This window comes from Perognathus longimembris, chromosome 5 (assembly GCF_023159225.1).
Source record: "Perognathus longimembris pacificus isolate PPM17 chromosome 5, ASM2315922v1, whole genome shotgun sequence".
Lineage (NCBI taxonomy): Eukaryota > Metazoa > Chordata > Mammalia > Rodentia > Heteromyidae > Perognathus > Perognathus longimembris.
Window position 1 is genome coordinate 11,621,367 of NC_063165.1, and position 72,089 is coordinate 11,693,455.

The following is a 72,089-nucleotide window of genomic DNA, read 5'->3' on the forward strand; positions in this document are numbered from 1 at the left end:
ACGGCCAGAAGAGGCGCTGTGGCTCAAGTTGGAAGAGTGCTAGCCTTGAGCGAAAAGAAGCCAGGGACAGTGCTCAGGCCCTGAGTCCAAGGCCCAGGAGGCAAAAAAAAAGAAAGTCAGAAGGTCAGAAGTAGTCCCACTCAAGGAGCAGAACGCAATTGTGAAAGAAAAATCCAAGGCCCTGAGTTTGAGCCCCAGTAATGACATAAATACATACGTGTGTGTGTGTGTGAGTATGTGTAAATGTATGAACAAAGAAAATGCTTCTCAGAATAATAAGATAGTTAAGGCAATTAGCCCATTGCAATGAGATCGTGATTATATTCTTTCTATATGAAAAAATTGAAAACATTAGCTACATAGATTATTTGCTTGAACTGACAGACAACTAATTATTTTCTGGAATATAGTAGCTCATCAATTTTCTGGAATATAGTAGCTCATCATAATCTTCCAAGGTTATCCTTTTAAAATATTAGCAAATGAACTTTCTACTATGCTGAAATAACTTCCACAAAAATCTAAACATACTCAAGGATAATTTTTCTGAAGAAGTAAAAGTTTATTCATGGTATCTACAAACTCTTCTAGTTCCTTGGTGATATATGATTCTAATAAATATTGATCACTTGATATTTACATATGGAGCTTTAACTGTTCCACAATCTGTTTTTCAAGTGTTTGGATGATCTGAGTACAAATGTCATTCATTTGTTAACATTAAAGGCGTGAAATTCAGGGTGAGGAATTCATATGGGAAGAATGGCATTTGATAAGATGAGAAACATTTTGGTAAGAAGACAATTAGTTGGTGTTTCCTTAAATTCTAAAAATCTGTCTGTACGCAAAATTTTGCAGTAAAGGCTGGGGATATAGCCTAGTGGCAAGAGTGCCTGCCTCGGATACACGAGGCCCTAGGTTCGATTCCCCAGCACCACATATGCAGAAAACGGCCAGAAGCGGCGCTGTGGCTCAAGAGGCAGAGTGCTAGCCTTGAGCGGGAAGAAGCCAGGGACAGTGCTCAGGCCCTGAGTCCAAGGCCCAGGACTGGCCAAAAAAAAAAAAAAAAAAAAAAAAAAATTTTGCAGTAAATATCTTTAAACCACTATCACCTGATAGACCTGTCAAAAATGATTCTTTGAGATTCACAATGAAGTGGTTAAATTTATTGAATTAAAGGTGTTCTAGAGATGGTGAAGAATCAAGTTTGGGATCTGTTGGCATACTATAATGAGCAGCTAAAGGATACTGGCCATGCTTCTTTAGGACTCCAGCAATTGACAAATGAGAGACTGAGGGTATTGGGAATCAAAGGTAACAGCTTTTAGCAGTTCCTTCCTCTCAGAATCCACCAGGCGCCATTGGTTCTTCTGGAATCAGCATGGTTACTTAATTTATAAACAAGAATCAAATGAGACAACAGATTTCAACTATCTCCTTGCTGGGTCTACCTAGGGGGTGTTCCAGGAAGTGGGCAGTGGACATCTTTGTTGGGCAATTCTGAAATTCCCTTCAGCATGTCATCCCTACTGTGAACACCTTTTACTTCCCAGATCACTTCCCAGAGAAATGATCCCCTTAGGGACCATGGCTGTTCTCAGAATCTCTGGGGTTTAACAAGATGGGAACGTGAAAATTCTACCAGGTGCATTTTCCCCTAGCATATTCATGGATTAACCTAAGAATGACTCCCAGGGGAGATCTGCCACTTGCCCCTGAAGTGGTTTACCTCCCAGCCTACCAAGTAGCTCTTACAAAATCACTGAATTTGCCTCTGCCTTCTTAGATTGATCATTAGAGGAAACAAAGAGGACCAAAAATATTAGTCACAGTGACTATGATGGTCAAGTACTAATAATCCTTCCTCTCTCTCATCACCAAGTATCCTTGACCTCCTGAATGGAATTTCTGAAAATGATAGTAACTCCAGGCCTGTGGGCAATGTGGAGATTTTACTAGACATGCAGTCAACCCACATAATGGTATTTGTCATTTAAACAAGTAGAAAGAGAGAAATTGCAAGCACAAACCTTAAAAAAAAATCTGTTGGGGAAGGGGAAGAAACAAGCCGAATTCCTTCCCACAGTTAACCCTTTCCAACCCGATACCCAAAGGAAGTTCCTGTGGCTGGGATGAATTGACAGATTGTGGGTAGTGGTGAAAGGTCCGCTAGTGAACTGCAAGGGGTTTGCACACCAAGCCGCGGAGTCCCCAGGCCTCAGGCAGCCCTGCCCGGAGCCACCGGACACCGGGCAGCGCTCTGGGCATCGCGACGCGCCAGGAAGTGCCCGCGGCTGCCCAGTCGTCCCGCTGCTCCGCTGGTGGCTGGGAGAAGTTAGTCAGCCCCGAGCCTGAACCCCAGCATGGGCCGGAGCTCAAATAGACTGGGAAAGGAGGAGGCAGGAAACGCGGTAGCGGGACAGCTGGGAGGAAGCGAAGGGACGATGGGGACTAGGGACGAGGGCACAAGCGGGAAAGCTCGGGCTAGTGGACGGGAGTTGCGCGGCCTGAGATGCCGGATCACATGGGCGTGCAAAAGGCAAACATCAACAACAACTTGCACTAGGAACTTCCAAGCCAGGGCAAGGAAAGCAAGCCAGAAGGAAGCAGGGAGAGACTTGAAAGTCCCAGTAACTTTCACACACACACACACACACACACACACACACTCACACACACACACACCACCCCTTCAAGGAGATGAGGTAAGCTGAGGTTAGCCAGCCCTGATTGGTTAGGAAATAGTCAGACAGACCCGGAGTTGCTGTGGCTTTAAATGAGGCCAAGGCAATTTTTGTTTTTCTAGCCCAAATACTTGCACCACCACCAGCACCACCACCACCACCACCACCACCACTACCACCCCGCCCTCGCTCCCTCCTTTGTCCCTCCTTCCAGCTCGCCCAGGTCCCAGTCCCTTCCTTTCCTCGATCACCCTCCTCCTCCCCCTTGGCCTCTCCCCATCTGATTAGGCGCGGACCGGGAAGGGTGGGAGTGGTGGGGGAAGGTCTCTCTCTCTCTCTCCTCTCTCTCCCTTCTAGAGGCAGCGTACAGTGACGAATTGTTGAAATTGCCATTTCAGGATGGCATGCCGCTATAAATTCATTGTTCCACCTCCTCGCATCTTCACAGCGCTCGCGCTGCTCGCCGCGCTCGCCGCCGCCGACTGGGGATGAGGGCGGCCCGGAAGAGCCGGCCGCGGCGGGGACCCGGCCGCGCTGCTGCTGCCCCGGCTCGCCGCCCCCCGCCCCCGACGCTGGGGCTTTAATTTTGTTTTGCATGACTTTCCCGCTCCCCCTTTCCACGTCGCCTCTTTCCTTCCCATCCTCCCGATTGCAACAAAGCCAAGGCAACCCCACAAAATAAGAAAGGAAGTGGGGGACCACAGCTCCAAGCGACCGCGGCGCGAGAATCCGGACCGGCAAGCGGGGTGCCGCCAGGAAGGTTACTGCAACCAGTTGCGGGCCCGGTGTATGATACGATTATCTTCTTGTTGTTGTGATTGTTGTTGTTAGGTGCAACGGTTGGGACTGCATCTGTCTGTATTTTCTTTGCAATATTTGCAGAATCTCCACCCCTTGGCTTTTTTAATTAATATGTATATCATTTTTGCCACCTCTTTCCGGAAGGCAAATCCAATCATTGTTTCTTGGTGTTGTTTTGTTTGCTTTTAATTTTTTTTTTCACCCCCAAACCAACAAAGAAAAGTTCGCAAGCTGGCACCACGGCCAGGACCGGCTGGCGCTTCTGCTGCTGTTGCTGCTGCTGCTGCTGCTGCTGGGGCTGGCGGTCCCTTTCCGACACTCAGCAACCTTGCAAGCAAGTGTGTCTGTGCGTGTGTGTGCGCGCGCGCGCGCGTGTGAGTGTGAGTGTGTGTCACCCCCCCCTCCCCATCCCCGCCCCTGCAAACTTCTCTAGCAAATAACAAATACCTATAAAGTGCCGGTGGCGCAGCCCCTCCCCGCGGGCAGCGCACTATGCTGCTCGGGTGGGCGTCCCTGCTGCTGTGCGCCTTGCGCCTGCCCGCGGCCGCCGCCAGCTCCGCCGCGGCACCTGCCCAGGATAAAACCGGGCCGCCCCGGGCGGCCGCCGCGGCCGCGCAGCCCCGCCGGCGGCGAGGGGAGGAGGAGGCGCGGGAGCCCATCCAGCCTCCGGACTCCCTCCAGCCCTGGACGCCGCCGGCGCGGCCGCGCACGAGTAGCGGGCTGGTGCAGAACATCGACCGACTCTACTCCGGCGGCGGCAAGGTGGGCTACCTGGTGTACGCGGGCGGCCGCCGATTCCTTCTGGACCTGGAGAGGGACGACTCGGTGGGCGCCGCTGGCTTGGTCCCGGCGGGGGGCGGGCTGAACGCCCCCGGGCGCCACCGTGGCCACTGCTTCTACCGGGGCACGGTGGACGGCAGCCCCCGATCGCTGGCTGTCTTTGACCTTTGCGGGGCTCTCGACGGCTTCTTCGCGGTCAAGCACGCGCGTTACACCCTGAAGCCGCTCGTGCGCGGCCCCTGGGCGCAGGCGGAGGCGGACAAGGTGTATGGAGATGGATCTGCGCGGATCTTACACGTCTACACCCGCGAAGGCTTCAGCTTCGAGGCCCTGCAGCCCCGCGCCAGCTGTGAGACCCCCGCGTCCCCGCCGGGGTCCCGCGAGCGCCCCCCGGTGCGCGGTCATCCCGGCCCACGTGCAGCGCTGGCCCCGCGGCTTCCCAGCCCGGCTTCCCTCCCACCTGCCGGCGCCCCGGGCCCCCAGACGTGGTGGCGGAGGCGGCGCCGCTCCATCTCCCGAGCCCGCCAGGTGGAGCTGCTCCTGGTGGCGGACGCATCCATGGCACGGATGTACGGCCGGGGCCTGCAGCACTACCTGCTCACCCTGGCCTCCATCGCCAACCGGCTGTACAACCACGCCAGCATCGAGAACCACATCCGCCTGGCCGTGGTGAAGGTGGTGGTGCTGGGCGACAAGGATAAGAGCCTGGAGGTGAGCAAGAACGCGGCCACCACGCTCAAGAACTTTTGCAAATGGCAGCACCAACACAACCAGCTGGAAGACGACCACGAAGAGCACCACGACGCCGCCATCCTGTTCACGCGGGAGGTAGGTGCAGCCGGGTGGGCCCGTCCAGAACGGGGCACGTCCGGTGCTGGGATAAGGAGGTAGGTGGAAGGGAAAATCGTGCTGATGCCGGCCCCCCCACCCCCATTCCACCCCAGCTATCTGCATCTGTGGATTTGCTTATTTGCCTCTCGCTGACACCCAGCCAGCCTCCATTTCTGCAACTGTAGGCGACCTCCAGGCCTCTTCCATTTCTCCTCCATACCAACAGTCGCCTTAAGTGACCAGAATTGCTTATGCAATCAATATGCAGTACTTTGGGGGCGCCATCCAGTCTTGGATAAGGCAATGTGGGCAGTGAAATGCTTGCTGAATGCACAGTTAAGTGACAAAGGGGAGAATCCAAAAATGCCTTTGGAATCATGGTCTTTGTTACTGACCAGTGGATGTCAAAATGATGACTTCCTCTACCCTACTGGGAAGAGATGGGAAGTTCATCTGCGGCCTTCACATCTGATTAATGACCCTCCTGTGGAAATGTCCCTACGTGAACTTCTTCTGCAACATGAATCCAAGGCACTCCTTTTCTAATGTGGGCTTGCTAATGGAGTTCTGACGTGTCTACCTCGGGATCTCAATTCGTGGAGAGGAAGGAAGGAATGTGGGAGGGTGGAGAGGGATGTGGAAGGCCAATCCGTGGAGGGGACACTTTGGGGAGGTGCTTTTACAAGGCTGCCAATGCATCACAAGCACCGCCTTCTCCAAACTCAGCCAAACAAGGGTTCCATCCAATTCACAGGTTTGGGGTTTTGGATGAATGTATTTCTGAAGCCCTAGTGCAGAAGGTCTGGGCAAAGCTTCAAGACATGAGGAAAGAATGTTTTCCCAGGACTTCCCCATTTTAAGATGGTTTCAGAAAGGGGGGGGGGGGAGAGGTGACATTCTACACCCAGAGGCTCTAGGAGGAGCACAGGATCTGTTTACACAGTCACTAGACCACCAAGTCAGTGGTGACACTGACAAAAAGTCTGGGTTGGTTTGAAGCCTGGTTTGCTCATGGTTCAGAGCCTCTGTTTTTTACAGCTCTGTTAAATTGGTAAGAACTGACTTAAAATGCTCATACTTTGAGTCATCTGACATGCATTCAGAATAGATGAAGGATTGCAAACTTTGAGGTTGCAAAATGGAGCACACAGAGAAAGGATGGGAAATTAAATGATGCATTGCAGGAAGCGCTGGCTGGAGACATACAGGTCTTCGCTGCCTAATTTTTTTTTCTATTTTTACTAAAGCACCTCTGGTATGAAGGAAAAGGGCTGATACATTTGGAGTGGAGAAGCACTTGTGGCTCATAGGGTGGATATAAATACAAACCACATGTAAACAAAGACACAGGAAGGCGGCACTTTGGAGAGATACAGGCAGTACGTAGGGTGGTGTACAATGAAAAATGTTTTTCCCCTTATTAAGTGATATTCTGGAAGCCATTCTTTCATTCCCCATTCCTTTGAAATGGTAGAACATTCATGTTGCGGCCTGCCTTATGAGGTTCTCATGTAAAACGACCCCTTTCCGACTGGGTTTCCAAATACTTTTTTTTTTCATAAGCAACTTTCCATGCCTGGGTTTCCTTGCTCTGCTACATCAAAAGAGCCTGCCAAGAAGTAGGCTTTGGAGAGTTTATGAAAGGAAGCTCCCTAAAGAAAAGGGGAAAAAATAATTTGGAGACAGACTGCTCCAAAGAGTAGGCCACCTTAATGATATTTGTTTCCATATTTGTAAACAAAGCCATATTCCATTGTTTTAACAAAAAAAAAAGTTAATGAAAATGCCACCATCACTTGCCCTCTGTCCTATAACTTTCCTACTTGTTTCCCAGAAAAAAGGAAACTAGTCAGTGACTCTAAATGATGTTTATTGCTTTCTCTGGGTCTATTTTGGGCTCACAGAATGAACAATTCCTGTTTTCTAAACTATGAAACGTATCCGTAGATTTTTAAGTTGATTAAAAACAAGCAAGAAATACATGAATGGTCTATCTTAATTTGAATTAGTATTGCAATAGGCTACTTTAAAAAACTAGTATACATAATGGGAAGTATTTACATGAGCCATCTCTGCCCTCATCACACAGAAGCTTATTTTGCATCATTCAGTTTGTAAATGGCTCTCTGTCATATTCAGTCAACTTCCCAAAATCTGAATATTTAGAGAGTACTTGTATTGTGAATCTATGCACTAAGTCTAATAGAGTACTACTAGAAGGCTCATAAAAAACATTTCAAGACCTATTACAGCATTCATTTGAGAGTACACAAAATAGGAAGTAGATCTCTGATTTATACTTCAGAAGGTGAGAGAGAGAGAGAGAGAGAGAGAGAGAGAGAGAGTTAAGCTTTTCTGTCTCCTGGAAATCAGATCTGAAGGCCTAAAGAAAACCTCTCCTAGCTATTTCTTTTCAATGAGAAATACCAAGAGTTGGCACCAGGATTCTACTTTTACAACTCTGTTTTGAATGTAAGAAGTGTGTTGCTTAGCAGCCAGACGCCAAGCCATCAAAACTATGTTTTGATGGGCGGGCTCTGCGTCCTGTTCAAATTTTGTATCCAGATGTCTTCGCCTAAATTGTTTGTTTTTCAAGCATGAAGAAAATGTGAGAATATGTTTTCCATCCCTGTTTACTAGCTGAGGCCACCTTGAACATTGTGTCTGAGCATTGGCAGGGTAGCGTTAATAATTCGTCTATCAAATCAACACACTTCACCCACTTCACCATCAGGAATGTACCCCAGCCCTTTGGCACTATTCTAATGAGGCTAACAACAGTCATCCATTGTCTGACACAGAGAATTGCTGGAATTCACACCACTTCTGTCATCAACATCCAATGGAAATCCAGTCTCCCCGGATTTATTTTGCTCTTCAGAATCTTTTCCTTGTTGCTGACTTCCTCTTTTAATTTAAAACAACTTCTTTAAATACACTGTTAGGCCCATTTTCTAGACTACTGAGTCTGCTTTATTACACAGTTAAGGAACCTGTGAACACCCCAACTTCTTCCCAGCATGCCAATGAAAGCTTTACCCTTTCATGGATTGAAGCACTGGATGGTGACCACTTAAGAGAATGTATGATAGGAAAGATTTATTCACTTTCATTACCCATCAATGTGCCCTTCAATACGCTTTTAGCTCTCAGCTAAAACTGTCTTCTCTCATTCATTCCACTTTATGTTCTGGATTGGGACTTCAGTATTTCTCCTTTGCCACCCAATTCCTCCTTAGGTTTTGAAACTAGGGGGCACTAGAGGGGAACGAGAGATATAGAGGAGTGAGAGGCCAAATCAAATATTTGGGTTCAACTCCATTTAGAGCTGAAAGTACAGCTTTACCAAAGAATTATACCTTACAGGTCAGTCATTACCAATAAAAAGAAAGCTACATAACTCAAGCATGAGGAGAATAATAGCAGCTGAGGCAACAGTAGTTTATTTTCTTAGAAATGATAGGAAATATTTAGCCAATAAATCTAAATTCTATTAGAAAATATGCCACAACTCAAAGCACCCATTGCATCACTGTATTCCTTGTATTGGGAACAATGCCTATTGTACTTGCTATATGTGGACACTCATTTAGGTAACTATAGACAAGAAAATGGTCCCTGTTTACCAGTCTGATTATTAGCAGAGGAGAAAGTAGACACATACAAATATCACTCTACTGTAAGGAAAACTGGCAAATGCTGTAAGTGTGCTGTAAACAAAGCCTAGGAAAGAGGGGAGAAGAGAACTATTATGTCTGCCTCTGTATCTTTACATATGTCCTTCAAATATAGAATGAAATAAGTTCTTAAAAGAGGTATAGTTATAATTTGGATTTAGGCACTTACAGTTAAGCATTTCCAAATAATATCCACTGCTATAAACAATTTTGTCATTGATCCTTTCAATAATCTGCAGCTATGGTACCATTAGTAAAAATTTGACAGATAACTTCATTTGTTAGAAGATGAATGTCAATAATCCTCATAGAGCAGCCTCTGACAAATGGCAGAGAGAGAAAAAATAGTCCTGCCTAATGCTCTGTGAACTAAAAACATAACTAATCTATTCAAACACTTAATAAGTTGTTTATAAAAGCAGAAAGGTGACTTGAAGAGTTAAAAAGTGGTCCCTTTCCTAAGAATTCATTGCAGGATATGTCATACAGGCATAATAAGTTGTACTGAACCCATCTCAATTCAATTTTGAAGAAAGACTATGAGGAGCTGGACATTACAGAGAACCACACCAGAATCTGCCATGGCCACAAGCAATGCAGTGGTTCTCTGAAATATACAGAGTGAACTATGATAGGACCGGAACAAGAACTGGTTAGCTGGATGAATGATTCATTGGAAAAGATAATATCAATCAGATTAAGGAAAACATTATGTATAGCACACATCATTTTGTAGAGAATTGGGTGGATTTAACAATGGCAAGAGAATTTCTTCCAGGACTGGAGGCTGCAAAGTTAATGATCATGGTTTTAGTTCATTTAGGGTGGAGTGAGACAGACCTCTTTCACACTCTGTACTCATAGCCTTTTCCTTTGTTTCTGTGCACAGAGTGAGAGAGACAGACATAGAACAAGATGTTTCTATAAGTCCTTCCTTGATAAAATACTTCTTCTCCCAGACTATCTGATTCAGTCAAGGTGACTCCAGTCCTTTGAGAACCTTTATGTTTTCTCTTTTAGAGAGTCTATCAGACCTTCTATAACCTCCCCAAGACACATTCCTCACAACATTGCCAAGGGCTGTGTGTTTGGAACCATGTAGTAATATCTGGATGCATGGATAGAGATTCATTTTAATGATCATTTATACAGCCCTAATTAATATAGTCTCTGCTGAAGTAGAAAAATAAGGCTTTTGCTATACAGAGAAGCAAATGATACCTCAAGAATCTGGTCTATGTTGTGAGGCCGTGGGATGGAGTTGATGACAGGAAGTTAGATTTGGTCAATGTATTGAATTGGGGTAGGAAAAGTCACAATATACCCATTAATGTGTGTAATTAGTTCATGTTAACCAAAGAAAAAAATAATGATAAGTATCAGACCCATGAAACCTATATATGGGCATATGTAAATGTATGTGTATGATATTTATAGTAAAATCATATGTCATGTGTTCCACTAGTAATTTTTCTATCACCAATCTCTTTTTATAGAACTTTAGTAGACAGAAAGGTAGACACCTCATGCCAGGATGGCTCACTCCTGTAATCCTAGCTACTCAGGAGATTGAGATCCGAGGATCACAATTTGAAGGCCAGGGAAGAAAGGTCCTTCAGACTCTGTCTCCAAAATAAGCAGCAAATAATCAGGATGGAGGCATGGCTCAAGTTGATAGCATGTCTCTCCAGTCAAACAAGTAAGCTGAGAAACACAAGGGAGGCCTTCTGTACAAAAACTTTATATGTCCTTCCCTTGAACTCTATTGCTGGAGGTGATAGAGAAGCAAAGACTGTTATTATTTAAGTCCCATGTAGGATGTTCTTCTTTTTACTAAGGACACTGCTACACTTACGATGACAACAACTCCCATAGCCTTTATGTGTCTTCCAATTCCTTATCTCAACATATCTATGTTACTTGTTACCACTCTGTCAATAGAAGCAAGAAACTCTCCACTGCCTGCTTTGTGTTCCATGTTTTTGTATTCTGTCCACTTGGCTTATTCCCCTATCAAGTACTAAGTGCTGGATTTTCCAAGCTATTCTACCCTCTGTATATCACTTTTCTACACAGTCTATTTTGCTGGCTCCTTGTCCTCACAAACAGGTCTTGGGCTCCATTGAACTACCAAATCCCATGAGAGGCCAGAAGCTTTGCCACATTCATAGTATTCATAAAGATCTCCACAGTGCTGGTGAAGATGGTCACACAATGTCACGACTTCCCTCTCAACACTCTGATGGTCTCATAGACCATTTCAAACGTATTTCAGTCTTATACCAGGGACAACACCACACCACAAGGCTATATTTTGTGATCATTACCTGTCACTAAGTTTTCCATTGCATTATTCTCCAAACAATGATGATAAGATTGATTGTGAATTAACAGAGCCATTCTTAATATGACAAGCACACACTTACCTTCACATCCACAATGGATAAGCAGGAAAGCACACAGCAGCATTTTTACTTCAGTTACTACTTACATGAAGACTGTACATGAGGTACACTTCAGTGCTTCTTGCTTCCACAACTAGATTATGTATGTGGAGATATATATATCTCCTGTGATTGTGTGATTATTTGGAATTGCATGAGTGAAATTGAAATATATGGAAAATGACAGTTTGTCTGTGTAGTCAAGGGATTTAATCAGTGCAGTTAAAATAATAACAAGTGCTTCTGTTCATAATTTTGTTACATGCACTCATTTTCATGGCAAAAGACCAAATGCATTTCATAAAATTCAAAGAGGACAAAGAGGGCTGATGGCCTCTAATGAGCAATTGATTAGCAGTAAACAGAGAGATAATAAGATTTGGGGTTTAATTTCATTCAGAACAGGAAGGCCATTTCCTTTTGTTGTGGTTCTTCATTCAAGCCCATTAGTGAAGTAATTAGTAAAAAGTGAAAACGTATTCCAAGATTTTATTATTTGAAGATAATGAACACCATACAGCAATGAGAAACATACATCTTGTTTCGAAAGCATATATACATGTGTATGGATATACTTACATATACATATGATGTGTGTATATGCATATATATGTACACGCATATATACATATGCAGAAATAACTCAGAGTATATATCTACTCACTTAATCTATGACCTAGAGTTTGTTCCTAGAAATACTAAATGATTGGATGAAGGAGGATTCAAAATCTGTTAAACTGTATTATTATTTCAAAGACTGATTGCTATGTAGAATAGGTTTCAGTTCCAATTTTAAAAACATCTAATTTGTTCTCTGCAGTTGCAATTCGGGATGGCACAGAATGACATAGGAAACTTTGGAAGGCTAATTTTGGTTTGGTATCTTGATTTTCCATGGCTATTTCACTGTCCGATGTTACAGTAATGAGGTGGCCACGATGTAATCTATCACAGCTGGGAATGTATAAAGAACAGAATAAAGAGTTGAGACCGTATCAAAGAGAGGAGAACAAAGTGGATATTTTGATGGTGTTGCACTTTGTCGGATTTTTATGCAACAACATAGGGAAGAGTTGAAATACATGTTGATGCTAAGTATGTGGCATTGGCTGTACATAAGTAGGGTCGTCTTCTAAGTGCCTGCAGGCAGCTGAGGTACAACACCCCAACAGATAGCGCACTGAAGGAGTCTGAGGATTACATTAAATCTGACTACATACCACTACTCAGTTCAGTAAAACAAATGTCTGCTGTAAGATATTGTGGTAATTGGGGATACAAAGATGACAGTACTGAATATTCAAACTTGTAAGAGGTAACTCTGATCAATATCCATTGTATTTATAAACTGCTTTGTTGAAGGGCAACTTCTTAGTATAAGTACTTAAAGATAATAAAATATTTAAAAATTACTTTCTGCAGTTATTATTAGCCTATAGCTTAGTAGCAATACTGTCTTGATGTTTAGATAGTAATATACCTGTAGTCATATTCACTGAGACTAATAGTTAAGCATAAAAATATTTACCATCCATGGAGGCTTAAAGAGCATGTAAAGGGAAACTTTATCATTACAAGTCTATTATATCAAACATTGTTACTTATATTTTCTTACTAAGCTTCATAGCATGTTGATGTTCTTTTCATTAGAATTTATAATTTTAAATGATTAAAAGAACTGAAATCATGCCCCCCTTTAGAGAATCTCTTCAAAGCTGTGCTTCACACACACACACACACACACACACACACACACACAAATAAATCTCTTAAAAGCTGTACAAGTTCACACACAGTCAAAGGCATAGAACTCAGGTGTGTTCGTACAATTTATCTGCATCATTTGTATTTCTGAAGACTTGATCAGATTCACACACACTTCATTAACTATCAGAGTTCACAAATTTTCAAAGGTGCAGTGTATAAAATTACAACTCTGGTTTGAAATTAAGAGATCATCTTTTGAGGAGTTATACATATGAATACATTATGCATATAAATTTCTTATCCAATTACCCGTAAGTTCAGGTTCCGTCACATATGTGTGTCAGCAGCTTTGCTCTGTGATGGAAAACAAATTATGAAGCCAATGTTCTGATAATAGAAGCATGAATTTAGGTTAGAATTTTAGAACTTGTCCAAATATGACCATCTGTGGAAGTCATCCTCCCATACAAATATGCATTACAGCTTTGTTAAGGCCAAATGGTTGGACTTGTATTGGAAAAGCTACAACCCAAGACATCTTTTTACTTGTAATTGAGACTCTTTATCCTTCCATGGCTCTGGGTCCCAAAGTAGCTGAGCAGCGTTGCTGCCTTGAGCTTATCATTGGACTATTTCCAGGGCTGAGCAGGTGATACCATAAACATAGCCCGGTCTTGCCATTTGAGTGAGCAAGTGGCAGCACATAGTGGTTCCCTCTGGATGGAAATTGATTTTAATGATTTCTCTCTTTCTCCTGGGCAGGATTTATGTGGGCATCATTCATGTGACACTCTGGGAATGGCAGACGTTGGGACCATATGTTCTCCGGAGCGCAGCTGTGCAGTGATTGAAGACGACGGCCTCCACGCAGCCTTCACCGTGGCTCATGAAATTGGTATGCAGGGCCTTTTCTCTTCCCTCGCCAAATCAAACACTTGTAACAGCTGCAACAGGAACCAAAATACTTGGCGATTAATTCCAGATTTCTTCTGGTTCAGATGTACCCTTGAGGACTAAAGTTGTTGCTAATTGCACTTTTAAGGGTTAATTAATTTGGGAGAAGGAAGGCAATGTCAGCAGCACAGTAGATGTTTCCTTCTTACAGTGTCATTGAAAAGTTAGAGAGAAATTGGCTACTGCTACTGTCTCTTTCTTGTCTTTGCAAACATCCCTAAATGACTCCTAGATAGGATTTGCCACAGTCACCTATGGAATGTAGAGGCAGCCCTTTTCTGAGTTAGTCAGGGCAGTGTTGACTCCACTAGGGTGAATCAGTTTGCACAGCAATTTGCTGTGCTCTATCATGAGTGATCACAGTTAGTTCCTGTCAAAGATACTCAGTGGCTAGTGTAAAGCATTTTCTCTTTCTTGATAGCAAGCCTACTGAAACCAAGCTGACACACAAGAAAGTCTGCTCTAAAATGCCATTATTCAGTTTGTTTGTCCTAAGAAACACATCTGAATCTTAACAACTATCACTGAGTTCACTGTAGAAATCCTCACACTATAGAATGTATGTTTTCTAATCATTGATCTAGACAGCTAGATGTGGGAGAAACTGGCTTAGTGCTTAGGAAAAGATGTTAGAATTAGACACATCTGGGTTCAATACTTGCTAAAATATTCTTGCTATCTGTGTTCCATTAATCTAATTATTTAAACTCTCCAAGGCTTGGTTTTTAATATCTGAAATAAAGGGATAAGGCTACCTATCTAGTTCATGGGGTTGTTTGAGAGAACAAATTGGGAATGGTATGGGTAGTAGTTATTATTCATATACATATCACATGTCTTTCTATTTTGCTTTTTTATTAGTTTAAAATGCATTTATTTGATTTGCTTAATTTATGTATCATAGCTTAGCTTAATCTTTGTGGAGAAGCACGTGTTGGTTTATTAATTATTGTGTTTGGATCTTAAACTTTTTTCTATGCTAAGCAGAGTATGGTTTTAGAAGTAGAAATCATAGCATTTATTTATTTATTTACTTACTTACTTACTTATTTGTTTGCTTGTTTGTTCAAGGGCTTGAACTCTGGGCATGGCAATAGTCCCCTACCTTTTATTGCTCAAAGCTGGAACTCTACCACTTGAACCATAGTCACTTCTGGCTTTTTGGTGGCTAACCTGAAATAGGAATCTCAGGAACTTTCCTGCCCAGGCGGGCTCCAAACCTTGATCCTCACATTCTCCATCTCCTGAGTAGCTAGAATTACAGGCATGAGCCACTGGCACCTGTCTGTAGAACCATAGCTTTTAAATGCAAATAAAACTTCTATTGCCATGCTGAGAAGGCAGAGAATATTTTCACAAAGGTCAATTTCCAGCTGTTATATTTCTTTGTGGCTTCAATGTAACTGCTAATTAAAGGTGTAATTTTATAAGTCTAAACAGGATTGCAATTATAGAACTAAGCAGTTAAATTTCAACTTTTAAATACTAATTATGACATTAATATTCCTGACACTTTTATCATCTGAGAAATAATAACAAAAAACATAAAACCTTGAAGGAAGTAACCATCCAATAGCCCCTCTGATGCTAATTCAGCTCAACATATTGAGCATCCTTGCTCTCAGGAGCCAAAGGTCCAAGCTGAAGTTCTAGCTCAGCCTCAGTGTTGGTTGTGTTACCTTATGCAGTGTTTTTGCTACTTCAGCGTAGATATTCCCTACATAGTGAACTGATCATGAAACTGGGCTCTCTTTCTTTCCTGCTATCCTGGCAGAGTTGATGTGCCTGAAAATATTTGTAAAGCCCAAGCCATTTGAGTTTGAGGGTGGGGATTATTTCATCACTTGTCTTACACTCAGCCTTATGAAACTAGCTGATGAAACACAGCCTAATGGAGAACTTTAATCAACATTTATTAAGTATCCAGGTATGTGCATAAATGAATAGTGGGAGAATGTCACACGCTAGCTGTTCTACATAACATCCTCATGCTGTAGCAGAAACGAAGAAGAATTAGCTCTCCAAGCTAAAGATAAATGTAATTAAAGAGATTTAAGTATGTCAGTAGTTAATCACTATTACTCAGAGTGAAAGAACTTCTATAAGACTGCTTATCTATCTCTAGGAGGAAAGAATAGCTCCTCTGAGGGTGGGTGGGGAAATGATGGGAATGCTAAACCGCTGAGATGGACAGAGGCTCCGCCCACCCACAGAGTTAGGACCTTTAGTGCCTGATTTTCAAGAGGTTACACATTCCTCAAGTAAGGGTTATTTCTTCCTGGTCCCCTGCAGACCTGCAGTGTTGTGATTTCACACACTACCAGTATCTGGTCGGTTCCACTGAGGGAGCCCTGGTGACTATAAAGGCAGCTTCTTTAGGACCAAATGCCTTGACTATCAAGGAATAAATAGCCTTACAGGGATACCCTCACCAACCTGCACAAATTCATACACCAGGGCTTTAGGGTACATAGATGAATGAGCACTGTGAAACGTGGGAAGCCATATTCTGATAAGAACAAACGAGGCCACTGATGATGTTGCCCAACTGCAATCCCAGCTACCCTGAAAGGCAAAGTTTAGGAAGTTCATGGTTTAAGGCTATCTTGGGAGGAAGGTGAGGAATTAGCAAAAGTTATGTTACTCATCAAACTGGTCATAGTGACATGAATATGCAATCTTACCTATGTGAAGAGGTTACTCAGGAGGGTCTTCATTTCAGACCAACGTGAGCAAAAAGATAGATTTTACCTGAAAGAAACAAAAGCAAACAGGGCTTAGTTCAAGAGAAGAAGCACCTACAAAACCGAGTTCAAATCCCAGAGCTGCAGAAAAAAAAACAAAACAAAACATCAAACCTGATCGTTGCTGTATGCTTACATCCTAAGTCCCCTTTAATTTCATGGTTGCATCATTTCAATTCACTTTTTTATATAAGTCTGTGTAACTAATTCTTCAATAAAACACTGACAGCTTAATTTCATAATTGTATTTCAAATGGCCCAATCTGAAGTATTTAAAATCTGGAGGTAGTGGAGTATTGCTTTAATTCTCTTTTCATTAAAAAAAATCTGCCTTTCATTCATTTTAGTTTCTAATTGCATTTTTATTTACTTTTTCTCTATTCTTCAATAACATGAACATACATTATAAAGTGTGAGCCTTAAAGATTTTAGAAAAATGATAACCTCACAAAAGATATTGTAGTCCACTGTGTGTCCTTAGAGTCTTGTCTCTGTAGCCTTTTCCATCTTCCGTAATGCAGATCTGTTCCAAGGATTTTATTTTTGGATTGAAGCACGAAACTAATAAAGCTGCCAAGCCAGCCAACTTCCCCATCATCTGGATTCTAATCCTGCCCCATTTTTCTTATGCAATTTCCTTCCTTCCTTTTTTATTAGAGGCTTGCAAATGTCTGAATTTGGAAGTTTTATATATAGTTTATGTATGGTGATTGAAACGGTCTTTTGAAACCTCATTTTTCCAGTATTTTGTGTCTGCCTGAAACTCATTCCAAAATGTGCAGTTTGCTTCATGCAAACTGTGTCAATGTGTTATTGCATGCAAAAACACAAGCTGGGGAAAATTTCCAGGCTGCTCCCATAATTCCTGAACTTTATTTTTTCTACAAGCAATAACAGGATATATTTAATGAAAAATAACACTTTCATTAACTGACTTACAGGTTTTCATGGGAGAGTCCAATGACTTCTCTTTTTTTCTGCATGATGGTGTCTTAATGTACAAAGTCAGATTTATCTTATGAGCAAAGAAAGTGGATCTTAGTGTTGGTTTTTCTTTTACTCCCTTCATTCAAAAAGAAATTCCTACACTGAGAATGGATGCCTAAGGAGGTCAAGCAAATCTACCATCTGATGTTGTACCAGTTCTATCCATTCTGTGAATGCCTTCTATACCATTCTGTGATGGCCATGAAATGTTGGCTGAATTATCAGAACGTTTCAGAGAGCTACTTCAAACCACTCAAACCCGGCCTCATCCACGTATCTTGGGTGGCAAGGAATGTGTCCATTGCCATTGTGCCATCCAAAAGTGAACTGCAGAAATATGTTCAAGTTGATGTAAGTTTACACTTTGAGTTGGTATTTTTAACTTGTCAGGTTTTTTTTTTTATGTATGGACCTTGTAATAATAAAGATTTCACCTGCTGCACACATGGCTGTTAAAACACTAATTTTATTGATATTGAGCCGGCTTTTAGTGTGCTAGGAGGGTAGCAATATGCTCTTATTTAATGAAACCCATAATTTGCAAACATGCCAATGGTTGGATGTAGTGTAGTTAATTATAAAATGTGCTAAGTGACTACACACCATGGAAGACTCCAATGAGTTTCCTGGGCTGTATCCAGGCAGGTTTTCTTTTCTTCTTTCTTTCTTTTTTAAGTTAAGACTCAGTACTCAGCTGAAACTTCAGAAGTGGTGGAGACACAACAGCATGGCTGCTGGTCTTTTGCTGTGGTTAGAGGGCATTCTCTGCAAGTGCTGATCTTCCTGGGACTGTGATCCCACCAATGATTAGATTAAACAAGGGTATGTTTTGAAAAGCCAGGGAGGCCTTCACAACGCATAGACCAAAGCCAAGGGCATAGAATCAAGATGCCACTGGCCATGAGATGTGAAGCAAAAAGGAAGTTAGGATTAAACTTATTTAACTACCCCCAAACCTAGTGCTTTAATCCACATAAAGTGAGCCCAATTTTCTATCCAGTTTGGCCCAGTGCCATACAATGTCTTTCTTGGCCCTCAGATGAAAGGTGGGAATAGGTTTTTGCTATATGTGTAAACCACATTGAGAGGTTTAGTGTTTATTGACTTAAAAAAAATCAGATCCAAATTTGTGTTTCTCTAGGGGAGGCCTATTGATATTCTGCTACGTGTGTGGAAACTATCAAGTTGAAAGAGGCATAGCACATAAAATTGCACTTACTACTGCAATTTATTTTACTCCTTATAATTAGGAAATTTTCCCTTCATTCACAAATTGAGGCATTTCATTATAGTAAATTTTGTGAAAACCACAGAGGACCTGCATACATATTAGTTAAAAGTAGAATAAATCTAAGAGACCAGACAGAAAGGTAGCTCATTCGTTTATCTAGGCCAATCAGGTGTCCTATGCATTTTGCACCTTCAGTGCCATTTAGTCCTCACAAAATTCCATGAGATCTTGCAATCCTCAAAGAGGAAGAAACTGATATCAAAGTCAACTTAAACTTATATAAGGTCCATAGAGCCTGTACTATGAGGCTAATATTTGAACCCAATTCACTTGATTTTGCTACTCCCCTATAATAACTTTTAATATTAATGTTTGGTTTGAAGTCTATAACTCTGAACTTCAGTTAAAAGGGTATACCAGAGCTCCTTAAGAGATGACATAAATTTTCTTTGATCCAAATTACATCAGTTACATTTCCATCCACACTTAACACTATCAAGTGCATGTTTAAGATCACTATTGATTCTCTGTAAGAATTCCTGTTGCAATGGATGCGCATGAGCTAATCTTAGGAGCTACATGGGTCTGTCGCTTCTTCAAGCAATTCTACGTTCAAATCCCATGTGAGATGTTGACTCGTTTTGGAACTCCTAGCAAAACCTTCTTGCCCCTCTATAATCCCAGCTGGAAAATTAGGTAAAACAAAAACATGACCTCATCAAGAAACAGATGCTTCATCTGAGCAGTGCTTTCCCAAATAAACACATTACAGGGCTTCTTGTGACATTTTTGGAGGATGTGGTGCTGTGTCCCTTCGATCATTGGCCAGTTAGGATCAGGAGATGAGAGCTTGAAATTCTGTTTAATTTGCAGAACAAAGTTTAGGAAAACAACCAATTTCCTCCCTGATGTCAATGTTATAAACTAGCTCTAGTCATACAGTAATACCTGTGTTGAATAAATAGCCAATTCAATAATTTGCTTTGAGGTAGTGTGGCCTCAACCCTGGCTATCAATTATGGATTTTCCAACATGAGATGCACTTGTCTATTTGAGACAACAAGATCCTTTTGAAATCTGTGGTGATAATATCAAAAATGAGATTTATTTAATTATATGTGACCCATTGTCAGTATCAAAAATGGATTATCATTTTAGAAAAATGTTCAGGTGAGCAGTTGTTATACACTAGAACTCAGACTCCTGAGCCCATAGATTTTTGGTTAGACATAATGTCACTAAATTCGACATCATGATTAAAATAAACTCCTTCCCATTATCATTTTGTGTAATGAATACTAGAAAGACAGTTATTTTTATTATACAAGATAATATCAATTAGGCACAGTTCTGCATTTTCTACCAAAGCACTTAGAATTGATGCCTTGACTTTTACTAATGATTGCAAAAAATGAAATCCTGTTCTAGGTTGTAGAATGTCTCACTTTTTCCCAGCACATCTCTTGGAAAATTCTTATGGATTAGACTGTCATTATTCTAAAATTTTATTCTGGCTTTTTATTTAATCTCATTTAATAAATAAACACAGGAGCCATTAACAAGTAAATCCAATAGTTGAGGGAGTTTGTCCCTTAGTTGCCTCAGGAGTTTGATGAGAAGTTTCCAATTACATCACAGGAGAATTAAGAATTTGCTAAGAAAATAGAATTATAAACAAAATTGCCAAAGTCAAATACTGTTCAATGTTTTGCATGTCAACTGATTGGGTTCAAATGGTGTTGACTGCAAATACCAATTCTTTCTTGAAGGAAGAAGACTTCAGCAATTCTGTTGTATTCCTAGATTCTGAATGGCCAATCCGTAAACTGGTCTGAACTTTCTCTCGCTAGTTTTCACATCCTGTTTTATCCATGGAGCTTCCTCAAAATTCTTTTTGTAACTTTCCATATTGCTTTTAATCTTTCCCACACACTCCTTTTTTTACTCTCTGAGTCTCTGAAAGAAATGCTTTTCACTGTCTGTCTCTAAAGGGAAGAATTTCCTCTCTGTGTGGGTTTCTCCATCTTTCCTCTATCTGCTCCAGTACCTCACCTTTGGCTCTGCCACTCTATATTGCTCTAAAAGCTCATCATAAACTCATGTAATGGAAACAAGAAACTAAGAGTGTTATCGACCCTTTCCCTAGCCCTTTTGTTCAGATTTTACATGGGCTGTTTAACCCTCTGCAGCATGACTATCTTAATCCCACCTACTGATAATATTCCTGGGGGCTACTTCTTGCGGAAATTCTTCATCTCCAATACACATTAATCCTTTCTAAATACCCCTGTAGCTGATTTATGAACAAAAGATCCCTGAAAAGGCAAATGTCTAAAGCTAAAGTCAGAACTTAGCAATCAGTAGGTCAGTATAAATTTTTATTCCAGTGTCACAACTATTTGATATATACAATTATCAGCTGTGACATTATGCTTAAACTTTTCTAGATTCCAAATTTTCATTATCACCGTACCTTGTCTTTCTTTGACCTGCCAGTTAGGTTCTCAATGCTATTTGCAAATCTTAGATTGGCATCGGATATCTTAGTATAACTGATTGCCGACTCAGTTCTTTTAAGTTAATCCTTTTTCTATTTGCAATCTTTAGTATGTGAGTCACGTCTTTCCTGAAGAGCATCCAACATTCCTCACAGTGATCTTTCCTTTCACTCCTGTCCAGTTCCTCAGGGAAGTCATGTGGGGCTCTCCCTGTGCCCTGGTTCCAGCCCCTCTGGAACTGGCTGTTTGGTGAGACATTAAATGTTCTTCCCTTTCTCCATGACGCTCTCTGCCCTTGAGGGAGCATGCCTTTGTCAGCCAGCTGACAGACTTTCCTCATGAAAGTCAGAAAGTTAATTTGCCTTCAGAGGATTCAGTCTCCTTCAGTTAACCTTCACGAAATGTATTTCTGCCAGACTTGGAAATCTGATAAAAAAAAAAAACCCCACGATTCCTTTTATTTTCAGTGAAGTGGAAATGAGATTGGTGCATGCTCAGCATTTCTTATCTATCTATTGGTGACAACTAATTTCTACAAGTACATATGTAAGTTTGGGGAACACAAAAATCTCAATATAATGTGAAATGGCTATCCTACTAACTCATTGGATTAAGCCAGAATATTTAAAAGTAAACTACTTGGATGATATAACTGAAAATTTTAAATTGATTTGCCTTGGTTTTCTGTATGAAAGACAAATATCTAGTGACTCTCCACAGACGTTTTAGAGTGAATTCCATATTTCCCATATAACCTGTATTTTATTTTGTTTCTATTTCTATTATTATTATTACTACTACTACTGCTGCAATTAGCTACTGCTATTTTATCTTTAAGTAGTCTTACAAAGGAGCTTCTATTTAATAAAGCAGTTTATGAATACATCTTTTTAAATTTAATTTTTATTGTTATTGTAATGGTGATGTACAAAGAGGTTACAGTTACATAAGTCAGGTAATGAGTACATTTCTTTTTGGACACTGCCACCCCTTCCCTGCCTTTCTCACTGTTTTTCCCTCCCATCAACACTCATATGTTGTATAGTGCATTTTCAACATAGTGTCTAGTGAGTACCACTGCTGCATTTGTGATCTTTGGGTCTCAGTAATCTGAGTAGCTGGGATTATAGGCATGAGCCACTGGCACTAGGCTGATACTATACTTTTGACAATTAAAAATGTCATTAAGAGAAATGGAGGGATAAAGGGTCAATAATTGTAGCCTGTATTTTAGATAAAAAAAATTCAAACCTACTCTCCTAATGAAGTGGAAATCCCTTGATGCAACAATAAAAATGCATGTGGAAAGTACTATTGATATTTATTTGGAGGAAAAGATGGTTACTTCCTTACACCCATATAATTATCTTATAAAATAGAATACAAAATGACACATAAACTATAAACTACAAAATCTGGATTCAAATAAATACCATAATTAAGAGATTTATTTTTGCCTTCTTAAGCCAGAGTGAAATCCACAGACAAATACCATTGTATTGGTTGCTAGATTGGAAAGCTTTGAGAATTGCATGGTGGATTTCTAACTACTACTGCATGGTAGACTGGGTAACTTTTAGTAGTTTTAAGAAAGATTTTGTTTTTCTGTGAACTGTGAGTTCCTTAAAAAAATGCCACGCAAAAACGGAATGGATGCCTGTCATCTTTACCCATTGTTTGAGATGCACTTTATAAACTATGATATACATCCAGGCTACTAAGCAAACCAACCATGAGTTGAAGTAGGAGGATCTCGTACAGCAAACTTGATTGCCACATGAATACGACTGAAGGCAATCCTCAAATAATAGCGTAAATATGGAGAGGATTGGAACATCACCAACCCAAGTCACTTAATTTCAGCCACAACAGCAGTCAGCTGCTCGCTGAACAATTTTGTTATGAGGTGTTGGTGATTTAACAAGTTGGCCGAAAGTAATTGGACTGGAACATGAAAATATTTCATCTCTGTTGAATTTTACTGGTGTGTACTGGACTCCTGACAGAAGAACATCTAAAGAGAATGAAGTAATCAATTTGCTATACTATTCTTAACATTTTTTTTCAGTAGGTTTTATTGATTCATTCTAGAAAGAAAAGGCTTAAAACACCACTAGGGTGCTTGTGTTTCTTTCTTGTTCTTGTAGAGTTTCTGAGAAATGTTTAAACTGCTGGTCTGAATTTTTTAAGGGGGTTTTAGGTTCATCAAAGAATGGTAACATATCCTTATACTCTGTAAAAATTGCTGTTAGACAATACAGTCAGTTCATTGGTGTGTGTGTGTGTGTTTGTGTGTGTGTGTATGGATATGGCATATAAATGATATATATGCTATATATGGCTATGGTATATTTATATGAGATATAGGTATGGATATGGTAAATATAACATATATACATATATGGGTGTGGTAAGAAAGATAGTCATAATATCTGTCAGGACAGAAGAACTGTGTTACAGCTTGGGGGTTGCAGTAGCTATGAGGTACCTTCAGGACATACAGCAAATGGCTGAGTACATTCGAACAAGTATCCACCTGCTCAGTGAACTCAATCCCTTAATACTCAATTGTGCATTTTTTAGACATTCTTAAATATAGATGGTCATATTTTCACAGTAAGCTCTTCGTTTGTAAGGTTAACTAACACTCAGCACTTGCTAAATAACTAAAAGATGCAAAATGTAAGCAAGCCTACCGTTTCACATAATCAGAAAGATACTAATTCCCCTTCTCCTTTAAAAAAAAACTTATTTAACCATCTATTTGCTCAATCAAGAAAATACAAGTCAAAGACATTTAAAAAAACTACTCGATTTTTTATCATTTGCATGGTGTTCAGTTCAGTACAAATGTCTCCACAGTGGATGGCGAGAGAGAGATATACTTTGCTCTCTTGAGGCTTATGGTTGATGAGAGAAGGCAGAAAATGAGACAATCTAAAGAGTATGTGGCAAGGGTATGAGGAGCCCTTTGTTGCCTCCTAAGTTCTGGATACTCAGTAGGGCTTCTTTGTTCCCATGTGTCAGTGAGCATATGTGATGCAGATGAATTATAGGATTATCCACTTCTCAGTTGAATTTTTCAGATTTTACCCAGATGTCCAGGCCAAACAACTGTTCCACTAATGGTATAGCTTTTATATCCTTGGGGTCCAGTCTCTGTCTTCTTGAAAAGGCAGTTAAAATGAAGGTTTGGTGAAGGGAAATCGAGTGCAAGTGACTACATAATTGTCAGGGGAAAAATAGAAAAGCACTCTCTTATGTGAATTTCTTTTGTTCTTCCCCTTAGGACATCTACTTGGCCTCTCCCATGACGATTCCAAATTCTGTGAAGAGAACTTTGGCTCCACAGAAGATAAGCGCTTAATGTCTTCCATCCTAACCAGCATTGAGGCATCCAAGCCCTGGTCTAAATGCACCTCAGCCACCATCACGGAATTTCTGGATGATGGCCACGGTATGTACCATAGATGGGAAAAGGCACTGAAATTCTTAGGAGCCTTGTTCTAAATACATCTCTGTCCTGGTCATCCTGTGCTCTATGACAATGCTGTGCAGACAGTGCCAGAAACACAGCAAGGAAATTGATTTTTCTGCTGGTGTGTGATGCCAACATTCTTGGTGGCATGATAGCTATGGTATTTTTGCTTTTGAATTAAAAAGTTCAAAAGAGAAACAGTGTGGGAGACCACACAGCATGTTTCGCAGCGGGTGCCCTGAAAGCCTGGCTTTCATTCCTTCTTTCACCACAGGCTGCCTGTGTGAACTTTGGCAGACATCTTGGTTTGTCTGCTCTTAGTGTGACTCTCAGAATTACTTGTTACATGCAGATTATAGCGATGTGGTTTAGGTGGAGGTGATAACTCACTGGTTTCTTTTTATGGCATCATAAAGCCAGGAAGGGAAGTGCTCTAGGTTTTCATTGACTGGGAGAATTTGATTTCATCTTGACAGCACTTCAGAACAAAAATTGAGAAGAAATTTGAATGAAAGGGATTTACTTTAAGAGCATCATCAAAAGGAAATCTTTAACAGTCTCTCTAAGAGACAGTTGAAGAGTGGACCATACTTTATTAAATCTGTTAAGACTAAGATTCATGCTGCAAGTTATATAAAAATATAGAGGAAGTTGCAATTTCTAGAAATAATAAATCCTGTCAACTAAATATTCTTTGAAACAAGCTGTCGTAAATTTCTGAGCATCCTTTACTACTTCAAAATTATAGAAACACAGGAATTCTGACATGTTCAAATTTATAGAAAGTTTATTAGCTCTAACATCTCACCATTCAGAAAGGGACATATACTATTTTTCTCTTTTTTTCCTCTCCTAAAATTTGACTCTTTCTAAATCTGGAATTTCAAGTGAATATAAAGGAAACTATCTGTGATAATAATTTTCAATATAATTGTCTTAGGATATATGGTTCTGAGTGAAATAATGAGGCTGTGGTAACATTACCCCAGAGGTACACAGTTTATGATTTAATACTTTGCTAATTTCTTAGTGCATTTCACTTTGAATTTTAACCCAAACAATGCCAAATCAACCAATAAATTAACTTTAGTCAAAAAGAAATTTACTATAGTATTTTAATATTATGTAACTAAAACATGCATATTAATTCACTTTTACTTTTATTGCTTGCTACTATTTATATTTCTTATTCCTAAGTGCAATCCAGCTTTAGCTGGGTTTAAAATTTCTTTCAATATTGACAGAGCATGGTGGCTCATGCCTGTAATCTCAATACTTGGCAGGCAACTTGTAAGTTCTACATCCAGCTGAGTAACACAGCAAGACTCTGTATCAAAATATATAAAATGAAATAAAATAACAATATTTCTCTTGATATGTGTTTTTCATTAATACAAAGAACATCTCAATATATTTTTATTATGCAGTTCAACTTCTCTGAAGTTCATTAAATAGCCTAGGCTGAATTTGAGGCATCCTAGTATCTTAAAACCTTAGAATAAAACTAGAATCAAATATCAGATTTTTTCCTTTACACTAATAACAAAATGACAATTTTATGTTCACTTCATAATGCCGATGAAATCTTGAATGAAAGTTTAGTCATCTTGCTATCTACATTGATCAAGCCAATATCTAATATAGTCTCTGCAAAGAAACCTCAACTCTACACTTGTAATGTGTCCTTGGCTTTTTCAATTTTTTTTCTTTTTAGGATTCTTGAAAATAAAATAGTATTAATCTTTTATTTCAAAATTATACATCACATAGTCATTAAATGAATGGATGTAGATGACAAGATGGTAAATACTTAGGGCTAATAGGAACTGTACAAGTATCAAGTCAACTATTACAATGCTGCACAGAATTCTTGTCTTCTGTACCATAGTTTTGAAATGTTTCATTTATTTCATATGTGTGTAATTATTTTTTCAGTGCAATAAATATACTTTGAATATTTACTCAGATTTCCAAGCAATTCTTCACGTACATAAATCTATGCTCTTAATATGTCAATGTTTTGCAAGAAATTTATGCATTTAGGACTTCTCTTTTTATACAAAAGAGCTCTTCATCAAGAACAAATAAGAACATAGTTTCACTAGAAGTAGATCTGATTAATTTGCACTGACAAAAAAAATGACTCAAATTTTCTAGTGTACCTTGAACAAACAAATTTAATCACCAAAATTCTGTGGACAGAAAATGATGAGTTTACTCATTAACTTATTTACCCAAATCTCAGCATGCTCACTTTTGAAAATGATGCTGTGGTTAGCTTTAGAATGACAAGTACTGAAGAGAGGTTGTATGGAACAGGGGCAAAGCTCTACCATACCTCATTAACTTCAAGCGGGCCTACACAGACACAGAATAGAAACATAGAAACTCTCCACAGTGCTGTTGTTTAAAATGAGCTCAAATAATGTGGTAATTTTAAGTAGTGACCAAACACCTGATAAATAAGTTCAAGTGGAAGTGTAACCACAGGTATTATTATTATTTCTTGTTGTTATTCAGCTTTTTGTTTTTGTTTCCTCATTACTGAGGTTTGAACTCACAGATTTAAATACAAAGCAATTAGGTGACTGTTGAGAAGCTAAGGACAATTGAAAGTAAGTAGAGTGGAGGTTTATGACTCAGAAAAGTGGTAGCTCTGTCTCATTGGACTTCTCTACCCCTTGGCCAAGATACTTATTGAGTTTGTGCTTTCTGAGCTTGCTTATTTGGCTAGTGTTCTACCCCTAGAGCCATGCTTTTATCCAGACATTTTACTGATTTTTTTTTTTTTTTTGAGATGGAGTCTTAAGGACTTTGCTGCATAGACAGGCTTTGAACTGTGGTTCTCTGGATCTTAACCTCCTTATTAGCTAGGATTACATGGGCACTTGGTTGCAATTTTGAGGTAATTGAGATTCTGACATTTATTTATTTATTTATTATTTTTTGCCAGTCCTGGGTCTTGTACTCAGTGCCTGAGCACTGTCCCTGGCTTCTTTTTGCTCAAGGCTAGCACTCTGCCACTTGAGCCACAGTGCCACTTCTGGCCGTTTTCTATGTATGTGGTGCTGGGGAATTGAACCCAATGAGGGCTTCGTGTAAACAAGGCAAGCATTCTTGCCACTAGGCCATATTCCCTGCCTGATTCTGACATTTAAACAGTAAGTTTAGGAGAGAAATGATAAGAGACTGAGTCTATACAGACGGCAAAATTAAAAAAAAAAATTAGTACATGTTTCATGACTGACAAATTTTATTAGACCATATCTCAAATTTTACTCTACTCTCATGAAGACATTTGGACTTGTATTGACAGCCTGATTTTTTTAAAGTATATTTTACTTTTCCTATTTTTCTATTCTGATTTTCTTGGCCAGTAATCACTTTAAGCAATAAAACTGTCATGGGAGTGAGGAAAACTTCAAACAAGTAAACTGAGGCAAGAAGTGACATCAGTTAACAACATGGGAGAAGCAACAAAGCATTAAAATGTAACTGTACAGTGTAAGAAATATAGTTGTATGATCTCATTTTCTAAGAAGTCAAAAACCCCAAACCCATCCCTTTAGTATTTAGGACTTAATATTTCATACTGGTATAATAATCCATACCCACAAAAAAGATTTCTGGTCATTTAGAAAAATTCAGTGTAAACACTAATGGAAAGGCAACAAAGCAATTACTATTTTTAAGCATACATTCTTATAAGATCTATACAATACCTTAATGGCACCTAAAGAGTACATTGTCTGAAAAGTCATTCCTGTGTATCTTATCCTACACGCGCCACCGCCCCCTCCTTCCTCTTTAAGACGTGTTGCAGAAGTGAGACACTAGAGTAAAATTCAAGTTCAAAGCATTGGATTTATTTTGAAAATGATCAGCCAGAAATAGGTGGTCATTTGCAGCACCCTACCATGGAGATATTTGCATTCATTAGTACTGAGTGTTTCCTGATTTAGATTCCAGAAGAAATGCATGCAATTAGGTGATGTTTGAGAAGTGGATGTGCATGAAAGGAACAGTACCTGGGGATTTGTGATTCAGAGAATCATATGGGATTCTTCCACCCCTTGGCCAAGATACTTGTAGAAATTCTGCAGTGTTTATACAAGTAAGCCGTAGGCAAGGTGGCTGGAAGTATGATCCTCTAAAATAAGGGCAAGCATTGGCAGAGAAATTGTGCAGTGAAAGCAGGTTCGTGAATTTCCTTTCTCAATGCTTAATAACCTTGAGGCCAACAAAGATAGCTGTGTTTGCTACATCTTCTAGTCCACACTGCCAGGGAAGGAAAAAGGCCAAGCCCTGCGTAGACACAGCTCAACAACATTCACAACCGCTTCAAATATGAACATGTAGTTTATTTTCAAAGCTACTGGCTGGACATAGAACTTTGGACAGAAAGTAATATTGAAAACCCAGGTGTCTGTATCTTTCATTGATGGCTCTACAGGGTAACAAGAAGAGTGAAACATCCAGTGTTTATGATGGTAGTAACAAAATTTAAAGACTATTTATTGTGTTGGAGTTGTGATTTTCACAATAACTATGCTGTTTGGAAGAAGACAAATGAGATATTTTGTGGCCATGGTGAGAAGCCAATGTCTTAATGTCTTAATTCCTTGCCATTACCTCTGCCGAACAGTGAATCTAAAGTCTCCAACATCTTCACAAACTCCTAGGCTTGCTTTTAGCTAATGCCTTTTTTGCCTTTGTTAATATGATTGCTTCACTTATCATAAGACAAAATGGCTCATCAAAGAGTAAGGAGATATTCCTGATTCTTGCTCAGATATTTTTTCCAAGCAAATCTTAAATGAGAGGTACAGTTTGGGGGAGATGAAGACCGAAAACAGAAATGGTACCCATCCACTGCTGTTAGGCCTGCTTGGATATTTCTCTTCAGGAACATTAATTGAATATTTGGACCAATGTTTAATTTTATGCCTCAGTATTAAAAACTGATGTTATTGCAATATTAGAAATAGGAAGGAACAAAATAAAATTTAAAAAGATATAAAGACAACTTCTTTAATCCTATCATTTTTATTTCATGTCAAAGATAATGCTAAAAGTCAAAGGTATAAAACCATTTTGTTTTTATTCTATTATGTTTTCTGGAGACAGAAAAGCATCCTTTCCATTCCCCACTGGTAGGCATCAGTGGGAGAGGAATGGCGATTTTATTCCTTTATTGTCCCTCTCAAATCACAGTGCTGAATTTCTTAAACATTTTTGCCTTGTTAGAAGTATTTAATTTTCCATGAAGGGCAGAATACACATGCAGTCTGTATGCATTTCTGTTGTCTTGCTTGTAAACTACCCATTTCTATACACGAAGCAAAAGGAAGGAAGGAGAGGAGAAGGAAAAGGAAGGTAGACAATGCAACATGGCAATTTGCGGGACTGAATGAAAACAGCAAAAGTTGGCAGCAAAGCCAAAAGAGAATATCAGACTAAATTTTGCTTCATGTTTTTTGTTTTCTTGGTTTGGAGGCCCAGATTGGCCGCCAATTTGTGATCTTGCTTCCAACTCCTGTTGAGATTACAGGCCTGTACTGCTACACCCAACTGAAATAATTTTATTTTCAGTGAGGAAAGGTTAACCTCGGTATGGTCTCTATAAGAATAATCACAGTTTCCCACATAATTGTAATGGCTAACCAAATATATTACTCATTTTTTAAAGCTATAGTGGATTAGTGTTTGTAAAGCAATGCCCCTCAAAGTTTCCTATAGGTTGATTTACATTGTGCTCTGCATTTCCTTTCACTCTTCATCCACTAGAGAAAGAGAGAGAGTATCTATGAATCTCATTGGTTCCAATTGAGGTAGGGACTTGTTTGGGACTCAAAATAAGTAAAATATACCTGTACCATAGGCTGGCACAAATGGCAAATTCCAGCTGATGGTCAGTAATGAAGGTCTATGATCAGTGTTTTCAGTATATAAAAAAAAGTCTCTCAAAACAGCACTTTTGAAAAATTGGAAAGTATTCTTGCTGATTCAGAGATATGTTGAAATCTTCGATATCAGCAGTTTGTAAGCCCGTCCTGATGTATACAGAGCTGCAAAATGCCTGATTTTCTTCTGTCCTATAAACAAAGCTCAGTGAGGGTTTTACTATCATTCCTTCCTATTGAGTTGATGTAAATGTTTTACCTTTTAACTCAATGTTTTTCTCCCCTAGTTCTCTTTGGCTCCCTATTTCTTTTTAATGCTTTTTCTGGCTTGTCTTAAAAAGCTTTGCCTCTTCAAGTGCTCTGGCTCAGATGTAAAATGGGAACTTTGCTTCTTCTTCATTTCCATATAATGCTGCCATCACAGATGGACACGTCATTGATATAGGGCATTTACTTAGAACAAACTTGAATATAGTTATAAAAAAAACATTTGCAATAAATGTAAAATATGTCGAAGAGTCTGTTTCTTGGTGGAAAGTGAGGATTTTCAAGTCAAATGGTTTTCTTCTCTTAAAAAAAGAATGACTCTAATATATGTAAAAGGTTGTTAAATGTTTTGGACATAGAACTCATTTGTTTTTCTTTCAAAAATATTTTTCTGGTCTCCCTTTGAGAGTTTGTTAGTTAATTCTACCTTTATGGTATCATAGGGACAAAAGAAATATTACACAGATCTTGAAAATAAATTAGGGAGAGATTAACGAACTTGGCTAGGCACACATAGCCTTTTAGTGTTTTACCAGGATTAGACTTCAGGCCAGATGTTTCTGGCATTAAATATGATATCTACCCTAAAGGGATCTTTACAAACTTCTGCCTTTGGCAAATAAAGAAGTCAGCTAGCTCCACGAGTAACAGGCAGCAAGGTCGTCAGGAGGCATGGCTGTGAGCACAAAACCAGAAAACCTATGTGACCCGGAGTAAGTGTTCTTTTATATCACCCAGTACCCTTATTTTAAATAAATAAAATCAAAGGGTCTCCATCATGGGGTTTCTAGGCATATGAGATAATCTAGGAGTTGGAGGCACAACTCATTGATAGCGTACTAGCCAATGCACAAAAGTGAGTGCAGGCACTAAGTTCCAGTCCTAGGCTCAGACCTAGAAAAAGAAAAGGAAAGTAATAATCTAATAAATATTAAGAACTGAGAATGGTCTTCTACTTCCTCCTCCCTCTCCTCTTCCTCCTCCTCCTCTTCTTCTTGCTATTATTTTCTTATTGTGATTATTCTTCATGCTATTAATTTTTTATTGCTATTAGAACCAGTGTACAAGCCTTAAATAAACAACCAAATACAGAAGCTGATGAGCAATTATCATGCAAAAGTATTTAACTAGAAAAAAATCATGGTGTCATCTCACTGGGCAGGATGCTTTCTTTCTACCTGATTATTGTTGTTGTTATTGTTGTTATTATTATGGAATTATACAAAATAATAACAATCCATAAGCCAGGTAATGAGTATAATGCTTCTTGGACTATGTCACCCCTTCCTTCATTTTCCCCCACTTCCCTCTCCTATAGGCAGGGATTCTTTGGCAAGCATTTAGAAGAGAGGCACAAGTGAGTTTCTGATTTTGTATCATGTCTGTCCCAGCTTCTATGCAGTCTGTGTGTCGCCCATACTTAACCTTGCCTCTTACTCCTTTGTACAATGAAGCAAAACACCAAAGACAATCAACTCCATGAAAGAACATACTCAAAAGGCAAGAAAAAGAAAAAGAAGAAACGTAGAAAGACAGGTGAAAATTACTCTTCTCTCACAGTATTTTCTCTTCTGTGAATTTTGAAAGGTAGATTTTAAAAATTTTATCTGTCTGTGAAAAATAGCTTATTTTACCTACTTGGCTTTAATGGAAGACCTTGCAAGATGGATCTGGGTCATAGTTTTGTCTTCTTGATATCGAGAATGTCTCTAGAACCTCCTAGATAGGAAGGAAGTGCTTGTTCAGTGAGCGCTGAAATGCGTGAGGTTACCACTTCGGGGATTATCTGTGGACTTAGTGGAAGGCAATGGGTGAGAGGCGCACACATTCCCAATGGAGAGTGATGCAAATGTGATGCCATAGATTACTCTTTCTCAAACTTGTACAGAATATTTATTTTTTTATAATTCACTTTCAGACTTGTGGGTCCATGATTTTGGTATCTCAGCTCAATGGTTATTTTCCATTTCCATTTTTTTTTCCAGACCAGGGATTAAGCTCAGTACCTCAAACATACTTGGCTAGTATTCTCACTCTAGAGCCATGTCTCTAGCCTGCTTTTTAAGCCACCAGCACCAAACCCAGTGATTATTTTCAAAATTACTTATTTTAAAAAAAATGTTATATGTATTCATATCACTACTAGCCCACTTCTACCTCCAGATAATCTCAAGAGCATCTCTCAGGGAAAATGCTGCAGTCCAAGCCTGATGTTACCTTTCACTAGTCCCTGCTCCAAGACATCAAACTGCAGGTTTATGTATACATCAATGTCCACTATTATATTTTAAGATCCCCGAACTTCGTGATTTGACACCTCATCCCAGAATAGTGATCATTGCTGGTTGTTCTTCTAGGTAACTGCCTGCTGGATCTACCACGAAAGCAGATCTTGGGCCCTGAAGAACTCCCAGGACAGATCTATGATGCTACTCAGCAATGTAACCTGACGTTCGGGCCCGAGTACTCGGTGTGCCCCGGCATGGACGTGTGTGCCCGGCTGTGGTGCGCTGTGGTACGCCAGGGCCAGATGGTGTGTCTGACCAAGAAGCTTCCGGCCGTGGAAGGGACGCCCTGTGGAAAGGGGAGAATCTGCCTGCAGGGCAAGTGTGTGGACAAGACCAAGAAAAAATATTACTCAGTAAGTCCTGTTCTGGTCATTCAAACACTGGGGGCCAACAGGGGAAATATATTCCCGGGAATTATATGGGCACTGCCTTCCGAAGGCTTTATTTCCTAATTAAAGTACTTTCCCCTAGGAATCTTGTTACAATATCATACATAGTTTGTCTGCTGTAGCTCTTGGTAACCCAGGGCTGAAGAACAGGGAGATAATAGGGATTTCTTCACAAATTATAAAAGTAAACATAAAACCACATAATTATAAAATTACAAATATAAAACCTTCCATGACAAACAAAAATTAGAGGAACTCATGGTCACTCAACTAGCATTACAAAGAATTCTAAAGAGAGGGATACAGTCTGAAGAAAACAATCAAACTCAAACACACAGGTAAAAATCACTGAAAGATAAGCTTAGTAAACATAGGAAGAGATTAAAAAACAAAATACAAGAAATCAAGAAAATGGCAGGAAACATGACACTACAATAATCCTAAACATTAATGGACTCAATTCTCCAACCCAAAGAAGAAGAATAGCAGATTGGATTAAAAAAAAAAAAAAGATCCATCCAATATTTGCATTCTGTTATGGGTTATTTTTGAATTAAAAGTTTCTGCTAATTATGATATGTCTTTTAATATATCACCTGTAATCTCTGATCTTAGATAAATGAATTCAGATACACACATTTACACAAAATAGCATACTCTTAAATTCAAAGAACTGTCCAAGAACCTTATAAAGGCCTTAAAACTAACTTATAATAGAAAACATCTTTATTGCAAAGAAGAAGGAAGAGAAGGAGGAGAAGGAGGAGGGGGGTGATGAAGGGAAGGAGGGGGAGGAGGAGGAGTACAGTACCAAGCATAGAATCTTTCTTTCCTCTACTACCCTGCAAGTCACTAAATAAATAAACAAAAAACAATCAAATGCCAGAGGCCCACTGATAGAAACCCCAAAGGGAGCTACAGAAATTGTCTATTGGAAACTTATTTTAAAATTGCAAAAGCTATTGGAACATATTCACTTACACTCAACAAGGAAATGGTAACAGAGTTGACTGTATGATTCTTACACAGATTTGACCCCGTGTGGTTACCTTTTATTCCCATAGCAATTCATATAATTAGAGCTATGGTAGCTACGTGATGACAAATGTACAGTCTAGCATCTGGTTCACACCTGCTGCCTTAATCTCCTAAACTAAATCAAAGTATATATTCATTCTCACTTGCAAGATTGGTAATATCCCTAGGAGACTAATGCCTTGTGCTACAGCCTGGGTCTATTAGATCACCCAGCACTGGACATCAGATAGAGTTCTGAATCTGTTTCAGGCGCAATAGATTGAAATATTGTTCTTTCTGGAGTCTCCTGCAAAGTTTCAAGAGGAATAGACATAGGGTGTCATGATAGTGTTACTCCTTCCCAGTGTGGGTGGGGCTTGCATCTAGGCTGAAGGTCCCTTTCAGTATAGGTCACATTGAATGAGGAGTTTAGTCAAGCCCAGCTCAAATGCACTTAGTTATGGAGCAGAGTCGGCCACAGACAGGATGTGATGTCAACAAAAGGACCAGAGAATTTTAACATGAAAGGAGAAAGAAATACAAGTACAATGCTGCAATATCTGGCAGCACACAAAATCATCGAGGATGAGAGTGCACAAGAAGTCAACATGGTTTAGTGACTATGAGCAGAGAGATTTGTAACATCAGAAGGCAGAAGTGGAAATGGCATAGAGAAATGGAAGACAATTATTGTCGTATGCTCAGTATCAAGAGACTTCAGATCCTTTTCGGTGGGGAAAAGATGAAGTGCCTAGAACTGGAAATGCTCTGGTATTGAAAATCTAATGCGGTCATCAAGTTTCCACTGTGTCATTGTATGTAACTGATTTATTTACAAAGTTACATTTTGAATGATTCCCTCTTCTCTAGTTTTTAAACTATCTTCTCTGGTTCTGTCTCAGACATCAAGCCATGGTAACTGGGGGTCCTGGGGCCCCTGGGGCCAGTGTTCACGTTCTTGTGGAGGAGGAGTACAGTTTGCTTATCGCCACTGCAACAACCCTGCACCCAGAAACAGTGGCCGCTACTGCACAGGGAAGAGAGCCATCTACCGCTCCTGCAGCGTCTTGCCCTGCCCAGCCAATGGTATGCTGCTCCTCTCATGTACAATGTCTAGGGATTGCTGTTGTTGTTGTTGTTGTTTTGTCAGTTTGAGGCTTGAACTCAGGGCCTGCGCACTGTCTCTGAGCTCTTTGGCTCAACTCGAGCTATCTACCACCTTAAGCCACAGCTCCACTTCTGGTTTTCTGGTGGCTAATTGGAGATAATCTCATGGACTTTCTTATCCAGGCTGGCTTTTGAACCATGATCCTCAGAGCTCAGCCTTCTGAGTAGGAATAGCTAGGATTACAGATGTGAGCCACCAGCATACAGTTTACAATGCATAGTTTTTATTCTAGCAGAAATAACTAGAAGCTGAAGAAATCAAATTAAGTTTACACTACCCACTTCCACTAATGTGTAAGCTAATAGCAACTATGCAATCATCAAATCATAGTGTGTTCAGAAAACTAGAAAAAATAATTATTTTTAATTTTTTCTTCCTATTATTACTTTCAAGAAGTTGTACAAAGGAGTTGACATTTAACAAAGTGGTTTATGAATACACTATATCTTGATTAGTGTCACCTATTAGGACATTCTTACCCAATTTCCCCATACCTACCCTTTCCCTCACTTCTCTTAAATTTGGAAGATATACATGGGATGTTTTGTCTGCATCTTGCCCTCTTCATTCATCTATCCCTCTCCCCTTAACTCCCACCTCACCCCTTTGCAAGCACCCACTTCCTGGTGTTTATTTTTGCTGAACTTTGATTTGGGTTTTCTGTTTTCAACTCTGTACAGATGAAAGCATTCCACATTGGTACCTAAAGAAGCTCCTTATAGACTGGGAATATGGCCTAGTGGTAAAGTGCTTGCCTCGTATACATGAAGCCCTGGGTTCGATTCCTCAGCACCACATATATAGAAAAAAGCCGGAAGGGGCACTGTGGCTCAAGAGGTAGAGTGCTAGCCTTGAGCAAAAAGAAGCCAGGGACAGTGCTCAGGCCCTGAGTTCACACCCCAGGACTGGCAACTAAAACAAAACAAATAAACAAAAGAAGCTCCTTATAAAGAATAATGTTTGCATCCTCTCTTCATGTCAATTATATAAAGGTGCAAGAATACAGAGGAGTATCCAAGCAGATAAAGAATGAATGCTAATATGCTTTGTTTCCTAGGTAAATCTTTTCGTCTTGAGCAGTGTGAAGCCAAAAATGGCTATCAGTCTGATGCCAAAGGAGTCAAAACATTTGTGGAATGGGTTCCCAAATATGCAGGTGTGCTGCCAGCAGATGTGTGCAAATTGACCTGCAGGGCCAAGGGCACTGGTTATTATGTAGTCTTCTCACCAAAGGTGAGTCCACCCTACTGGAGAAATGGTAGGCATCCTTGGTGGAAATTATTTTGAAAAATCAAGCCGGCCTATATCAGACATAAATAGTCATTATCTGGGGGGAAGGGAGAGTGTAGATTTTGGAGAATTTTTGTTTATCTCTCTATAATTTCTATGTATTTCAAATTTTATATAGTTAATAAGACTATTTTTATACAGTCCCAAGTAAATGTTTTAAAAGCTATTTTTTTGCACATTGTAAGTCACTTTCAAAGAAGTGGAAGAGTGACTCTAACTTCAAAATAGCTGTAGACACATCTAGTGTTCTTAGGCACATTGCTAAAGGGAGCTTAGAAAGCAAAACACTTTCTACTTTTCTATCATTTTCTTAAGAATTTCTTTCCTGAGTTGTGAAAATGACTTTCAAGATCACTATCTCTGACCCATGATGTTTAATAATTCTGAAGGCTTTAATATAAATTAGTGTTCTTCTAGCTGTAAATATTTTGTGTGTGTGTAGCTGCTCCTTTTTTTTCCACAGATAAATATTTTCTAAATATACCAAAGCTGATTTTTCTAGCCTTCAGTCTTAGGCAGTAGTTTTTTCAAATACTATCTAATTTGTAAAAGACTTCTGAAATGTATATGTTTATAGGCATATACATATAATTGAAAAATAAACCAATACTCCACTTAAATAACATTTAAGACACATCTTTCCAATATGAAATAATACATTTTAATTTAAAATATAAACGAATAAATCAAAAACATCACTTGGACACATGACCAGATAGAGAACTGCTACATTTTGAAGTATATTCAGTTTACACAAACAGTGCAAATTCACATACTCACTACTGCAAAGACAGATTTTCTCATGCCTGCAGTTCAATTATGCATGTTAACATTTATGTATACAGTTATGAACAAAAGCTGCAGTATGTGACAAAATATTTCACTAGCTTTTTCTTATCTTAATTATCTTTTTTATTATCTTTAAGAAGTTGTACAATCAGTTGCCATTCAACAATGCATCTTGATCAATGTCATCGCTTTCAACATTCTCCTACATCCCTCCTAATTGACCCTTTCTCTCACTTTTCTTAAATTTTCAAGTATATACATGGCATTCTTAAGTGCATTCTCCCACCCTTCCTCTCTTCATTTATGTACCTCAGTCCCCTTGGCCCCACCTTACCCTCTCCAAGTGCCTATTTCCTGGTGTCGATTATGTTGAGCTATAAATTTGCCTTCCCAAGGAATTATAATGTTTGAATTCTCCCCTAAATCTACCATATTTCAATTAACACATGTATGTATACAAGCATACCATCCAAGGTACTTACTTATATATTTGCATATCAATTCCAGCTTCCACTTATGAGAGAAAACATGAAACTTTTATCTCTTTGGGCCTAGCTTCTTAACTGCACTAATTCCATTATACAAAGCCAGTCTCTTTGAGAAGCTAATTTCCTGACTTCCTTGGATCTGTTTTATGTGGCAATGTGTTTGAGTCCATTCATTCAACTCACAGGAGGGGAGGCTTTTCAAGTTTTGAATAAGTTTAGATTTTTAAATTTGTTACTGTACTAATGGTTTTGCAACAAAGAAGAATCATTGTGCTCTAAAGCCTACTTAGACTCCACTCTCCACAGGAGTAACAGCCCCACACATGGAGTGAAAAGATTGTTTTCATCAATATAAAAAGGCCAGATTGTGCTGTGCAAACATGAGATGCATCTAAAAATTGCACACAAAAAATTGGACCACCAATCAAATAAGGAATTAAGCTCAAAAGAGAAAGTGCATAATCTAGTTTTCTACGGATCTTCCTGTCATCATTTGTAAAAGAGGGTTTGGCTTAGGCACTGTTGGAATGTAAGCGGTTGGCTGTTTGATAGTTTGCTTCCTTTTTTTTTTCCTTTGAGGTACAATATATTGCAATCAAAATCACAGTTTAGAAACTGTTAGTTTATTAAAAGATCTGAATGTGGATGCACAAACTTTGCTCACTGCTGAGGTTTTTGTCCTGACTCAGGTGACCGATGGGACCGAGTGCCGGCCTTATAGCAATTCTGTGTGCGTGCGAGGAAGGTGTGTACGAACTGGCTGCGACGGCATCATCGGCTCTAAGCTGCAGTATGACAAGTGTGGGGTGTGTGGAGGAGACAATTCCAGCTGCACCAAGGTTATAGGAACCTTCAATAAGAAAAGGTAATATGAGAAAGCCCTACCCTCCTGGGAACCAAACAGAACTTTAGACTCTAACAGAACTAATGCGGAGAACTCAAATGACCGCATCAGCTCTCTGGAGAAGGAAATCTAAAGTGGCTCTGGTAACTGTTTATGAATGCAAGAAGGGAAGGAGGGAGCTGAATAAAACTCAGGCATCTCTGAAAGCAGTTCTGCAAAAGCTAGGAGACAAGGTATAACAGAGTCAGAAAAGGCAAAGTAAAAGTCAATAGCCTGGCACTGCAGGGGGACTGTATAGACCTGTTTATTTATTAGTAAACAGTAATTAATGAAAGGATGGGACTATTGTAATGATTTCTTTTAGCAAACAGATTCTCATTAGGGTGTGTGTATGTTTTGTGTGTATGAGAAATCAATTGTTTTTGCTGAGTTAAGTTGTGTGAGGACCAATTCTTTTTTTTTTTTTTTTTTTTTTTTTTTTTTGCCAGTCCTGGGGCTTGGACTCTGGGCCTGAGCACTGTCCCTGGCTTTTTTTTTGCTCAAGGCTAGCACTCTGCCACTTGAGCCACAGCGCCACTTCTGGCCATTTTCTGTATATGTGGTGCTGGGGAATCGAACCCAGGGCCTCATGTATATGAGGCAGGCACTCTTGCCACTGGGCCATATCCCCAGCCCCGAGGACCAATTCTATGTTACAGTTTTTAGCCAATCACGTAAATACAAATATTGAAAGTCTCTAAATTTCACTAAGGAAGGATTCAATCCATTTGCGCTCTCAGTCATTGAGAATAACACCACCAGGCTCTTCTTGCTTGAGAACTCCTGGTCTTGCTACTGCTATCAAGACCATTAGAAACACTTGCAGCAAAAATTACTGCAGAGACAGTTCTTCTTAGGCTGTCTCAAATTTGGCATTAAAAAAAAGGACATCATGGAAAGGTTGCTGTACTCATGGTAGAACTAAAAATATAGCCTCACCTCTGGTCTCACCTCCAGCAGATTTCATACTCTGTCACTTAAAGGCTATGCAGACATTCAAAACAACAAAAAAGTATTTTCTAGCATAAAATACAATGCCAACATCAAATACAGGGTTACAGAGTCTGATGAACTGAAGAATCCTTTTTCTTCTTGGCAAAACTTCTCACATGTTGAATACATTAGCTGAGAGCACCTGCATTCTCTAATGTAAAGAATGATCAGGAAAAAGAATGAACAATAGGGCTTATAAAAATATGAAGCATCATGATAGTGTAGAAATTGGAAATTATGTTTGGTGTGATAATGATATGGATAAATAATTTATTCTTAATATTCATTTTATTACTTTTATTTGCTAATGCAGTAATGACTACTTGCCTAGTTACTTTGAACCATCGGTGTGAAAAAAAATTTATATATCTGATGTATCCTGCCTCTTAATACAATTGAACGGTGAAAGATCTTATAGGTAATCAGGTCAACTCCTTCCTTTACAAAAGAGGAAGCTAGAATTCTGAAAGTTTAGGACCTATCTGTTGCTACATACCCAGATGAACATAGTGCCAGAAGAGTCTGTAACTTAAGACATAGGTTGCATAACCATTCTATAACTTTTTTAAGGAGGGAAGGAAAGAAGGAATAGTGATCAGGGGTGTTATTGGATACCTAGAGTTTATATGATACCCAGTAGAGTATGAAGAAATTAAACAAGGAATACAATTTATAACATATTTTCAAAAGCAACAACAACAACAAAATAAGGGCCCTGATTTTCAGTCTTCCCCAGTGCCTGGGTAAGTTTGATGATTCTCCACAATGCTGCCCATGCTCACTGATTCTCATCAAAATGAACCCAGTTCTAAGGAATAGAATAAAAGCAACAAGTTCTCTGGATTCTCTTATTCTTCATCCTTTCTGTTTTCTTACAACCTATCTGCTATCATTTCAAGAATGGTTGTAACCAGAGCTAATATGTCATTAAACACTAACAATCATTTAACTGCTATAAAATATAGCCTGCAGGGCTAAAGATTTTATTCCTGGGGCTATATGAAAAGAGCACAAAGTAATAGACAGATTTTGTTTATAATGTAGCAGGGCTACTAATGAGCTTTGAAGCAAATTTGTTCAGAGGCTTTCATATCCCTACTTTTTATGTTCTTGAAAGATAACATGAGATAAGATCTCCAGCATCTTTCTTGACTGTTTGAAGCCACTGTAGATTTCTATGTCATCTATTGATACTCAATACTACCAAAAAAAAAACGTCCTGGAGCAAAGTCTTGTCTATAATGTATTAGGAAGATAAAAATAATGAACTGAATTAGAATAAGCAACACCCTGAGCTTGGCACCTGTTCTCTAAAGCACCGACTGAATATGACACATGTCTAGAAGTCATTGAGTATACATGCCCCGGGGACTAGGGACTTCCTTGGCAATGAGCTAGAAAGGTAGGGCGTAATATACTTGGATATTTTAGCTTTTAGTGTAACCATCATTATTCCCTAACCTCTAAACTTGATTAAGAGTTGGAAAATAGACAACTTTGGTATCTCTATTGAAACAACTAGGATAGTATTTAAAGTGAAACCAAGTAATAGTAAGTATTCATGCTTAATCATGAAATTATTTATAAGAGCAAATAGTTTGACAAAATTGCAGTGGCAAATTCACCTTTGCCAGTGGTTTTTGGCCATCAGAAACTTTTATGCCTTTGCACATTTTCCCAAGCAGATGATGAATCTTGAGTGACCTATCTTATTTGTTACCAGCTACAATGAACTCCTTATTAATTATATTACATGGAACTGAGCATTCAGTATAAAATTAAGAAATTCATTTTTTCTCCTTATGCCAGTAGTAAACTAACATTTTCCAGTTAAAGAACTTCATCTTCCATGTCGCTCCCTGCTCCATGAAATACAGAGTTCTAGAACCATTGGAAGCAGAGCCTCCATTTCCTGTCTCCAAACCAAACACACACACACACCCACATGTACACACCAACACCTCCACTAAAGGCCTGCTATTAAACTAGGCTGTATATCTGAGCAATGTGAAGGACTTCAGGAATACACCCTTGTGTCCCACGCTAAAAGATAGGAATTTAATTGCTCTGAGAAAGAGCTCAGAATTTGGAATTATTTTTTTTAATCACTGGATGATCCTAATCTGCAGGCAAGTCTGAGAATTTCAGAGATTCACTGAAGATGTTTGCTTGTAACTTTTTACACATATCCCATTTTGTGCCGTGTGTGTCAAAAAAGGGCAACAGTTACATGCATGTTTATAATGCAACATCCTAATTTTAAACATTTCAACACAAATCTGTACAATAGTCAATCTGCAGTTTCATATAGGATGAGAGAATGGATGATAAAGCCCATTTAGACTAATTTCTTAAATATATTAAAATTTTGTCTTAAGATAAGGGAAGCACTTTAGAGAACTTTTCAAAAAAATTTATTTGTTAAGTGTTCACTTATATCTCCTTCTCTCCCTCCCTCCCTTTCTCCCTCTTTCCCCTGACCTGGCTTCCTCCCTCCTTGTCTCTCTGCCTCTCTGCCTCCCTCATTCTCTCTTCCCTCTCCCTGCCTGCAGTAAGGGTTACACTGACGTTGTGAGGATCCCCGAAGGGGCGACCCACATAAAAGTCCGACAGTTTAAAGCCAAAGACCAGACAAGATTCACCGCCTACTTAGCCCTGAAGAAGAAGAACGGTGAGTACCTCGTCAATGGAAAATACATGATCTCCACCTCAGAGACCATCATCGACATCAATGGGACGGTGATGAACTACAGCGGCTGGAGCCACAGGGACGACTTCCTGCACGGTATGGGCTACGCAGCCACGAAGGAAATTCTCATCGTGCAGATCCTTGCCACGGACCCCACGAAAGCATTAGATGTCCGTTACAGCTTTTTTGTCCCCAAGAAGTCTACTCAAAAAGCGAACTCGGTCACTCACCACAGCAGCAATAAAGTAGGAGCAACCACTCAACAGCTGCAGTGGGTGACAGGCCCCTGGTTGGCCTGTTCCAGGACCTGCGACACTGGCTGGCACACCAGGACAGTGCAGTGCCAAGATGGAAGCCGGAAGCTAGCCAAGGGATGTCTTCTAGCTCAGAGACCTTCGGCCTTTAAGCAGTGTTTGCTGAAGAAATGTTAGCCTGTGGTGATGCTCTTGTGCACAAAGATAATGGGAGGATCCGTCGTGGAGACAGACATGGTGAAGAGGAGGCATACTCAACGCACAGAAAGCCATGCTTCCATGTCATTGTCACCAGGAGTCGAGTTATGGGCAGAATCTGCTCTCTATGACCAAAAAGATGAACTGCTTAGTGTGATCATGGTGACCTTGGAATACAGAAGATCCTGGGAGTTACTGAACCTCCCCTAGGCCTACAAGAATGAGACAAGAAAAACACTGATGATTGTAGAATCAGGGGACGTTGGAAGATGGCAGGACAGTCTCCCTCCGCCACTTGTCACCTACCTCTTACAGAATACTTCAAGGCACCATAATCATTTTCACCCATGACACACCATTGCTTGTTTTTACTATTTGTAAATACATCCTTCCTTGGTATGTCACTTTATATCACTTGGTTCTATTAAAAATATATATTTCCAAAAAAAATTGTTTGACCAAAGTAGGTCTGCAGCTATTTCAACTCCTAGTTTCCAGAAAGAGCTGTGGATGTTTTACTGGAAATTAAGAACTGGCTGCTGGTTTTAATAAGATTTAGTGTATGCTTGTGACAACAGGAGATGTCATTTGAGTCCAAATACATTTTGACAGCAAGCATCTTCTGAGAGATTCTGGAAAGAAATGGGATCACAGTATGTGTTTGCTTAAATGCATTTTGATGCTATTTACTTAAACCTTTGACTGCCTGTATTTTTTTTTCAGGCAGTCAGCCAAATTAATGTATAATTAAGATGTAGAAAGAATGTTTCCCCTCTGTGTTTGTGAGGTATCTTTAAAGTCTCAGAATTTGTTTTCTTATGCTGACATTTCAAAAGAAACATAACACTTCACTGTGTTTCCAATTTGTATTTTCATACTGGCTTTCTCTTCCTATGTCTCACAATGTGCAATAGTCATATAGATTGCAAGGCATAGAGTGCCGTAGCCCACCCAACACATTCAGTACTGGTGGAATTCTCACCAACAAACCTGTATAATGTGCTTGTTTTGCTTGTTTGTTTATTTCATGCAAAGGTTCTAAAAGAGTGCTACTTGGTATTTCTCCTTGACTTCGTTTAATAGGAATATTAAAGATCACTTGGTAATAAGCCATGTCTAGAAGGGACCTTTATCATTAGTCTGGTTAATGCTAAAAGAAATGGTTAACTTTATAAGACTGTTTCCACACCATAGGCAATCATTTCTTAATTTCTTAAAAGTATATTCCTACAGTATTAAATATCTCCCAGTTGGAAAGTCTATGATTGTGCCAGAAAGGGTTTAAATGACAAAATGTGATGGATTCAGGAAGTATTTTTGTGTTTTTTTCTTCCATAGCCTGTCCAATTAGGTTATAAAATTGAATAGACCCTGAAAGTATTTTATGATCATACAAATAAAAATTTCTTTTTAGACTGTAACTGCATAACCACCACCTTATAATTCACAAAATGGAGGTGTTTTATTCCATTGGGATTCCTTTTTCTTTGTGAAATACTGCAGTGCCAGTTGTTTTATATAAAATTGTATAATAATCAAACCGAATGTGCCTATTTTCAGAGGTTTGAATATAGGGATTTTAAGGAATCATTGTTTAGTTCTATTGAAATCGTGAAGTTTATTTTTACTATATTTTAATATAAAAGTTATGTAATTGATCTCTCTATACCACATTCATTTCAACGGTCCAAGAAAAAATATGGTTATTTCTCTGTTTTAATATTTCTTTTTTTGTTTGTTTTAATATTTCTTAAAAATCAGTTTGCAAAAGAATTGTTTTACTGAATCAATAATCATAGTTTGGACTTTCATAGATTAATTTTGCTTTAGTCATAGTAATTTTTATATGAAGAAATGATTATTTCTGGAAATTCAGCCTTTATAAGACTAGGAAGCTATATTTGACAGAAATCACCAAACATCAAGAAGAGTGAACACAGCTAGAAAAATTGGTCAGAAAATAAAAAAGAAAAAAAAAGTCACACTGGCCATTTTACTACACAAAGAGCACTGACAGAGAATACAATGTTTCTTTTTTCCAATTTTGAAAACAATTTTAAAATAACTCAAACATGACAAAATTCAGTTTTATCTTTTGTGGTTATTTTTTTTCCAAAAGCATTAAAAATAATTCATGAGTTATCATGGTTGTATCCTACTCTGTTCTCCTATACTGTATTCATAGATTTGTATAAGGTTTCATCAAAGAATTCATTTTCCTAAACATAGTAAAAATTTGATACTTCTCATTGAAATAATCCTAGAGAGACTAGAAAAAAATAAACCACTATGCTGTGTTCTTAAGTTTTCTCTATTTGTTTTCATATGAGTTTCAGTAGTTATCAGAGGATTATATGACCACATTTCTGAGAAAAAACAATATAGAAGGGAAACTGAAATTCAGAGAAATGGAGTGTTTAGTAAGTAGATGTAAAGGATCAAGGGGAAAAATCAGTTAGAACTCATTTTAATTCAAATTTGGTTACATAATATCTTCCCCTTATCCACTGTTGTATGTTGAGTTTTTGTTTTGGTGTTTTTTTTAATTTTTTTTTAAGGATTCAAGATGCTGAAAGGGGGAGAGCAATGTCTGAAAATTCTCAGATTTTTAAGGATTCAATCCTACCTTCGTAAACTCCCCAGAATGTCCCATTAAGTACAAAGGATGCCTTGGAGGAAAATAACATTTATTGCTTACAGAGTAGAAAGATCATATTAAGTCATGCCTTGATACTAAGAAGTACAAGAATATTGTTATAATTTATTTAACAAAAATTAACCTCTTTGCCTTCCTGTGGAAACAGTTTTATCCCATTATACTAAGAATTAAGGGATGAATCACAAAAAAAGTTGCAGCACTGAAAAATATAATTTATTGTTTTTGCAACTGTGATAAATTTGTGTCATAAAATTATTTATTCTTATTTAACAAAAACGTACAAATTCTTCTATATTTAAAATGTTTGCTGTTGTCCTACTTTTTAATTTATGCTTCATGTTTGTGTATAAAGTATACTTTGTGAGTTTACATGATATGCAGAATTGGTTGCTTTGTATTTTTTTTTTTTTTACAGAAAGCTTTCTTTGTGAAACAGGTGTACGCATCCTTATTTAAGGAAATTCTAAGTTTAATTCCTTGTGACTAATGGCATTCATTACTTATAGCTACATTACTAGGTTTTCTACATATCATTAACACTAACTTTTGAAGACACAGAGAAGAAAAATTCATACTCAATCAAATAAAGTGAAAGTTTTGAACTTTAGAACCCTGGATGAGCTAGAGGCTTCCTCAAAGAAGCTTTTAAAATACAATCAAGGATCAGATTACCAACACATACCTTTAATCCCACCACTTGGGAAACGGGCTGGAGAACCATATATTCAGGGCCAGAATGGGCCAGCTATCAAGATCCTGTCTTTAAAAAGAAAACAATAAGCCACAAGATATCATTGATAAACATGGATAGGGAGCCATTGATATATGACTTTAAAATTGTATATACACAACTTCTGAGTGATATGATGGCAATGTAATCACAAAACAAACCCTCTCATTTGCTATTTTAGAAGTCTTCCTATAGGATTCTAGTGTCATAGGATGCTATGAGTTCAAACAAATCAAATTTGTAATATTCGGACCTAGAGCCTCTGTCAGCTTGGAGTGTGCACTGACAGAATATTGCCTGGAGTGACAGGAGGTGGGACAAGCCAGGTCATTTCTAACACCACCAGCTTGTCTCTAAGTGCAAATCCACAGTTTCATTCCCACAATAAGGCAAAGCACCCTTGCACTCACCACCCAAATTCACTGGCTCAAACAATGGACCTGATGCTCCTACATCAATTCCTTCCTTGCTCACAGGGTTTGTGTGCCAGAGTAAGTGGCAACAGCATCAAATTCAGGAATCTAGAATTTGTTTTTTGTTGTACAGTTCACTGTTTCTTAAGGGGAAAATGATGAATTTTAGGAATCACTGAATTTTAATAGCATTTTGATTTGAGTATGAAATCTCATTAGTAGGTTGGTGAATATCACTCATTTCTTTATAATTAAGTCTAAGGCCATACAAGTTATTTATATTTTTAAATGGTTCAGAGCAAAATTAACAAATGAAATATGGTAGCCATGAGTATAGAAGAGGCCATTGAAGGCCATCTCAGAACCAAAGTTAAGGTGCTTTGTCATTTAAACACACAGAAACTTAAATGAAATGTCTCTATTATTTTTTCTTGTTTGTTGATAATTTATGGTTTTAAATAATATTTACAGAAAATATCAAACTCATAGGTCAATTTAACAGAGTAGCTCACTGAAAAAAATCTTCCCAGCAACCCACTGTATGCACATAATACAAAAATGGCTTGAATTTAATTACTATGAAATGCATCATTCTATAATGCATATCTGTGTTTATTCACTTACTCTATGAGAATATATTGAGATAATGAAAGCATGCATTTCTCAGCCAAGAAAACAGGAATACAGAATTCAACAATTAATTTAGTAAATTTAGTAAATGCCTTGTGCCACAATGTAATTCTATTACCAGAATTGTGGTAAAATTTAAAGATGGTATTGTCTCTTGACAATCCGAAAGAGAATAATACATTAGCGTACATGTTAATTACAAAATATTAATATACTAACAACTTAGCAAAGGTTTTGTGTGTGGTCCTTGTGGCTTCACTCCCATCATTCAAACAAGAAAGCAAATACTGATCCATGACATCCATCATCCTCTAATCACTACCAAGTCAGGTGATTCAGTCTAACACTGTGAGGAAATCTACCCAGTTTTTATTTCTCTTTTTTATTTTTCATTGGCACATCCACTGAAGAATTGTGCTTCTTATTGAGGTGTTAACATGATTAGTGATAAACTGTTAAATGTGATATTTCTGATTTGCTTTTTTTCCTCCAACATTATTTTATGTTTGAGGAAAGACATCTACCTTTCACACATATGCTAGACACAATTAATACAGTTCAGGAAATAAGCACATTTAATGGTCATTCTGACTAACAGGAGTCTATGACACAATGGTATATACAGCTTAGAACTTCAAAGATGTCATCAAAAACTTGAACAGTCTGAGGTCAAGTTTTCTTTAGATGAACCATGTTTCAGTATTTTCTAAGTCCTGGGCATTCCATATATATTTGGTCTGACTCTTTTTAAGCTTTGAAATATTTTGTGCCTATAGTAAATACTTACCATATAGTAACAGTTTCTTTAACAACTCACAGTATAATAAAAGAAACTACTACCTATACTGCAAGTATATTTAAAATAGGTGTACAGACTGTGTGTAATTTTGTAAGGCTAGATTGATTTGATTAAGAACCATGTAATTTCTGGATGGTATTTTTGCATTACATACTCAGGTATAACAGATTTTGTTGGCTTATCTTGCTAAAATTAGCAATGGACAAATACTGCCTACAGTTGACTCATGATCTGATAGTGAAAATCATACACATGCATATACTTTGTAAATAGACATTGAAGATAATGCAAGTGATTAATGAATATGTTCCAGCTGGGCAATAGTAGCTTATGCCTGCAATTCTAGCTACTCAGTAGGCTGAGATCTGAGGATTGTGGTTCAAATCCAGCCCATGAGACTCTTATATTCAATTAGCCACCAGAAAACCAGAAGTGACGCTGTTGCTCAAGTGATAGAGGGCTACCTTTGAGCTGAAGACCTTAGGGACAGTGCCTAGGGCCAAAGTTCAAGCCCTGGGGTGGGGGTGGGGGGGAGGAGAATACATTCCATTTATGTAAGGAATGGCATAAAGATGTATAAGTAATAAACCTAAGGATATATAACTCAAATTCCTTAAATCTTGAAAAACAGTTTTATGACACAGGAAATCAAAGAGGATTTGCATGTTATGCATGAGATACATGTAAACTGCTTCCTGTTCTCAATTTTCCAAAAAGGATGCCATATAATGCAGTTGAAAGGCCAGAAACCTTGGAAAACTGAGATTTTATTTTAAATGTCCTTTTAAACAGACTCCAAACCTGAATCCTTATTTAAAGCATTGCTTGTGTCTCATAGCTTGCATTCCATGACTCTCTTATTCAGGTAAATCACTTGAGCTGAGTCATTTGGGAAATATTCTGTAATGTTTTTCATTTAGGAGCAATATCCTATTTTATAAAGCATTTTGTTGAGTGTAATTTCAAACTGCAAAGTTAAATATTGGTTTTGTGGTTGCAGTGGACATAATAAATATAAATTGTAAACTAGGTTAAAGTATGTACTCATATATTTTAAAGTTGAACGTTATTGTACTTCAGGTGATGAGGATCGATCACTGGCAAATTTAAGCATTGAGAACTTTATGGATTGTGAGACTGAGTGAAGAATTTCAGGGTAAATGAAGGCCAATAAGAAGCAGAGAACTGCTCAGAGGAATCATGGGTACACAAGGTAGGTCCTAAAATACAAATGAAAATAGCAAGAACACTGAAGCAAGCAGTAGGAATCAGGAGCTGAGAGCACTACAAAGGATTTCTGTAAGGAAATGAGAACAGAGAATCTGTTTTGGAAATGAATCAATTACTGGTAAAGATGAAGACACTCCCCCCACAAACATTGCAAATTCCATTGTGACCAATAATGAGAGGACATAGGCAATATCAAGGGCAAGAAAGTAGTGTGATCTGCTTCCTAATTACAAGAATGCAAATAGCAAATGTCTACAGCACCTTACTTAGGCTTTACTTAATGAAGCATGATCAAGTTCCAGTACCTTCAAAATAGCAGACTTCATTCCTAAAGCCAATCAGCCATACGCCATTGATCCTACAGGAAGTCAGTCATGTATTTATTATGTAGTAGTCAGCTGTTCATCACTATAAAAATACTCAGGGCACCTATATTGTAAAGATAAAAGGCTTATTTGCCTCACAGTTTGCAGGCATGGCACTTACATTGTGTCAGTCCTAGTGAGAAACTTCTGGAAAGTTCTAGATGATGACTGCAGGATCAACAAGGTATGTCACTCACTAACTGTTAATAATAACATCATTCCTCCTGCTTGAGCAAATGCTTGAATCTCAAACCAGCAAATCAAGAGGGACAGACAGGGCCAAACTCAGAGTCTGGTAATGCTCTTCCTTGAAGAATTGTCAAAGGGATCCAATGAGAGCTACCAAGAGCTCAGGGGACAAATATTTCATGCCCTCAATGTCCTAAGGACTCCCTATAAGTCTCATCTCTCAACTCCCCTCCCCTCCCTAAGCATCATCCTGGTGACCAATTCTTTAATCACAATGGATCTTTTAATCACAAGGGACCACAATGGTTTGTATTTAAGCTATGACATAAATATAGCTCATCTCAAGCAAGGGAATTTTTACCCTTTATAAGTGGGTGGGCATTTGTGTTTAGAGATGTTTTAATGGCCATAATGATAGCAGTGGCCATACAAGCATCTAGTGAGAAACAGAATTTAGAAAAATGTTAAGACAAAGAACAGCCTGTAAAGTGAAGAGTGAAGCCATCCCATTCAGTGTCATTACTACTAAGGCTAAGAAGCTTTTCCTTAATAAGCCACTCCTGCCTTGTCTGCATGTGTAACTGTTTTCCTATGAATACTTCTTGCCTTGCATTTGTGATCTCCTGTAACTCTTATCTTTTTTTTTTTGCTATGGAAGTTGGAGAAACAAAATCAATCTCTCCTTGGAATATTGGCACTTAGTATATTTCGTGAGAAGCAAATAACTTCAGACTGATTATAGTCCTGCACATTGTTGAGACAACTGATGAATTACACAGGTGAACTTGCCATAGACTGATGACAAGCAATTACTATAAATCACAGTTAGTCCAAGATCCAACCACATGTTACTGATTGCAAAAAAAAAAAAAAAGTTAAGGAAACCAGCTCTAGCTTATCCATTTTAGAAAATTAGTGTTATACCCAAAGCCAACTTTGTACTTGAATGAGCTAAGTGGAATGTTTTTCACATAGCCAAATAAAAGATTTGAGAATAATAAAAGTTTTGTTCATACAAGAGCATTTTAAGGCCTCCTTTGGGTGAAAAGAACATACATTTTCAAATACTAACTGCTTTTAATGAGTGTGTTGTAGTTTCTGGAGAATTCTAAGAAGTGAAAACATTTGGTACTCCAACCAATAAATCCAACTCCAGTTTCAAACAGAATCACTCATTGTAAATATTAGTTCTTTTATTTTAATTCTTTTTGGAAAGTAGTTCATAAACATTTACTAAAGAATAAGAGTTTTATAAAAGTTGATAGGTGAAAATATTCTCCAAATACACATTCTTAAATGCAGCCAAAATAATATTCCAACTTACTAAAAAGGACATACAATAAGGTATGCACTTTCTCTATCTTTTTGTGCAATCACAGATTTCTAAGTTAAAAAGGAGCCCACAGATAGTAAAATAGCTCTAAATTTGGTCAACTCTCAAAATGAATAATTATAAATATTATCTTACTGATTAGGTATACATAGATTGGTAAAAAAACAAGAAAGAAGAAAAAGGGAGGAGAGAAGAAAAGAGAGAAAATGCATTGCAGATAAGATTGGGGGAGAATACACTATGAAATTCTGCTTCCATTTTCATAAAGTTATATTTATTTTTAGACATACTTTGCACTTGCCACTGTATTCCAACATGCCAAACCAGAAGGATTCCTGAGGTTCTTGTTTATCTTTTTGTCTAAAGTCATTATCTACCACCTCCTAAAAGATCCAACACCACTGCTTTCAAGTCAAGGCCAAACATGTTATATCTCTAGAAGCCAGTATGCAACTTGAAAAATGATTGTACTTTGATGTGCTCTTCTCTCTCTCTCTCTCTCTCTCTCTCTCTCTCTCTCTCTCTCTCTCTCTCTCTCTCTCCATGGAAATGATTCTCAGTCATGAGTCAATCTTGCCTCAATTCAAATCTGATGCACAGGGGCTGGTATTTAATGGAGGCCATTTTTTAAAACATGTCACCTCAGCTTTAATTCTCTGTGTGCTCTTACAAATGGGAAGTGAATAATTTCTTTTGTCAGTTCAAAGCTATGTTTGGGAGGCAGTATGCTTTTCTAGTTGTTTACCTAGATCTTCCTGGCTAAGTTTACTAGGTCAGAGAAAACATGACTAAGGCACAACTGAATACAGAAATGCGGTGGGAATTTATTTGTAGAGATCCCTATTTTGAACAATGGCACATCATCATTATTTTAGAGTGCCTGACATTAAAATTCATCAGAGTGGTATTCATAACAGTCAAATTCCACCAAATTATTCCAGTTCCATGTTTCACAATTGTACCTGATCATACATAGTGAAGAGTACACAAGACACACCTTTTATAGATTTCTTGTGTATTGCCAAGTCTCTTTCCCTTTTTCACATTAGTCTTCTTCCTTTCAATGTTCTCTTCTATGTAGTTAAAAAGCAACATGAGTTCCTGCTCCTACACATGCATACCATATACCCATACATACACCCATACACCCATATACATTCCTAGTCAGAATCAATAACCTCATGTTCTAAATACCATATTATGTACCTATTATATTTTTCTATTTTGACCTGTCTTAAAATTTCTTGAATGAATCTTCCTTTTCCCCTTCCAGGGAAAGTCTCACATTTTAAACCACTACAAATTTATTGTATACATTCTAACAAACATTCTACTGTACTAGTACTATGGAGAAACATTTTAGACATTAAAGGATAATAGTTAGAAGCCAGCCTGGACAAAAAACTCTGTGAGACTCTTATCTGCAATGAACCTCCAAAAAGCTGGAAGTGGAGCTGTGGCTCAAGTGGTAGAGTGAGAGCTTTGGACACAAAAGCCCAGGGACAGTACACAGGCCTCGAATTCAAGCCATATAAGTAGATAGATAGATAGATAGATAGATAGATAGATACATACATACATACATACATACATACATACATACGTACGTACGTACATACATACATACATAGACAGATAGACAATAAATATATAAATTCAAATGCAGCTTGCTTAGACTGCATGTACATCATTTAATTATTTTTAACATGACACTAAGATATTAGTTTTCTTGATTATGGATTCTTTATGAGGCCTGATTCCCTTTTAATATGGTATTGGAGATAAGTTTTATATGCACCTATCCTAAAGCAACTAAAAGAATCTACACTAACTCTAAAGGAACCAGTGAAAATTTAGTAGAACATTTTTGTTTAATTACTTGTCCTCAGTGAGGATGACATTCTTCTATTAAAGAGTAATCAAATAATTTGTAGATTTGAGAAATGAAAGAAGTATGTAAACTGTATCACTCATATGATTCAGGTAGTGACGACCAGGAAGCTAGAAGGAAGTATTTAAAAAATACATGTTTCCTTGCTTTTGTTTTCTTTTGCTTTGTTGTTGTTAGTAATACTGGATATTCATTAGGTGGCCATTTAGGGCCTGTGATGGAATTAACTGTCCTGTGAACTAAGTCTTTGTTTCTATTACTACTATTTTATCGATCTGAACTCAATTATCTGAGATGACAATACCATGCATTCTAAAATAAACAAACACACACACAAAAAGGTGATCTTAAATCATATTTCACTTTAGCTTACTATTCTGCCCTTTGTCTTTCATTTGAACATAGGTATGCGTTTCTTGCAGTAGTCTCTCATATTAAAATACACAAGTGAAATTATACTTTGCCTCATTAAAAGACTCTCTTTTACCTGGAAAAGAAACTGAGACAAGTTGAAAAAAAGTTAGTGACCATGAGATACTCTAAACTGATGGTTCTCAATCTTGCCTGGAGTATAGTCACTTGGGGAAACTTCAAAAATATATAAATGGAACATGAGGAACTATCGTTCATTGTTGGCACAGTGACTTAGGAAGAGAGTTTGGCAGATTCTTATAAAATTAAGCACTACTACTACAAAATCCAGCAATCACACTCCTTAGTATTTACCCAAAAATATTTTATGGAGACATTGTTTTAAAGATTGAAAGTATGTGTTCATACAAGGATGTTTATAGCAGTTTATAACTTTATATAAATATATATATAACTTTATAACTACCCAAAGCTGGAAGCAACAGTCATTGAGCAGATAAACACTGAATCAAATGAGCCTATTGAGTCATGAAAAGACAAAGAGAAAATTTAACTGTGTATTACTAAGTACAAGAAGACAATTGAAAAATCTTCATGGTGTATTGTTTCAACAGATGTATAATATTCTGGAAAAGGAGAAACACTGAAACCAGCAGCAGATCTGTGGTTCCCAGGGTTACAATGGAAGAGATAAATGGGCAGGGTACAAAAGCGTTCAAAGCTCTGAATGTATGATATTTAGGGCAGTGAATAGATGATGCTTAATGATGGATATGTGCATTCCAGTTTCAATCTGTCTAAACCCATACAATGTACATGGCAACTAAATTCTCATGCAGTCTGTGGCCATCAGGCAATGCTGTCTCAACATACATTCATCACCTGTAGTGACCACTCTGGTGTTGTTAATGAAAGAAGCTGTTGGTGTGAAGGTCTAGAGGATTGTGAAATCACTGTGCCGTTTTCAATTTTATTTTAAGTTTCTCATTTTGAACTGAAAATCCATCTAGTGAAGTAAATGTATTCACAGAATAATTTGCACAGGCCTCACATCATAGGAATTAAATCAGAAACATCCTTTTTGGAGACAAGTTAGAGGATCTGCCTAAAACACATTCCCAGTCTCTTGCATCCTGTTTCATTCAAAGCTCAGGCTTTGCTCATTCAACAAACCTGGGTTCCAAAGCTCAAGTGATGGAGCTGAGAGAGTTTTTTTTTACATCTCTGGGCCTTAGTTTTCCTGTTTGCATTGTGGGAAATATAATGTGCATGTGTAAAACTATAGCCCAGGGGAATAAGAGATGGCTGATCTTTCTTCATGACTCCTTTCTGACTTGACCAAGCGCTACTTAGAACTTTCAAGCTCTGCCAAGTTTGAATTCTCCAAATTCCTGGTTTGGCATTGCAGAAAGTGCAGAAACCTCGTTTTCCTGCATTACCTTTCTCTCTGTGTCTTGCTCTATCTTGTAGTCTAGCTCCTCCAATGGGACTGGGTTCTAACATCCCTACAGTAAGAGATCCCTTTCCTTCGGTAGGTGTTTCTCCCTCGTTCTTTGGTTGTTGAAATTGTGCCCCTTCTCTAAGGGCCAATTTAACTGTTGCTTCCTCCAGGAAGCCAGGAGGGCTTCACTCCAAAGACTTCCTTCCAAATTTAGAGCCTGAAATTCATTCGCTGACTTTTAAATCAAAAGTCAAATAAACCAGAACACACCAAGAACTTATTTAAATTCACAGTCAAGTCAATAAATGGAAGAAGATAAATACTTCTCTAAAAGGAAACGCTTCAGTATGTATTAAGTGAAAACTTAATTTTCATTCATATTCCTTCCTTTATTTTTAACAAAAAGTACGTCAATCTCCTTTGTTTTATTTCAATTTATCCTTTCCTTACTTCACATTTATGTTGCTTATGAAATTCTTAGCTCCTGGGGAGTCTGATATACATCCTGTTTACAAGTTAAGATTTCTTATGAATGAAAAATAAAGTGTGCATCTGTAGACCTGAAAGAGAAACCTTACTTTGGGACATTGCTATTAATTCCAATCTTTATAATTGCCATCTCTGAAACATTCCAATGCGCCAAGTACAAGGCTTGTTTTCATAGTTCTTTTCTAACTTGTTTTCAAAATGCACTCCAATCAGTTGAATGCCAGCAAATGTCCCTTATGCTTATTATATTTCATCTTTGCTCCCCTGGAAAGCTTCCCCCACATTAAATACCACATCATGAGCAAGACTTTGAGGAAACCAAAGCTTGTTAATAAATATTCCAGCAAACAGAATTTTCTGGCTTTTTCCCCCATCTTTGGTTGATGGGCTTCCTCTGAAGTAAGCCAGTAATGGTTGTGATAAATTTCCAATAGAATATAACTTCTACTCGAACTAACTGAATGAATGACTAGTTGAATAGATCAACAAAACCCATTTCTGAATAAAAATAGAGATGCAGAGATACTTGAGCCACACAAAATAATGTAAGAAAGGGGCTGGGAATGTGGTTTAGTGGTAGAGTGCTAGCCTTGAGCAAAAAGACACTCAAGGACAGTGCCCAGGCCCCGAGTTCAAGCCCCAGTACTGGCAGTAAGAAATATAAGAAGGAAACTTTGATAAACCAAACAAATATTTATTCCTATGTTTCTTGAATTAAAAAGAGTTAAATAATTTTTTGTTCTCTACATTGAATGTAAATAATTTAATAATCTGAAATAATTGATTTTAAAAATTGAACACTTATTTTATTTCCCAATGGAAAAATTATTCCATAATTTTGTCCTCTGCTGGTATCAAAATATTGCTACATCTAACCTATGGATAAGAAAGCTTTATGAATTCAAAAGTAAACACAACATCACAATGAACTGAATTCAAATTCTGACTAGGTCTTTATAGCCACACAAAGAGGCACAGAATAGCAAGGCCTTACTGAGAATGTAAGATCAAATGAGGTCCAAATTTCTTAGCTCCTGAAAAGTAACTACACCTCAATTATATTCCCTCCTTAAGTTATTGGTCTCATTTTAGATCTTCCCTTCTTTCCCTTCTCTTCCCTTTCTTTGCTTCCTTTTCTTCTCCCTTCTTCCCTGGTCCTTTTTTTCCTTTTTCCTGTTTACTTTCTTTACATTATTATTATTATTACTATATATTTCATTATACATTATATTATACATATTTCTTTTTATTTAAAGAAATCAGTGTTCTGAGCAAAAGAAAGATGGACAACATAGAACTAGTAATTTTTTTTTCAAAGTTTCTACTTTGAAAATGAAAACCACTTTTTAAAATTGCAAAACATCAGACTAATGAAAGCAAAAACAACATTGTATATCTTTTCACAAAAGCTTTTCAGCTATTCAAATACTATTATATTTCAGTTTTGCTTCCCCTAGGGAGGCCCCCACATTAAATCCCACATTGTGAGCTAAGCTAGATGCTAATTCAAAGCTTGCTTCACTAAATAAAAGTACATTGGAATCATATGAAAAACTTCCATGTTTGTTATGGACCTAGAAAATGAGAAGGTAAACTAACGTCTGGTTTGCAACAGTGCTTAGTTTTTATGCAGCCAAGGGCCAAACTTGTTGGAAGAGTCGACACAGCAGCCATACTGAGTTTATTTACCTGTAGATGAAAAACATTCTCAAAGAGAAGACAAGAAGCTTATGATGCCAAAACTAATTAGAAAATCTGTGGCCACCTGCCCTTTTTTTTTTCTTTTTTTATGGGAAGAGATCAATAACCCATGTCTAAAAATCAAATTGCCTGCCAGTACTATGAACAGCATCTCTTCATAAATAGGTTCAAAGGGACCCAGCTCAATTCTGTCTTCACAGAATTTCATGTTGGCCTGTCAGAGCTCAGATTGCCTACGCATAGAAAGCATGGTGTCCTGTCCCACCTCTACAGTGTTCCCCTCCCATCACAAACACTAACCCTCTTGGAGACACTAATGCCTCTTGGAGGTTCAATGGCTCAGCAAATACACAGGACTTCCATGCTTATTAGGTAACCTGGGATTGCTTGACCAACAAATCCCTGCAACAAACTCAGATATATATGTATATGTATATGTATATGTATATGTATATGTATATGTATATGTATATGTCTGTATATCTATATATCATGTATCTATCTATCTATCATCTATCTATAGTCTGACAGAAAGGGAAAGCAGAAAGGACATCAGGAGCAAGGAGCTTTAGGCAGGATTAGAAGTACTGAATATACTCACAGGTGAAGAGAAAAGTCTTCTCTGGGCATGGAACACTATTTAAAGCTTTCAAAGAGAAGCAACAAAACTCACATATGATATACTAAAGTACACACATGCTTAATGTTCCTTTGGTGCATATTTCATACTTGACAAAAATAATTCAGAAAAAGAAACAAAAGAAGTTTGGATACAATATAAGGTTTTTATTACTGATTTTCCTTTTTAAAGATTTGATATGAGGATATGATTCTAGGACACCAAATAAGAAAAATGAAGGGAAAACACCCATGATTACAAGCACATTCTACAGGATTCAAATTCTACTCTGTAAACTACAAATAAAAATTGAATACTTTAAGAAACACTGAAAGTTTAGGGAAAGTTATTTGCTCAAAGGGTGATCTCTTTGGTGCTGTCATCAAAAGTGGGGTCATATTATGATTCTCACAGCAAGTAACTACAAAATGCTAAAAAATAAAGCCTTCTATGGTGACTTCCTCCTAAGACAAGCATGCATGACTTTCCTGTGGCTTTAGAGAAGCAAATAAAAAATCATTACTTTGACATGTATTCAAATTGCAAAGCAGAGATTCAAAATTAACAAATGATTGATCCTGCTACCTGTGACCTAGTCACAGAAACTTGTCTTTCCACTAGCAACTAAAACACTTAAGGAAGGATGAGAATAACTTTTTCCAAAAATGGGGCAACTGGCAGTATAAGACTGTGATGCCTGAGATAAGGGAAACAAAAGAGTCAACTCTTCAATCACCACACAGGAATACTTACATAACTTTCAGAGCAAGGACTGGGAGCCTAAGCCAAGCACGGTGGAGCATTTGGATGAAACATGACAGGGTACAAAGAGGATGAAGAAGGTGAAATTCTAGGGTGGGATACTGAAGCTGAGGGAACTCCCAGGAAAAGCACCCAAAGGAGCCCTGCCTGTTCTTTGGGCTGTAGTGGGTGATACACGTGTGAGGCCAAGCTAATCAAGCACGGCACTGCACTGAATACGGCTCCAGAGGTGGGGAAAGCTATCGGAAGCTAAAACCTAGTGGCTCCCGTAGCTATTTGGGTGAGACAAATTTGTACTCAACAGACAAATGAAATTCAAGATTGTTGGCTGGGAAATTTTAACAGAGATCTTAACAGGAGGCCTCATGGTAAGACTAGTCAATGACACCCTAGAAAAGGAAAGGCAATATTCACAATAATCTACAAATAAATAAAGTTCCTGCCAAAATATTTCTCAGCTCCCTTTCATATTATAAGCCCCATATACATATTATTCAAAAATCAACAATGTCATATCAAAAGTTATTGAACACGAAAAGTAGAAGGAAGTGGCAGGTAATCAGTAGGAACGTTGGTCAATTAAAAATAAAGGGCGGGGAAAGCCAAAACAACAGGGATATTTACAAGACAATATGTTGTAAATTAATTGTACAACTTGGGTGGGGGTAGAGGGGATTGGGTAGGAGGGAAGGTGGGGAAAAATGAGGGAGGAGGTAACAAGTTTGGCAAGAATTGTACTCACTACCTTACATACTTAACTGCAACCCCTCTGTACTTCACCTTGACAAAATTAAATTAAAAATAAATAAATGGCAGAACGATAAAAAATTATGAAACTAAGGCTGAGTATGCTTGCACACACTGTAATCACAACAACACAGAGCACAGAACTAAGAGGTGCCTAATCTGAAGCTGGTCCTGGGCAAAAGTATGAGGACCTATCACTAAATATATTAAAGAATACAGGCCTGAGCTTGCCAAACAAGCTCTGATGCTCTGAAAGTATCTAAGAACAATACTAAAAATTATAAAAGTACCACAAGTAGTTTCGAGGATTTAAACTAACAGAAGAAAATAACATGAGATGAATGGACACTGAAGAAATAAATGTAACTTAAGGAATTGTCAACTATAGTATCTGAGCAGAAATATTAACTGAGTTGACTTAGCAGATCAGAAGATTGGAAAATGTAAGATCAGTGACCTAAAGACATAATAATAGAAATTATACAAACTAAAGTATGCACTGAAAGGAGAAATGTTGAAAAATAAGTTAAAAGTTCCAATTTCTCATAGAAAAATTGTAATGAGGGAGAAGAAAAAGAGGGGAAGAGATTGATGAATATAAATAATGGTCTAATTTCCTACAAACTTGATAAACATGATAAATCCACACATTCAAGAATCTCAACCAAGGGGAAAATCACACAGGAAAAGCATAACAAGGCATATTTTAATAACATTTTGAAAGTCAGTGAAAAAGAGAAGCATTCAGGAAATGTCTTCACAGATGAATTACATTAAATATTGAAATGAAATCTAAAAACTATTTTCATAAACACAAATATTTTGAGAAAAGAACAATTTCTAACTTATTTTATGACAATTGGCTTTGCATAGATACCAAAACTAGACAGAAATACCATATAAAAGGAAAATAATATCTTATAAATTAAAACAGAAAAAATCCTTACCAAGATTAGTAAGACAAACCTATCCCTAACACTACTGAACAGCACCTGACCAATTGGAATTACCACAACATTGTAAATTTGGCTAATGGTTAGAGGACAATCAAAATACTTTGGAAACAGGTGAAATACAGAAAAATATAAGTAAGTTTATGTAAGTTTGTGACAAATTTAAATCTTTTCATTGCTTCTTAAGCAACTCCACCATTATATTTCCAATTTGAGCAATTACCTCTTCATATTTATAGTTTAGTAATCATCTTTTCTACATAGACAGAAAAGAAGCTCACACCTCCACATAGAAAATAATAAATATAATTAAATAAACAATTAACTACTTTATTTTCTAGGATATGCCTCTTGTTTCAGAAATGAAAAGGTGAGTCATTTTAAGCGAAGTTCCAAACATCAGGCATTCAGTTGTATCAAGTCAGTCATTAATACATCAATACTTGTAATAGCAGAGCCAAGTTGCTCAAAGAAAAATGTTAATTACATTTCCAAAGATTTCTAAGAAGTACTTTACACCCTTCATCTATAATGTTTCAAATCTCTTGTACCTTTCCAAGGAATGTAGACTTTCTCAGTATTGAGCTCTTCTTTTCAAGGGGAAAAATGGTTAGAAATGAAAGGAAACAGAAATACCATCCAATTATGGTTTCAAATCCAGATAAACTCAGAATCCTTGTGTAATTTGCAGAATCACTCATAAAAGCCACTTTTTTTTTTTTTACATATTTTCTCAAGAAACAGAATCAGGAACCTCCACAGCAATCTCTAAGCAAAACCTCAGACCACTACCGTCCTGTGCCCACATTTGTATAAACATCATTTCCAGTGACCTGACTGTGTGTCACCAAGACTGTCTGGCATGAGGAACAAAGCCCTAGTTGGCACAGGTATCTCCTCTCTCTGGAGTAAGATGAGATGGAAGAAATACCAACACTGACTGAGGCCAAATAAAGTAAATTTAAACTCTCTCCTACCACCAAACAAACAACCACAGCCACATCTTTAAAATTACCATCATGATGACTGATTCTAGTCCCACCACCCTGAAGTGGCTTCTTGCTTATCTGAGTCCTGTAATTAGTGGTGGGTGTTGCCTATGGAAGCTCAAGAGTTGGAGATTTGTTCTAAATGCTGTTCTAAGGCTCATCCAAATAATGCTGGACTTTTTTTATTCCATGTATGTTCCTTACTCTCCTCATATGTTTTCTTTCCTACAACTTCCTTCATCAATCCAATTTTATCCCGCATAATCTATATATTCCAGTCTACATTTAAAATTCCCCCTATTGTGTCTTATTGAGTCAGTTCCTATGTCCTCCTATTTTTAAAATGTCTATTTTAGGTATGGCAAATAGTACTGCAATGAACATGATTGTACTGGTAGCTTTAGTGTGGTCTTATTTGTGCTTTGTTGGATAAATGCAGGAGTGGAATTCTGGGTCATAGGTTAGATCTATGTTTAGTTTTTGATGTTCCTCCATGCTGCTTTCCAGAATGGTTGAAGAAACTTACATTCCCAATAACAGCATAGTAGAGTTCCCTTTTGGCCACATCAGCCCAGATTCCCCTTAATAGACAAATGGATGATGAAAATGTGGTATATATGCTTGTGTAATTCTACCCATCCATCAGAAATAATGATATTGTACCATTCATAAGGAAGTAGAAAGACATGAAAAAAATTATATTAAGTGAAGTAAAGTATACCCAGAGAAATATAGTTGCATGGTTTCCACCATTTGTGCAAGCTTGAATGAGTATGTAAATCATCAAGCAAACACACTGGGTGATAAGGAGTTATAAATGAATTAACTGGCATGTAAAAGAGAGAGAAAATAGAACAATTCTTTTAAAAAGACTAAGCAAAAGCCCAACAAAATCAATACTAGGAAATGGGTACTTGGGAGAGGGAAGGGTGAGGCCAAGATGAGAGAGATAGAAGAATGAAGAGGGAACAAGGAAGAATACAAGAAACAATTCATTGTATATACCAGAGAAGTGAGAAATATAAGGGAAAGAATGGATCAAAATGGGATGTTGAAGTGGTGACACAGATCAAGACACATTATACACATAAGCTGCTTTATTAAATTGAAAAAAATAGTAAATACATAGCCTAAAATTAAGGTAAGTAAGATAAGTGGTGGGTTGAGAGGGGTGGGTGAGAATGTTGAAAGAAGTGACATTGATCAAGATGCATTGTATTCATTAACTGCTTTGATGAGTGGCAACTCCTTTGTACAATTACTGAAAGATAATAAAAATATTCAAAAAATTAAAAAATGTCTATTGTACTTTATAGAGCTAAAATAGATTGATTATTTTGCCTAAAAGAATAGCTAAATTCAAGGAAATTCAGCCACAAAATTAATGTTTGCTATCCATTCATAAAGCTTCCATTTTGTTTTTCTTTTTTAAGAATCTTGTACAACAGAAGGCAAAAAGACATAAAATGGGCTTCAAGTGGACATTACTAATCGTTTGTCTAGTAAGTATCCTTTTTCTCTTCCTCAGTGTTTCCAAAGTATTTAAGGAATTATCCCATCCCTTTTGGAAGTCTATAATTAGAGGCCCAACCCTCTCCTAGCTAAATCCTAGAGATGAGCTCAAGATAGGCAATAGTTTAAAGCTCTCTGGAATTTAAATCTTGAGCAGGACAAAGAGGCTGCAAGTTGCTGTGCCATATCCATTTCCATAATGGGTTCCTGCCTAAGTTTTTTGTTATAGGATACTTCCAGGAGCCCTAGTTTGGTTCTTTCTGTCTGCTTTTTCTTCTTGACTCTCTCCAAGTCTGTTTCTGCAAGTTTGGAATTGGGTCTGAGAATTTCCAGTCACTCATCTCAGTTCTCTTTGGCTTATATTGACTGAGGTCATATCTGTAGCTTTAACCAAACAATAACCATCAATATTTAGTTAGGGACTATCAGTCATCACTAAATAGATAATACCACAGTCTTGATTTCTGAATTGTCATCAAGTCAATGAAGGCAATTGATTACATTCCCTGTGACTAGCAACATTCTTTGTACTAGAAAAAAGTTTTAAGAGGAAAAAAAGACATTAAATTACCCTGGGAGTGTTCACCATGGACATTGATAACACAGCAGTTCTCAGGCATGTAAATGACTAAAAATAAACTATCAATATTTTGTAAGTATTACTGTTGTATTGGTTTGTCTTTTATCCTCTGCCTCTCCATTTTGATGTTCCCCCTCCCCTTCCCTAGTTCCAATAAACATATGCAATACCCAGGGTACTGAAATCAGTAACCATGACATCAGGGGTAAAACCCTGGGGAAGAAAGACAAAAGAAAATGACATAATTTCATATGGTATATGCTATAAACCAACTGTACATGGGGAGGAGGAAGGTTGGAGGAGAATAAGGGAAGTGGTAATAAGTTGGATAAGAAATGTACTCACTGCCTTACATATGAAACTGTAACCCCTCTGTACATCACTTTGACAATAAATAAATCAATAAGAAAGAGAAAAAAAACATCAATAGCTGAGCAATGACTTCTTATCCATATGCTTTCCCAAGCTTTGAAGTTCATCCTTTATTCCTCCCTCTTCTTCACCCCATACATCTGTCTAATTCATTATAACTCGTTCTTTAAGAAAGTACTTATTACCAACCTGTGTTGTTTGTGCTGATTATACGTCTCTTTCTTCCTCAAAGACTGTACTTTAATTCAGTCCCTTTTGACAGACTAGCTGTGGCAGTGTATAAGTGGCCTGTCAACTTCCACCTTTGTCTCTTAGAAGCCAGCCTCCTCTAAAAAGATCTTTTAGGATTTTACATTCATGTGGCAAATTGGAGCATGTTGGTTGGCAGCATTGTAAGAAGAACTCCAGATGTCTGAGTATGGAATTTATGGCCTTCAAGGCACTTGAAAACACTTCTAAATCAAAGTAAGCTTTAACTAAACAAACAATGGAAGAATGGAGGTCTATCATCATTTGGCTCTTGCTTATCTTTCTAGCATCATTCTTACCACTCTGTGTTGCATACATACTGAGCTACTTACAAATCTTCTCATCTGGCCTGGCAGGGCTGCTCCTCTGCCAGGAACAGTCTTCTGTACCCTCATTTCACCTAATAATCTCCTGTGCTCTTAGATTTTCCTCCATAACATTACTATGGTGGTCACTTTGAACACACTTTGTCCATTCCTTTCTATGTATGTAATCTAACCAAAATTATCCTCTCTCCCTATAATTATGATTTTCAGATATTAATTATTGCCATTTAGCATTAATCCCAAATCTGCAATTTCTGTAGTGATTCACATCTATGATTCTAGCTACACAGAAAGTAGAAATCAGAAGATTCATGGTTCAGCCCAGGAAAAATGCTAGGGAGTCCCTTATCTCAGTTAAAAAAGAACAAAAAAAAAACTGTTGTGTGGCATTTGCTATTCATTCCAGGTATGTGGAAAGATAAAGTAGGGAGATTATAGCTCCAATGGAAATGAAACATGAAACCCTACCTTAACATTAACTAAAAGCACCAAAAGCTGAGGATAAAGCTCAAGAGGTAGAGCAACTACTTAACAAGCATGAGACCCTGAGTTCAAAGCCTACTACCACCTAAATTTAAAACCACAAACAAAACCAAAGCAGCAACAAAACATTTATTTACAACATAAAATTCTTAAGCTCTACCAATCAGTTTTATGGCACCATCAACATTGCTTTTTCTACAACTTTGCTTAAAGTAGTCTGACCACTATATTTTCATAACATCTTCGATTTATCTTACATAGTGCTTGCCTTCTAAATGTTTGCTTTGTCTTCATCTTTTCAATGATTTCCACAATTCTACCATGCAATCCTGCAAGAACCCTGTATTTATTTTTTATACAAAGTTTTTGAATATCAGTGTGAGGCACACTGGGCTAATGTATGCGGTACTCACGAACACTTCTTGAATTGTAATGGCAAACCTTTTATATCACCTCCCACTCCCCACTCCTTTCTGCATAGCTCTCACTGTGGGTCATCAGGTAGCTGTAGTGAACATCTGAACATCACTCTGTTACCCAAACAAACAGATCTAGATATTGCTCACTGGAGTCTGCATTGCCCTCAGTCCCTATAGCCAGGGAAGAAAATAAATGACAGAATCATGTGAAAATTTTTCTCTGCCTCTGATGAGAATCAATGCTATTCATTTCATCTTGTATGTGCTTATTTAACTACATGTGGGCCATAAAATATATAAGAGCAAGCAGAAAACATATTGAGCATGATGTCAACCACAATGCTTTGTAACAATTTTTTTACTTCATGTAGGAATAGAAATTCTCCATTGTGGCTTTGCAATATTTTATAATAGAATGTCACTAGCCATTGGGTTGGGGAGGGGAGAAGGGAGAGGATTCCCAGAGGGGAAAAAATCACAGCCTGAGACTCTCCCAACAGACCCACTTGTATCTGCTGCCATCAGAGCATCTGGAAAACAACATGAATGGGAACATGATGTGGGAACCCCAAGATCAGCAGCCCCAGCACACTAAAGTTCCTTCATTGGCACAGATCAAAGTCCACTACTTATTGATGATGAGCTAAACTCACAGGACCTAGCAAATGGATATTCTCTTTGTCTATTCAGGTAGATTGGCTCGTAAAAACAAAACAAAACAAAACAAAACAAAACATTGTTTGCTCACAATTCCGGTGGCCAGGAGGCCTAAAAAAGGTCCAGGCAGATTTGGTGTCTTCAGAAGGCCTGTGTTCTCTTAGACAAACTTCTTTCCATTGTAACTACATTCAAAGAAAGACTACTGAGCTTTCTGGGTATCTTATATAGCACCTCTAATCCCTTACAGCGCCCCTCAGGACTCAAACACCACATAAAGGTCCCACTTTGAAACATCACCACTTGGGGGACTAGGATTAAAGTGTAAACTTGGCAAGAAAGTGAAGCACACCATGGCTCTGGTCTTGACAGTTCACTGACAACTCATAGACACTTGAAGCAATGTAAGTCTAAGTATTCTGCCTATTAAAGAGAATTTCTAAGATAATATCACATTATACAAAGTGTATTTCTTCCATTCCCCTACACTTGTTCATAGTAAAGAAGAGCTTCTTCATTAGAAAGATTATATGGAGATAGGTAAGAAACGCTCCGCTCCCCCTGGAGAGTGCGGAGGATCCTTCTATGTGAGGAGGATCCTTCTATGTGCCGAGGATTGCACTGTTCTCAGACCTCAGATTGTCCAGCCCACTCACTCATTACCACATAGCTTAAGTCACTGGGAGGGGCTTATCTCACCACTGGTGCAGTTGGACAGAGAACCTGGGTACATAGAGCCAGCACTTTCCTCCTCTGTTTTCTCTTGAGAAACCGCTGCCCACTCCCTCTGCTTTATTTCTTTGTAGGCAAGTCTGTGTTTGTAGATGGAGCCTGTCCCATCAAGTGCTTATGACAAGGTAAGCAAGGCTATACAAATCAGGGGTTTTGGAAACAAGAACCCACATTGGCCCAACTGCAAAACACCTTTTCCATTTGTAGTTTGAACGGTGATATGTTTCTTGTGCTCCATATTTCATCTTATTTCTTCTATTTCTTAGTTGATAAATAATCCAAGTGGGTAAGTAGGTACAGTTTATATCACCTCCCACTCCCCAAATGAACTCAAATAATAGTCATCTTTGTTTTCAGGTGCTATAACAGAATGTCACAGCCAGGGTAAGCTATAACGAATAAAAGTTAATTTGGCTCTTCATTGTGGATGTTGAGAAGTCCATGAACACGGTACCTCATAACAAGGGTCTTCATGACATCATACACAACATCACATGAGGTAAAAGTAGGCAGTAGGGGTCATAACTTATAACAAAGCTACTTTCAAGATAGCTACTCTATTCTTATAGTCAGAGTACAAATTCCTTCATGAAAGCAGAGTCCTCATGATCTAACACTTCTTAGTACTATAATGTTTTCTTCTTCTTCCTCCCCCTCTTTCTCCCCTCTCTTCCCCTTCCTTCTTCCTCCTCCCCATGCTGTACCACCTGAGCCATGCCTGTAGTCCAACTTTTTGATGGATATTTTTGAGATGGAATCTCACTGACTTTTCTGCCCAAGCCAGCTTTGAATCACAATCCTCTTGCTCTCAGAGAGGATTCCAATCATGAGCAAGCAGTGCCTCACTGGGATCCAGGCTTTAGGATAACTACTGCTTAATGTTTAAAAATTGGTTAAAAAAAAACTTAAGAATATAAACACACACACACACACACACACACACACACACAAACTGAAGTTTATATATTCCTTTTTCATGACTAAATTAGATTAACTTGAAGGTCACACATAATGGCTATCGGTTTGTGAGTGCCACCTTTTGGGTGGTCTTGTTATTACATAATCTCCAAACTTAATTGGAAATTTCTGTATGTGGAGGAAGCAGAGATTTCTATGTGTGAAATGTGAGTGTATGTTTCAATTATTTTCTAGCACATTAAGTTTATGCCACAATTTTTCACATTAGCTACACAGTTTATTGGAATAGAGACTGTTCATTTCTGTTCCATAATAAATTAGGAGCTATGAAATTTTCCTATGAGAATATTTTGAATCATGGGATTCCCCACAAATTCATCTGTTACATCCTGGTTTCCCAACACAAACCCAAGCACCCACATTTCTATAGTTAGGATGTAAATTTGGGTCTCATTTTTCTTTCTTAGTTAACAGAAAAATCAGTGAACAAGTATGGCTGAGAAGAGGACCTTTGTCATTGATGAATAGTCAGAGAAGTTAGGGAAGTCTTTCTGTTACCTCAGGTTTGACAAAGAGTGAAGAAAAAAAAAAACATAAGTCCCATGATGCTGATACATGCATTACATTTGTTCATGCTAAAGTAAATTAAAAAAAAATCACCAATGCTACTCAAATCGTTAAACTCTCTCTCTCTCTCTCTCTCTCTCTCTCTCTCTCTCTCTATATATATATATATATATATATATATATGGACTGATACAGATAACATGAGATATTTGTACCTTAAATTCAAAACAGAATAATAGGATGGTCCATTTTAATGCACTTCTGCCACTTGAAAAGCCAAAAAGAATGATGTGAAATTGACCAAAAATAAAGATTCAGATAGAAATGCAAAACATTTATCAACTGGAGCCTAACACCTGCTATGTGGCCTTATGAGTTATTTATTACTATTTGTTTGGGTATTTCCAACTCATTTATCCAAGTTCCCAAGTCTCACTCTTACCATTATTTAGATTGTTGAAAATAATAAACATAAAAATATTAACTCCATTGACATAGAAAATATTTCCCAAACACAATTTTTACCATCCATTTCAATATAGTTTTATAGTTTCTTTATTTGGGGTAAATCCATAGTATTTCTTTGCTAATGTCAATGTTTCTTTATGCAAGTACATTTTTACATTTACTTCTTGATCCTCCTAAACACTAATGTAAGTGAATTTTTTCTTGACCTTCCTTTGCTCCCAAAGCAATGTATTTGTGAATTTGTATCACTTAAATTATTTCCAAGCAAAGCAAATACAGTACCAAATAATGATAATTAGATCATCTGAGGTATTTGGTAAAATTGATTCATTTTAGTTTTTGTAAATTTATTTTGTTTTATTTTGACTTGATTTTTTGCTGTTGGCCTCTGTTCAATTTTGGTTTTATTATAAATTTTCCTAATCTGTGTCATGTTGATCTTGCAATATTTTTAAAACTTTTGTTGACTATAGCTCAAACACAAAATGTAAGAGGTTCATTCAAGAGCTTCACAGGTCTCCTAAAATACCAGTTAGAATAAGACAGGACAGAAGGAGACTCTCCTAAAACCATAGGTATTCGCAAAGGCTGATAGGAAAATGAAGAAAATGACAACAAATACAAAGTAAAGAAACAAAGGATAAATGCCAAACCTGTTACAATAATAGAAGTGAAAATGTTTCCTCAGAATAAGAGCTAAAGATCCTTAAAGGAATGTTTATGAAGCTGGTCTCCTTGAAATGAGTAAGTTTAGTGAACCAAGAAGTCAGATTTTTTTCTAGGAAGCAAAACCTCTGTGATTATGACATTGGGAGGTTATGACAGTGATCTACCAAAGGCAGAGATACCATTTGAGAAATGGTCCTTAGGCTTCCTACCGCATCTACCTTTGGGTTAACCAGCCACTTTCAGAAACATCAATGTCAAAAGAAACAGCACAAATCTACACACAATTATACAAATGAATGCCTTCCATACAATACTAACTCCTGCTCAGGAAGCATTGCTAGTCTTTGGCAATATTTGTTACCTGTCACAAGGTGTGATCAACTGTTAATCTGAGGTTAATTTGTGATGAACCCATAATTTCTTTCAGAGGATTTGTCCATTGCATTTCGAATATTGCCCAATTTAGGGATTGCACACATTCAAAAATAAAAACACATATTAAATTTGAAAGAATATTTATTTTGGGTTCTATGTATATTTCTCATTGTTATTGTATCAGCACAGAATGACATGAACTACTTGAATAGGAAATTCATGTATTTCCATTTTTTAACTATTTTTACTGTTTACAGAAAGACTTTTGGTTATAAACTATCTCCATTAGATATAGGGACTATCTGCATAAATAAAACTATTACTTTGAAATATCTAAGGATGAAGAGAATCATGGAAGAGGGAGGAGAAAAAGAGAGGAGAGAGAAAGCAGGGAGAAATCTCACCCATAAAAAGCTTGGCTATTTCTAACAATCTCTGCTAGAGAGCCACTTTATCAAAGCTCCTTCCACAAATTGAATTTGGAACCAATATATCTGGGTTTGCTAAATTGCCGCAGAGAATACCACATTTAGAAATTAAGACCAGTCAACTCACGGCAATATAACAAGATTTCCAAGCCAAAGGATAAGGAGAACTCAGAAAAATACACCAATATTGTTAAATGGTTAACATGATCTTTAAGAAATGGAGTCATTTACCCAAGAGAAAGCTAGCTAAAATCAATCTTCAGTTTTAACCTTGGCTACTACCCAGAGGAGGCAATCATCAGATCTACAGTACCCCAAACAGATGGAAGTAATTGTAACAACAGAAAGAGATATGTGTGATAAAGGAAGGAAATGTCTTTCTGATTTTGAAAGCTATTTAAGTTGTTGAAAGTTCAACAGTGCTTTTTGTTTTTAGCAAATAAAGAAAATAGTGTTCTTAATTGCATAGCCTCGATTTTCCTGAGATTATCACCTTGTATGTTTGCATTCTTCAACGCTATGTCTATTTCTTAACATTTTTAGACTTCACATAAATAGAATGTTCTGCAAACATATTCGGCAATATAATTTCATTTGCTCATAGTTGTGTTTAAATGAGCTAGCCTCAAAATTACCTTGTTTTCTGGTAACACAGGATACTTAAGTGCAGTTTTTCTGACTCTGGGTTGTCACTGCTTTTAGATCTTGTCAGCATATTGCATGTGTGTATACACTCAATACCATGAATATGCCCATTATGTTTATTTCTGTGTATGTACATGTGTGCACACAGCTATTTCTCAATATTGACAAGGATTTCATTCTAGAACCCCACTCAGATAGCAATATCGGTCAGTAGTGAAATCCATTGCATAACCCTCTCAAGTCTTTGCACATAATCTATGAACATCCTTTCATATATTTTTAGATCATATCCAGATTATTTATGATATGTATTGAACATTAATATGAGGCAAATAGCTTTATGCTGTATGGCTCAAGGAACAGTGAGAAGAAAAGAGCTGCACATGTTTAGTACAGATGCAATAAGTTTGAAAAATATTTTCCATACAATGGAACACTTCTCAGCAATAGGAAGGGAAGAACAGCAAGATTAATTAACCCTAAACAGATTTTACTAAGGGGAAAAAGCCAAATCCAAAATATATTGCTGATTCTATGTATATGATATATGTCACAGAAAAGACAAGATTATCAAGATGTATACTTGTTGTGATTCTAACAAGAAACAGAAACAATAAGCTCATATGGCGACACATCAGAGAAAATTCATTCTGAAAATTGACTAAAGCTGTAATGGAAGCAAAGAACTCCCACAATTCATGTCGCCTGCAAAGGTGGACAGCCAGAAAACCCAATGTGAGAGTCCATCAAAGAAAAAGCCTTTAGATCTAGATGCACACATATTTGTTTATATATGATGACAATGGTGGTACAATTTAGTGAAGGACACTGGTCTTTTTCAACATGAAGCTTGGTGTTTCCTTCTATTATATCATTTCAGTTTCCCTAAATTTTATGTCCATCTAGGTTGCTATTTTACAGCAGGCCTTGGAAAATTCTGAGCCA

At 37.9% G+C, this 72,089-nt stretch overlaps 1 protein-coding gene across 1 annotated transcript; it reads left to right on the top strand.

The window, feature by feature from the left end:
• Window positions 1–2,918: 2,918 nt before the first annotated feature.
• Window positions 2,919–43,666, top strand: Adamts5 (ADAM metallopeptidase with thrombospondin type 1 motif 5). Its single transcript, XM_048346362.1, has 8 exons — window positions 2,919–5,093; window positions 13,687–13,819; window positions 24,628–24,795; window positions 33,344–33,627; window positions 35,583–35,766; window positions 36,906–37,081; window positions 39,105–39,280; window positions 42,844–43,666. Exons 1-8 carry the CDS (start codon window positions 3,978–3,980, stop codon window positions 43,409–43,411), a joined length of 2,805 nt encoding a protein of 934 aa, XP_048202319.1. The 5' UTR covers window positions 2,919–3,977; the 3' UTR covers window positions 43,412–43,666.
• The last annotated feature ends 28,423 nt before the right edge of the window (window positions 43,667–72,089 follow it).

Bases quoted from the DNA above. Each gene is read 5' to 3' on its own strand.
- Adamts5 (XM_048346362.1), top strand. From the start codon at position 3,978: ATGCTGCTCGGGTGGGCGTCCCTGCTGCTGTGCGCCTTGCGCCTGCCC. The intron at 13,820-24,627 runs GTATGCAGGGCC...TCTTCCCCTTAG, and splicing joins CACCGTGGCTCATGAAATTG to GACATCTACTTGGCCTCTCC. The intron at 39,281-42,843 runs GTAATATGAGAA...CCCTGCCTGCAG, and splicing joins GGAACCTTCAATAAGAAAAG to TAAGGGTTACACTGACGTTG.